The 60948-nt window shown below is 43.3% G+C and overlaps 3 protein-coding genes across 4 annotated transcripts in view; all 3 read left to right on the plus strand.

Annotated features, from left to right (window-relative positions):
• Window positions 1-5666, plus strand: part of Nkapl (NFKB activating protein like) — a 15627-nt gene extending 9961 nt beyond the window's left edge. For both annotated transcript variants that reach the window (XM_052157106.1, XM_052157107.1), the window contains exon 3: window positions 2449-5666. In XM_052157106.1, the coding sequence (XP_052013066.1) occupies window positions 2684-3880 (1197 nt within the window). In that variant the 5' untranslated portion in view covers window positions 2449-2683 and the 3' untranslated portion in view covers window positions 3881-5666. The remainder of the gene's footprint in view (window positions 1-2448) is intronic.
• A 10428-nt stretch (window positions 5667-16094) lies between these two features.
• Window positions 16095-27725, plus strand: Zscan26 (zinc finger and SCAN domain containing 26). Its single transcript, XM_052156739.1, has 6 exons — window positions 16095-16269; window positions 20123-20198; window positions 20301-20360; window positions 21165-21482; window positions 21777-21882; window positions 24222-27725. The coding sequence occupies exons 2-6, from the start codon at window positions 20184-20186 to the stop codon at window positions 25118-25120; spliced, it is 1398 nt and encodes a 465-aa protein (XP_052012699.1). The 5' UTR covers window positions 16095-16269; window positions 20123-20183; the 3' UTR covers window positions 25121-27725.
• A 1827-nt stretch (window positions 27726-29552) lies between these two features.
• Window positions 29553-46231, plus strand: Pgbd1 (piggyBac transposable element derived 1). The gene is given in 8 exon segments (XM_052156626.1): window positions 29553-29558; window positions 32084-32182; window positions 32954-33104; window positions 44076-44083; window positions 45327-45363; window positions 45366-45569; window positions 45572-45984; window positions 45986-46231. Coding segments are annotated over 8 exon segments (1164 nt in total).
• Window positions 46232-60948: the final 14717 nt, after the last annotated feature.

Consider the following 60948-nt stretch of genomic DNA (forward strand, 5'->3'; position numbering starts at 1 on the left):
AGTCCTCATGCTAATAACTTCCAAAAGGCCCCACCTCCTAACACTAATACATTGGTGATAAAACTTCAACATATAAATTTGAAAGAACAAATATTCAGGCTATATACAGAAGTACAGACAGAGAAACTGTTATAGACTAAAGAGATTGTATGCAACTCATGATCATTACATGGGTTCTTAATGGTTTCTAATTTTTACAATTGTTATTTTATCTGCATGGGTTTTTGGCTACATGTATAATTGTGTACCAAGTGCATAGCTGATGCCCACAGTGGTCAGGAAGGGGCATTTTATTCGCTGGAATGAAATTACAGACCACTGTGAGGCACCGTATGAGTGCTGGGAACTGAACTCCAGTCATCTGGAAGAATAACCAGTACTCTTAAAGATGGAACCACTCCCCAACCCCTGAGTCTAGGTTTTTAAAATATTTTAACAGTATGTCCTGTCCCATTGCTGTTTGATTTCATTTCATTTTATTGTTTAGGAGTCCTAGTATCAGAGTCAAGTGTGGTAACATGCTTATAATCCAAACACTTGAGAGGTAGAGGTTGGAGGATCAGGAATTCAAGGTCAGCCTCTGCTACCTAGTGAATCTGAAGTCAGTCTAGGTTAACTGAGACTTTGGAAATTTCAACAACAACAACAACAACAGCAAAACCAGAGGGCTGAAGAAATGGATCAGCAATTAATAATACTTGCTGTTCTTCTGAAAAACCTAAGTTTGCCTCCCAGCACCCACATCAGGCAACTTACAACTATTTGTAACTGAAGTTATTGGGGCCCCAACATCCTCTTCTGTATATACTAATGGTATATACTCACACAGATACATATAAATAAATAAAATCCTTTGTGAAAGATAAAAAACAATCCTAAAAAAAAACAAAAAAACAAAAAACAGGCACGGCTTCAGCAAAGCATCATTTCTAAATTTTGACTTACCTTATTTTGGGAGTTTTTCAGATGAAAAACTGAAAAGATGAAAACCCTGCTGGCTACATTGTAGTTAGTGCCTTCTTCCATTTTCGGATTAGGGGACTATTATCTTTTGTGAAAGTTTGCTGTTTTAAAGTACGGGATGTAAAATGCCTTCAGAAGGTAATCGCAAGTGACTGATTTCTGAAGAAATGTCCTTAAAGAAAAACCTTATAAACTAATGAATCTATGTTTCTGGAGCAGAAGTCTATGAACCTAAGTAAAACAAGGCTCCAGAATTCACTTAGCTCAGAAACTCGAACTTTGGTTCCAGAAGTAATTTGGGTTTTGCTTCCAGTAGAGAGAAACGTGATTGTTTGCTAAGTCCCCGCAACTGAACCTTTGCTAGGCACACACTACCAATACTAAGCAGTACCCCAAACACTCTTCCCCCTTGTGATGCAGAATCTTGTGAGGTTGCTTGAGTTTTCTTAGATGTAGGGATTGCAGATCTGCAGCAGCACCAGGCAGCTGACGGGTCCCATTGAAGCAGGTGGTCCGAGTACAGGCGACAGGAATCCCTCACTAACTAAGCAGGAAAGATGGAGGCAGGAACAAAAAAGGAATGGTGAGCCACATGGTGGTAAACCTAAGAATCTAAGGAAAGATCTAACAAAACTCTAAGGGAAGAGATGGGTGTGTTCCAGAGTTCGACTCCACTGAGGAAAACTGAAACACTCAACCCAAATGTAGACTAAAATCAATGAATTTATTCTCACTGATAGTAAGATGGACACAGTCTTATGACCAAACTGGGAAACATACAGGGCAATGGGAAGCATAAAGGTAGACAATATCTCCCTTCTATGAAATCTGCAGCTGTGTGGGAAAATTGCTTTGCTCCCGTAACTATCTCTTATTCCCTTACACAAGGATAGAGAAAACTGCGTGTCCCCTTTCCCACAGGGAGAAGAGGGTTACAAAAGCTAATTATCTCATCTCCGTTTTCTTCTTTTTTTCTTATCTCACAGCAGTAGCATCAGTCTGTGGAGGATGCCGGCTGCTAGGAACTCATGGATCAACCGTTATTTAAAGCGGTGCCTGGTCCAGAGTTACATTTTCTGCTCTGCTTAGGAAAAGCTTTAACCTTGGAGCTTCCGTGGTGAAGACAAAAGGATTAGGAATTCAGAACCATCTTTTACTTGCCTAGCAAGTTTCGAGCCCGCTGGGGCTGCATATACTCCACTTAAAAATAAGCAAATAGACTTGAGGTGGTGGCCAACGCTTTTAAGTCCTGTACTCCGGGATGCAGAGGCCTGTGGATCTCAGGCTAGCCCGGTCTACAGAGGGAGTTCCAGGACAGACAGGGCTACACAGAGAAACTCTGTCTTGAAAAAATAAAAAAGCACAGCAATACATGCATACATACATACACACATACATACATACATACACATACACACACACACATATACATACAGCAGAAGAACTCATTAATGATAATTCCTTTTGTTTCCGGGCTCAACGTAGGGAATGTAAATAGTGAAAAGTGAAGGGAGAGTCCAAGTCCCAGAGGCTTCCGCTTCCGTCAGCGGCTCAGAGCCCTGGTTCTGAGGACAGCACCAGGCCACGCGCAGGAATTGACGGATCTACAGCCCGCCGGGTCCTAGTGCGCCTGCGCCATGTGCGGGGCGTGCGGGAGCTGCGTGCTCTCGGCGCTGTGCCTTCTGGAGTAACCGCCGCGTTGGGTGGTCGAAGGCGGAGCATGTCGCCTGTACCCCGATCTCGACCTAACGAGGACACGCTGGGTTCTCAGAAACGACGACGTGCCTCGGAGAGCCCGCCGTCGGCCTTGCAGACCGGCCGATCCCCGCGGGGAGGCGGTTTCGGCGCTCTCCTCGGCGGGCCTGAGGGGCTCCAGCCTGCGCGGGGCGCCGAGGGCGTCCGGCCACTGCACCCCGTCAGCCGCCCCAGGGCTGGAGAACGACCGCTACCGCTGGGGATCCGTACGCCGGCCTCGTCGTCCTCTCCCCTCTGTGGTGGGTACCGTTACCACCACAGCTATGCGGGAGACCGCTCGTGGGCCGAGGACCAGGAGAAGGAAAAGGAGGAGAGCTACAGGCAAAGGAGGCTGAAGGAAAGAGAGAGGATTGGCGAGCTGGGAGCGCCTGAGGTATGGGGACTGTCACCCAAGATTCCTGAGCCAGATTCTGATGAACATACTCCAGCTGAAGATGAGGTGAAGAATCAGAAGAGCAGCAGTTCAGATTTCACCAATGAAGAAAAGAGGACAAAGACCAGTCATTCAACAAAGAAAAAAAGAAAGAAAAAGCCTTCCAAACGGAAGCATAAAAAATATTATGACAGCAACTCGGACTCTGACAATCATTCTAGCTCTGATAGTGATAAAAAGAAAGCTAAAACCAAGAAGAAAGAGAAGAAAAAGAAACATCGGGCAAAACAACTCAAGAAGAAAAAGAGGACTAAAAAAGAATACGATGGCACAAGCTGCAAAGCTTCAGAAAGGGAATTGCCAGAAGACGCGTGGATGGAGCAGTCGATGAGTGCAGATAGCATGGATTTAATAGGCCCAGAAGCTCCCGTAATACACACCTCTCAAGATGAGAAACCTTTGAATTATGGCCACGCTCTGCTTCCAGGTGAAGGTGCAGCAATGGCTGAATATGTGAAGGCTGGAAAGCGCATCCCACGAAGAGGTGAAATTGGGTTGACGAGTGAAGAGATTGCCTCATTTGAATGCTCAGGTTACGTCATGAGTGGTAGCAGGCATCGCCGAATGGAGGCTGTAAGACTTCGTAAAGAGAACCAGATTTACAGTGCTGATGAGAAGCGAGCCCTTGCCTCCTTTAACCAAGAAGAGAGGCGGAAGAGAGAGAATAAGATCCTGGCCAGCTTTCGAGAAATGGTGTACAGAAAGACAAAAGGGAAAGATGACAAGTGACAACCTGTTTGTTTCACTGCGGGGCGTTTAACAACAAAGGCTTTGTATGGCCAAAGTAATAGTAAATGGTTCTACCATTTACCAGTGCTGTTGTACCTACTGTGTTAGGAGAAAGCACTTCTTGAGATGTCATTAGAAATTTTTACCAACTTTGCAGGAGAATGACTAAAAAGGTGAATGTCACTTCAGTCCCTGATTTACCTCCCTTTAAAAAAAAAAAAGTGTCTCTGTATCCTTCCATGGTTTTTGTGCATATACAAGTCTGTATTTTGCAAAATAAAAGTTAGTACTACTAAACCTGAAGAGTGCCTAGTTCCCATCTGCTATGGTGAGTCATGTGTCCCAGGACAAAAAGCATGTAAGAGCAATACCCAAGAAGTTGGAACCATTTGCAACTATTTGGATTCAGTGGGCAGTGTTCTTCGGACTGTAGTTAACAGACTTGGTTACAGAGATGGAATTTCATAACTGAGAAGTCGGGGAAACTGTTTCTAGCAGAATGTTAATACAACTTGGACTCCCTCCCCCCCCCCCTTTTCTGTGGCTCATTTCTTTAAAGTGGTTTCCCTTTTAGAACAAAAGAGCTGCCAAATCTCTTGAAAGAACATTTCTTTTTGAAGGGTTTGGGCATTTTTCACTGTGAACCAACGCTGTTTCTTCATAAAATGAAAGTAGCACCAAATGCTGTACATTGTAAAACTGAGATCGTATTGTTCCTCATGTGACCCTGTGCCACACTTTCCTCTGTTCCTACTTATTGCCAATGGGAGATCACTGGTTTCACCCAAATGGGATGCATATATGCAAATGCCAATGGTATACATGTCTAATGCTAACAATATTCTGGTAATATGTTAATATGTACTATTCTTGAAATTACTGATATAATAGAACTTTTATAACCACTTTCTGGAAAAGGTGAGTTCATTTTGGACATCAGATCCTAGTTTAGTCTGAAAATATATATAAAAATATGTATATTGTGTTTATCTGCTATCACTAAGAAGTCCAGGTATTTCCTCCCAGAAGCAGTACTTGAGAATAGTTTCTTCACTGCCTATATTACTGAAAGTTTTATCCACCACTAACTAAAACAAATGTCATTCATTTCCAGATTTTTATGGGTGTTTCATGTTTCTTCACTGAGTCCTGGTGAAGTATTTATTGTTACTTTATCAGTGAAGAATTTTTAAAACAAGATTCTTTGAGAAGCACTAGATTTTCTGAAGTTCTTCATTAACCACAGTGACCTCCCCTGGAGATTTCTGGCAGCCTTCCCATTTTCTGAAGCACCAGGCCCATTTTTTCCCATGTCTCAACTTCAAGCAGACTATAATAAATATCTTCCAAGGACCTCTCAATCTTCAATACCATCTTTGGTTACCATTTATTTCACTACAGTGAGAAAAGTGGTTCCTGGGTACAGTTTCTCAAGAGCGCCTGCCCTCAACTACCAGCACCCAGTGGGCACACAATGGGCTGTATACTCCAAGCTCCTCACCACAGAGTCTTATTGTAGGTCTTCCAAGTTGCTGCCAGAAAGAATATTTCTGACTCAGTATTCTTAACAAATTTTCACTTTAAAATAAGTGCTGTTGCCTGGTGAACAAAACAGCTGGCTCAGGAGCACTGCAGGTATGGTCAGTGTGGATGCTACATAGACAGGTGTGGCTATTGGAAAATATGTTGGGCGGAGAAGATAACCAACTAATGCCTGCTGCAGTTTTGAATTTTAAAATGTATGTGTTCATGACATGTTTGTAAATAAAAGCCTGACTTTATTAGATGAATCCTGTTTGAAATGGACACAGGGTTTATCCATACATCAAGATGGAAAATCAGAAGATCCAGGGTACTTGAGTCTTCTGAAGGGTAGATTAGAGCCACCTAGAAATAAAAACACATATGAAGGAAGATACAGGGATAAGATGGTTGCAGAGCATGGCAATCTCATTTCCAAGGAAGACAGTGAGCTGTGAGTAAGGGCTCAGATGAAAGGACACCTTCGTTGAGTGTTGTAACTTGCTTTAGGTCTCCCCAAGGGCAGTTGAGGAAAATTGGCGGAAGCTGAGCTTGTGCATCTGCACATTCCATTTTTTAGGAACTATACCTCATTAGAGTGGTAGACACTATTTTTTTTTTTTAGTTAGCAGCACATCTTGGAAATGTTTGTGTCGGTATAATATAAACCTAATTTTGACATCTTTTTATGGTTTTCACTGTATTCAAGTGTTACTGGATATAATAATGACTTAATGTCCTTAAAAATGAACTCAAGCCAAAGAGATGTGTTGATTGATGAGACGGAGATAAAGAGCAGCCCTGAGGAGAGACAGCAGGCTGGTGGCCCAGGAAAGGGTGAGGGTTTTTCACTCCCTCTCATCAGCTGTGAGCACCAGCCTTGGAATAGATTTTTCTCTGTATAAATATTTATTGGATAAAAAGGAAAGCAGTGTTTCCTGTGTTGTAAATAAGTGGATAAAATCTGTAAGCTGACCTTAGTCACTGCTACCGTATAATTTGTGGTCTACTGTGGTCAAACTTGAAAAGGGTTAAATAATTACAAGTTGCAGCACACCATAGGGGAAAAAAGGCACTAAGTCTAAGAAATTGGCTTTTCGGGGACAATTATTAGTGAAAAGCTAAAAGTTACACATAAGATCCATGTTTTGGTTTGAGAGGTACTACTGTGGTCTTTTCTATTATGATTCACCAGGTCACAGACCAACAATACTGACAACATTCTAAGTTTTCAAAATGCTTTATGCCTTTGCTTTTCTGGTTGATGAAAGCAGCTTTTTATTTTCCCTTTTCAAGAGTATCTTTAGTCAAGGTTTCTATTCCTGCACAAACATCATGACCAAGAAACATGTTGAGGAGGAATGGGTTTAATCAGCTTACAGTTTCCACATTGCTGTTGATCACCAAAGGAAGTCAGGACTGGAACTCAAGCAGGTCAGGAAGCAGGAGCTGATGCAGAGGCCATGGAGGGATGTTGCTTACTGGCTTCCTTCCCCTGGCTTGTTCAGCCTGCTTTTCTTACAGAACCCAAGCTTACCAGCCCAGGGATGTTACCACCTACAATGGGCCCTTCCCCCCTTGATCACCAACTGAGAAAATGCCTTACAGTTGGATCTCATGGAGGCACTTCCCCAACTGAAGTTCCTTTCTCTGTAATAACTCCAGCCTGTGTCAAGTTGACACACAAAACCAGCCAATACAAAGAGGAAGGCGTCTTTTTCACGATTTCTGATCTTGTAGTTATTTAAATGTGAAGCACACTTGTGTTTGGCTGTTTTATTTGGGGAATGTTGTTCTTGTTATCATAAAAACTCTTCAAGTACTAAAAACTTCTTATCAACTATTTTGCAAACATTTCTTTTTACTTGGTTTTCTGATCTTTATCTTTCTCACTTGAGAAAAGGGGCTGTGGTGGGTTTTGTATATGCTTGGCCCAGGGAATGGCAGGATTTGAAGGTGTGGCCTTGTAGGAGTAGGTGTGGCTTTGTTGGAGTAGGTGTGTCACTGTGGGAGTGGATGTTATTTACCTTTTTAAATAAAAAATTTTATTGGATATATTCTTCATTTATATTTCAAATGCTAAAATTTTTCCCAGTTTTCCCCCTCCCCAAAAACCCTCAGCCCCTTCTCCCACCCCCTGCCTCCAAGTACATGCCCTTCTACTGACCCACTCTCACCTACCCCCCTCGATTTCCCCGTGCTGGGGCATCTATTGAGCTGTCACAGGACCAAGGACCTCTCCTCCCACTAATGCCCAACAAGGCATTCCTCTGCCACACTTTTGGCTGGAACCATGTGTACCTCTTGGTTGATGGTTTAGTCCCCAGGAGTCCTGGGGTGTCTGGGTGTTCTTCCCATGGGCTGCAAACCCCTTCAGCTCCTCCAGTCCACCCTCCAACTCCCCCACTGGGGACCTCACACTCAGTCCAATGGTTGGCTGCTAGCATCTGCCTCTGTATCTGTAAGGCTCTGGCAGGCCCCTCTGGAGCCAACCATAACAGGCTCCTTTCAGTATGCATTTCTTGTCATCCGTAATAGTGTCGGGGTTTGGTGGCTGTCTCTGGGTGGCCTTTCCTTAAGTCTCTGCTCCACACTTTGTCTCCATAATTGCTCCTGTATTTTGTTCTTTTTCTCAGAGGAACCAAAGCACCCCCACTTCAGTCTTCCTTCTTCTTGAGCTTCCTGTGGTCTGTGAATTGTAACTTGTTTATTTTGAGCTTTTGGGCTAATATCCATTTATCAGTGAGTGCATACCATGTATGTTCTTTTGTGATTGGGTTACCTCATTCAGGATGACACTTTCTAGTTCCATCCATTTGCCTAAGAACTTCATGAATTCATTATTTTTAATAGCAATAGTACTCCATTGTGTATATACACCACATTTTCTGTATCCATTCCTCTGTTGAAGGACATCTGAGCTCTTTCCAGCTTCTGGCTATTATAAATAAGGCTGCTATGAATATAGTGGAGCAGGTATCCTTATTACCTGTTGGAGCGAGCATCTCTGGGTATATGCCCAGGAGTGGTCACTGTGGGAGTGGGCTTTAATACCCTAGTCCTAGCTGCCTGGAAGCCAGTATTCTGCTAGCAGCCTTCAGGTGAAGGTGTAACTTTCAGCTTTTCCTGCACTATGCCTGCCTGGATGCCGCCATGTTCCTGCCTTGATGATGATGATCTGAACCTCTAAACCTGTAAGCCAGCCCCAATTAACTGTTGTCCTGATAAGACCTGCCTTGGTCATGGTGTCTGTTCACATCAGTACAACCCTGAGACGGGGGTTATCTGAGTAACTGCAGCTTTTCTGTTTGCACAGTAGTCCTCTTGTCCAGCTCACTCACCATGAGATGCTGCCATCAAAGAGCAGCCTAGCTGGTACACTGGTACATCTGCCTTAACATTGATGTGTAACTTGATTGGATATCCCATCTCCCTCAGGAGGCTATGACACAAACAGACAACAGCTTTTTATTTGAAGTGATGTTTCATGGAATTATGTAACTGTAGGTTGTAGAATAAAAATAAGACAAATCCTAACATTTGAAGAAATCAATAGAATCGCCTCCCATCTATACACACACACACACACACACACACACACACACACACACACTCCTTCCCATCCCATACCCCTTTTTGAGGCAGGGTTTTGTTATCTAGCCCAGGCTTACCTTGAGTTTTAACTCACTCTGTAGCCCAGGCTAGCCTCCAACTCAGAGGTTTTCTGGGGTTACAGGCATGGATCATCATGCTTGACTTTAGAATCAGGGTATTAGTAAACTGATACAGGAAGTTGATCAACTCTCCAGAATTAAACTGAGTTTAGTCGGTGTGGAGAAAGTTAATTGGTGCTGCTAATTAACTTACAATTGTACAATTTTTAAGCATAATTTTCGCATTTATCATTATGTATGAGTTTACAAAAATACAGTACTTAATAAAATATGAAAATCTTACATAAGGGGGGGTCCTAAAATCCTAAAATTTGTGATTGTGTGTGTGTGTGTGTGTGTGTGTGTGTGTGTTGTTTGGTTTGGGCATTTTTCAAGGCAGGGTTTTCTCTGTGTGTCCCTGGCTATCCTGGAACTCACTCTATAGAACAGGCTGACCTCAAACTTAGAGATCCATTTCCCTCTGCCTCCTGAGTGCTGGCACTAAAAGGATGTGCGACCACCACCTTCCTTCCCTCCTTCATTCCTTCCTTCCATTTTGTTTGTTTCCTTCTCTCTTTTCTTCCTTCCTTCCTTTCTTTCTTTCTTCCTTCCTTCCTTCCTTTTTTCTTTCTTTCTTTCTGTATCTGTAGCATTGTGTTGTAGACATGGCGCTGTCATTAAGGATACTATTTTTCTCTCAGAGGACCTGGGGTAAGTTCCAGACACCCACATGGATGCTTACAGCTGCCTGCACCCCTCAGTTAAGGAGATCCAATAACATCTTCTGTCTTCTGCAGGCACCAGACACAAACGTGGTGCACACATACATTCAGGAAAACACACAAAAATATTTTTTAAGTACATAATATATATTTTAGGTGTTTTTGATCCTTCTTAGTAAGAATTGGACCTGGTAGTACACACACGCAATACTAGCATTCGGAAACCAAAGGGTCACAACTTCTGCAAAAAATAGTTGTGGCAAAACTCCATTTATTATTTTTTTATATTTATCTTCTATGTGCATGTAAGTTTTTGTTTTGTTTGTGTTTTGATTTTCCTTCCAAAAGTACATTTTAGGTATTAAATTCAGCTCTATCAGGCTGGGCAACAAGTGCCTTTACCCCTGAGTCATCTTGCTGGCTCAGATTTGGCAAAATTCTTGTCTTAGGCCTGTGACAGGCAGACATCATAAGAGAGTCTGCTTTTCCCAACTTCCCTCCGTTCCTTCCCCTCCACAAACCAGTCCCAAAGGCTTCTGCGCCCTCCTCCAGGAACAGTCACAGCCACCTACACCTCAGTGTCAATCCTCTGTCTTAGATTTGCATGGCTGTGACAAAATGCTGAAGACAACTTCAGTAGGAAAGCTGCATTCGGGCACTGTCAGAGACTTTAGGCTGTGACAGGCGGGGCACCATGGCAGGGGACAGGTGACAGAGGTACATCACTTCATGGTAACCAGAAACTGAAAACCAGCTGAGGTCCTACAATTCCTCCAGAGCTGACCCCTCCAGGTCCTCCCCTTGCTGACCTGGGTTTCTTCCTTTAGGCGCTTCATGAAAGTCTTAGCACGACTCAACAACAATGCAGGCTGGATATAAAGCCTTCAAACTGTGAGCCTCTGGAGAACAAAATACAAACCCCTGCATAGTCTAACAATTTCAGCTAGTTTTTACGGAAGCACTGCATTATAGAAGTAGAGAGAACAGAGACATTACTGTAGGTGGTGGTGTGGTTGGCCGTAGGGGGTAATACTTGGGAGATTTTTATTCTCCCTGTGGTTCTGAGTTCTACTTCCTCCCTCAGGGGTGTTCAGGAACCGTTGCACACTGAGCTGGAAAAATACACGATGGGGCCTGCAGGATCCTGGTCCAGCTGGGAGCGCTGGGGAGCAGAGGATTGAAGGCCTTCTCGAGGGTTTTAGTGTTTCCGCTCTATTAGATGTTACTCGAGGAAAAGCCCTCTTATACGATATTCAATGATTCAATGAAACAGCGCGCGCGCATACAGCTTATTTGGTGTGGATCAGGGCTATATTCATGAACCTTGAAGAGTGATGAGAGGTTCTTCTTAGAGTGAGGCTTAACTGGGTGATGTGTTTATAAAAAGATAAGGAGACAGGAGATACGTTCTATGGGCATGTAGTGAGGTATAGGGGACGCGGGTACCTCAGCGGGACCATGCCAAGGCATCCCTTCCCCCTGAGGGACCAGCCACACAATAAACTCTATAGAATAGAGTTTATTCAGGGTGTGGGGCGGGGGGAGTTAAAAATGTAGTAGAGGCAGAGAAAGGCAGAGAGAGAGAGAGAGAGAGAGAGAGAGAGAGAGAGAGAGAGAGAGAGAGAGAGAGAGAGAGAGACCTGCTATGAGCACATGGGGAGAGAGGGGGAAAGGGAAGGGGAAGGGTGAGGGGAAGACGGGAAGAGTGACCGGGACAGGGAGCAAGAAGGGAAGAGCCCAAGAGAGCAGGAGAACAAGAGATTAAGAGAGAGAGGAGGGGGCAAGCAGTCCCTTTTAGACCTGTTGCCAGGTAACCGTGGAACGGAGCATACCCAGCTGTTGCCAGGTAACCGTGGAACTGAGCATACCCAGCTGTTGCCAGGTAACTGTGGGGGTGGAATGTAGACAGAAAGCTAACTCTGGGAATGCCTCACTTGCTCAGAGAGGAATTCCAGGAATCCCAGGTCCTCGCAGAGCAAGTTCTTATCTGGAGGGAAGAGGTAGAACCTGTAATTTTGCCAAGGACTATGTGGCTGGCATTCCTCAGGTAGAAGACTGGGGGTTGGGCTCCCAGATCAGACAGAGAAGAGGAGCCACCCTCCCTCCTAAGAAAAGGGAGTCCTCCATTTCTCCCTGAGCTCAGGAAAGCTGTTTGTTGTGGTAGACTACAACCTTAGTATCAAGGTGTAACGTCTCCACACTGATTCCAAGTTGAATCTTCACATAGTGGAAAGACATCAAAGACTCTAGAAGTTGTCATATGACCTCCGTATGCATGCTGTGGCTCACATGTGCACACAACACAGAAAGAAACACTTGTATAAAACACACATTCAATAAAGTAAAAATTTAAAAATCTCCCTCCAGGTGTAGGCCAAGATGAACAGCCACTGGGGTATTATCTGGCCCACACTCCCCTTTCTACCTTTGATATCCTGAGTTGGAAAGACACAGGGCCATCTTACTGGGATGATGGCACAAGGCTAAGTCCGAAGCTCCATTTCTGTTACATTTTACCTAACTGGGCAGGCACTCAGACCCTGCCTATCCTCTTCACCAGGCTTGAGAAGGTAAGGCCAGAGGAAGAAACTGGGTACCCTTCTCTAGCCATCTACTTGGACAGTGACATCTAGAAAGATATTGGAGATGTATCCCCAATGGCCTTAGAATGGGGTCCTAAATCTAGGACTGCGAATAGTTCTGACAGTACAACAAAAGTCCAATGAAGACCATGCAAACTCTTGAAACAATTCTATGAGTTGTATCAGAAATTGCCAATATGGATCCTGAAGCCCTGGAAACTGTCATGATGGTGAGAATGGTCTGTTTCACAAAGCATCTCTGACATTAGGAAGAAGTTACAAAAGTAGGGAAGAGTGTGGGCATGAGCCCTCTTGGTCGGAGGACAGTGTGTAACAACCAGGAGCTCAGCAAGAATCAGACCTCCATTGTCTTCTAAGAAGACAGGACTTTGGGGCTCTGAGGAAACAACAATAAGACTTCAGAATCTCTTCAATGCAGGGTCAGATGGCTCAGTGGTTAGGAGCATTGGCTGTTCCTCCCAAGTTGGATTCATAGCACCCACAAGGTGGCTCACAACCACCACCTTGTATCTCAGGGAATCTGATGCTGTCTCCTGGCCTCCAGAAGCACCTGGCAGCAAGTGATAAACAGACAGACATGCAGGTAAACCCCTCCCCCTAAAATAAATAATTTCAAACAGTTTTAAAGATCTTCAGCAAGCCTATTGTAAAGTCAATCATGAATGGGCAGGTGGCCAATGCCATAATCCCAAGGAGTCCTGAAACTGCTGAGCAGTCATTGTGCGGGGACTTTAAGAGTACAGGGAAATGTTTGGTTTTCCCAGCAAGTGAAATTCCAGAGCTTCTTTTTTTTTATTTTTTAAATCTCATTTTGTTTATTTTTCTGGTCAGATAACACAGCACAGGGAAGTGACCTAACAGAAATTCTGTTAGTGCTGTAAAATGACAACAATAGTCCTATACTTATATAAACCTGCTGAGATAATTTTCTGAAAAGTCCCATGTGAGATATCTTGAACACAAGAGTCACTTATCTATAAAGATCATGCCAGACCTTTCCCCTTCATGATGGCTTCTCTCTGACTCCAGTCGCAGAGATCACAATCTCCATTTTCATCTTCATCAGGATCCTTAATCTGCACAACCCAGCTTATCTCTCATGATGATGTTGGGAGTGTTGTTGTTTCTTCTTCTGATTCTCCTGGCTCCATCCCCCAATGCTGACATTATAGTTGTGTACTAACACACTTGGCTCAAATATAGTTTTAGTATTTGTATACTTTTCAAGTCCTATGAGTCTAAGCACATTTCTTATATTTCAAAACTTACATTGATAAAATATAAAAAAAAAATGGGCAGGTGGGTGTGAAACAAGGCCAGAAAGGAAGAAAACTAAAGCCCCTGGTTGCCCAGGAAGCTGGTTGACTCTCACAAATTCCTCTCTATTCCAAATTCCCAGATTCTACTAAGTACTGCTAACCATTTGTTTCCCCAGAAGACCAGCAGCAGCATCTGCAGGTTCCTCAAGAGCAGTGGCTCTCAGCCTTCCTGGCGCTGTGGCCCTTTGATACAGTTCCTCATGTCGTGCTGATCCCCAACCATAGAATTATTTTCACTGCTACTTCATAACTGTAATTTTGTTAATGTTATGAACATTAATGTTGTATAAATATTTTTGGACATAGACGTTTGTCAAAGGGGTCACAACCCACAGGTTCAGAACCACTCATTAGAGCACTCCTGTTAATTCATTTTGAGTGAAGGCTTAGCTAGGTATGGCCTGGTGATATCCCAACTGAAATAAATCCTGAGGTCCAGGGATCTGAGGAGCTAAGACCCAATGGGGACAGAAAAGGAACATGTCTGGTAATCAAATTTTCTTGAAATAAGATTTTTTAAATTCTTTTCTGAAATAGCACTTATTGATAATATACTCATGTATTGCCAATAATATTACTAATACAGAAGCCCCAGTCTCATAATTGCATTTATATAAGACCTGCAGGCAATTCTTGCTATTTTCCTAGTCATACACTCTGCTGATCTCAGCCAGTACAGCCTGCTGAACCACATCCCTGGAATTCCTCCGGTTTTGATTACTAGAATTGGAGCATCCTTTTCATCTTTGAATGGCCAGAACCAGACTTAACAGTTTACAACTTTAAATTGTACAGATGCTAGTACTTTGGAGGATTAGATGGCCTAAGGGTGGGGTTTAGAATTTAGAATTCAAGGATCTTTGGAGCGAAGAAGGATCAAGATGTGCCAATTGTCTTTCTAAAGTGTGTGTGTGTGTGTGTTGTTGTTGTTGTTGTTGTTGTTGCTGCTGCTGCTGTTACAGTGTGTGTGTGTGTGTGTGTGTGTTGCTGCTGCTGCTGTGACAGAAGGTCAGAAGAACCCCTGCATGCCCTGCAGCTGGTGTAGGTTGTTATAAGCTGAGAGTCTAACTGTTATGAACTTGGTTCTCTAGAAGAGCAGTAAAGGCTCTTAACATCTGGACCATCTCTCTGGGTTAAATTTTAAAAGCCCTAATATTGAAAGGTGACATGCTGCAGCAGGATGTCACAGACTTCCAGGTAACTGGAAACTAGGAGATTTTAAACCATTTACCAGGACTGTTAGCCTGAAGGGCCCAGATTGTCAGCAGGCTGAAAAATTACTGAGCTTCCTCCTCTAACCTGGAAAGAAGAGCCTGCTTGGAAAGCAGTGACTGACAATTAGACAAATAGGGAACAAAAATTTGCAATTCTCAGGCAATTTAACATATTCCTGGGTATGGCAGGCTACTGTAGAATTTGATCCCAATTTTTTATCTTATGGCTAAGCCCCTTTATGAGGTTTTGAATGGATCCAGAAATAGTTATGTGTTTTTTGAACCTTTTAAAAGGGCATTTGAATCTGTTCCTACCATGGGAATTTTAGGCTTACAAATGTCTTTTCTGTCAGCATGAAAAAGGGAGAGTCCTATTGTGAGTTCTCACTCAAATGATTGGAGATGAACTTCAAACTGTGGCCTATTTATCAAAGCAATTGGCTAACACGGAGGGATTATAGGGGAGGGATGGGTGGTAGGGGACTTTGTGTTAGACACTATAGGAAGGACTTAAACAAATGATTTGTTTGTTCTCCATTAACTTTACACACCATTGGCTTAGCTGACTGCAAAGCACATCACTGATACCACCAGACTCAGCTCTTTTGGGTGCCTTGGTTCGAAATCAAACAAGATAAGCATAAAAATAACAAAGTAAACTTCTGCAGCAGCAGCAACACCACACACGCACACACACACACTTTAGAAAGAAAATTGGCACGTCTTGACCCATCTTCTCTTCAAAGATCATTGAATTCTAAATTCTAAACCCTTTACTCAGGCCAAACAAGATAACGAAGAAGGCTCAGATAGGAGTCTTTGGAACTTGGTGGCAAAAGGGTGGGGAATGAAGAATAAACTTGAGCACTAATAATTAACTTTGGTTCTCTAGAAAAGTGCTGGTTTGCGATGAAGTATTAAACAACTTCTTTGGAGTGTTAATTTTAAATCCAACTTACATGATCATGCCAGCTTTTAGCTAAAGCCCAACCTAAAGATTCAGTTCCTGTGTCTGTTTGTTGGTGGCTGTGATTACAGAGATAGGGATGACGTTTCTGTGTGAAAACAGCCAAATGAAATGGTCTGATCTATGTAAATGAAATGTTTCAACTTAGACCCAGTCAGGACACCACCGAGTTGAGGCCTGGTCCTCCCATCGTCCTAGAGCGGAGCCGGAAGCTACTGAGCTGGAACACGGATTTTGAGAGACGTGTGACTGCCCCTGCAGCCAGGGCTAGAGGACGCATAGTGATCGGGTTCCAGCGGAGAGAGAACGGCAAACCTGGACTCTTGAGCGGCGGGTCTGGCTGATACCCAGAAACTCTCCACACCTCGGAGCTGGGAGGACCAGAAGCTGGTGCGTTGCAGAAGCTACGGGGCCTGGGAGAGGGAGGACGCTCGGGCCGTAGTTGTCGAGGCAGTTTCCTGGTGTTGCGCAGGTTTATTCTGGAACACACTGTGTAGCCCTAGCTGGCTGCAAACGCCAGAATATCTCCCGCTTCAGCATTTCAGTGCTGCGATTGCCAACATTCCTGGGTTCTGTTGCTTTTATTTTGTTGTGAGGGTTTCTTTTTCCTGTTTTTTTCCTCTTTTTTTTTTTTGTTTTGTTGTTGTTGTTTGTTTTTGAGAGCGTTTCACGAAACCCATGTTGGCCTCATCATTGGCGGAGTATACTCTTGATTTGAACTCCTGTTTATCCTTCCACCTCCGAGCTCTGAGCTCATAAGCTAGCGCAGCTACACATGGCTTCTGCATGTGTAAGTAGTTAAGTAGCTACCACTGTAAGTAAATAGAATATTTGAGTAGTTAATCCGAAGTAGATGGGTAGACGTGACGGCTTTAAAAGGCGTACGTGAGAGAACAGCGAATACAGAGGCCGTATAGCTGGAGCTTGGCTGTCGTGTTTCGGGTGTTTCAAGCGCGGTGAGTGAGATTGCCACAAAGGATAAGTATGTGGACAAAATGGGCGTTTGGTGGGGTGAGGAACTTGGCCTTGGGGTGAAAGAAAGACATACTCTGACAGGTCTTGTAATTGGACACCCATAATGTGGTTAGATTAGAGGATGGACGGAAATGAAATCAAGAATGGGTCGCAAATCAAAGTTGAGTGCAATTAAAAGCCTGCATCTGAGCATAGTGACGAATTTCTATAATCCTAGCACTGGAGAGGAGAATTGCCCATTGTTGGCTAGGGAGTGAGATCCTTGGGGAAAAGGAAAACTGGCAGGAAGTGAGGAAATCTGGCAGGAAATCTGGCAGGAAGTGAGGACTGGCTGTTGTGATAGTTGTGGCTAGGTGGATCCCATAGCTTTTGCTTCTGGATCAGATACACACACGCAAGAGAGAAGGAAAAAATAAATTCACAATTTTGGGTCTGTAGACTTAAAAATAAAGGCTCAAAGGTATGGTCAGTCCAGCGTTGGTGGTGAATGCCTTTTAATTCCAGCATTTGGGAGGCAGAGACAGGCAGCTCTCTTTGAGTTCAAGACCAGCCTGGTCTACAGGGTAAATTGCTGAACACACAGAGCTACACAGAGAAACCCTGTGTGTTTGGGGGGGGGGGGGGCAGGAGGAGGAGGTGGGGGGCACAGGGAGGCAAAAAAAAAAAAAAAAAAAAACAAAAAAAAAAAACAAAAACCCTGAACATCAGCTTGGAAACCTGTGTAAAATCAAATTCTTCAACTCTCCAGGTTGGCTCTCAGGGGTTTGTGGAGATTGGAAAAGCCACGGAAGCACAGGTGAAGCAGTTCGGTTGGCTCGTTGATTTTAACAGGAACTCATCAATAAGAAGAAAAGGTTTAAAGGGTTTTCACCGTTAGGGGGAGATATATAAGGAACCAAGAACAAACGACAACAAAAGTATTGCAAGTTTGGTCGTTAAAGCATAAGAAAAATTTGGACCATGTTAAATGTGTTAAACTTGTTCTTGATGGTGATGGCAGCTCATTGCGAGCAGCAGGCTTCATTCCCCCTTAGGAAGAGCTCAGGTGCAGTGTGGAAAAGAGTTGGTGTCAGGAAGACAGCTTTAAAGCAGTGGTTCTCAACCTTCCTAATGCTGTTCCTCGTCTTGTGATCTCCAACCACAAAATTATTTTCACTGCTACTTTATACCTGTAATTTTGCTGCTGTTATGAATTGTAATATAAATATTTTTGAAGACATGGCATTGCCAAAGGGGTCACAAGCCACAGATGGAGAAGCCCTGAGTTCATGTATCTGAGGAGGAGAGCATGTCATCAGGAAGTTACAAGAAGGGTGTGTGTGAGGGCTGTGAAGCTGTAGGGTCAAAAGACAGCAAGGCCACCTCAGAGACAGCTCAGCAGTTAAGAGCCCTGGTTAAACTACCAAGTATATGTAAATATATTTAATCACATTGTAGAACTGAGTCACCACTAGTTTATGTGTTATGCATGTATCAGAGTTCTTGCTGCCTTTAAAAAGAGATTTGATTTTTAAAGTTATTTATGTATGTCCAGGTATGTGCACTAGAGTACAGTTGTCCTTGGAGGCCAGAAAGGTCTTCAGATCTCCTGGTGCTGCGGTTACTGGTGTTGTGAGCTACCCAGCAGGGGTTCAGGGAACCTCACTTGGATTCTCTGAAGGAGCAGGCTATTTTCTTAACCTCAGATCCATCTCCTCAGCCTCTTTATTAGATATATTTAAAGAAATAGGATCGATTTTTATATTGATTTTGGTCAACAGATGTCTCAAAAGAGATTTATTAAAATGAAAACATGACTGTTGAAAAAAGATTGGGAAGAGGATCATAGTGGGGGTGGGCAACTGATCAAAATACTTGTGTGTGATGTGTCATGGTGAAATCCATTGTCGTAAATTCTTAATAAATGATATTTTTAAAAAGAATAGGAAAAAAGCCAGAGATTTATTATCAAGATTGCCTCATGATTATCAAGTCCTAAGAACTTCAGGGAGAATTAGCAAGCTAAAAACAAAACAGCAAATAATTTCATTGTAGTGCAAAACCTGTGAGCCACAAAAGCTGGTTATTTAGTTCAAGTCTGAAGGCAAAAGACTTAGGATCCAGAAGAACTGAATCCTCAGTTCAGAGCTGAAGGGAAAACTGAGACCGTATCTGGTGAAAGCTGCTAGGGAGGAAGTCTTACTCTTATTTGTGAGAGGGTGAGTGCTTTTGTTCTCAGACCTTCTGTGAGCTGTCAAGGCCTACTACACTGTGAAGGAGGTTCTGTGTTACTCTGTCTACAGTCTGTTAACTTAAATCCAAAATAATTTTGACCAAATATTTTCACCCCGTGTCTCAGAAGTGACTTATAAACTAACCACCACAGTACTAACCTGATATTTTCTGACCAATAAACATGCCCTCCTTGGACTTTCTCAAGCCTCTATTAGGTCTCGCTGCTCTGAGCCGCTCACATCCTTGCTACTTGCGAGGTGGGAATAGGAGGGTTGTCTCAGCTCAGACATGAGGCTTCATGGAGCAGCACAGCAAAACCACATCTTAACAAATGCTAGTAATACCTTTTAAATTTAATTATTAGGTTATAAGCTTCCTGGCTCAGCCTCTGGAGTGTTGTGATACAGACCCGAGGTTAAATGTTTGATGTTTTGTTTTCAATGCAAGCATTGGATTTCAAGTGTTTCACTTGCTGTGCCTCCTTAATCTAGAACAATAATCTCCTGACATACACCTGATTTTTTTATTTTTATTTTTATTTTTTTGCTTTGGGGAAATTAGATTCATGCCTGTTATAGACAGACTGAGTTCTGGATTTCTCAGAAAGTTTTCTCAGAAAATTCATGATAAGTCAGTCATATTTATTGAAAGTGTTCCATAGGTAATAGGGTACTTGGTGCCTTACTGTTGACGCTGGCTTGGTCATTTGGTTACATTTGCAAGTGCCAGATACCTGTTTTCTCTTCATTGATACCCAGCGGCATGGGTAACCCTGAGGACGCTCTGCTTCTTCCCTCCTTTCACCCAGTGGTTCTAGCATTCATTTGTGGCTCTCAACTGAATCATTTGAGAGTTTTAAAATGGCAGTTTTTCAAATCTATTCCAATTTCTGGTTTGGGTGGCAACCTATAAAAGTTTTCTCACTTTGCTTATATATCCTTAGGAGTAGCTGTTTTAGAGGACACAAATGGCTAGAAGGAAGCAACCCTCAGGAAAGATCACTTGTTGCTGTTGTTACTACTAGCACGGCTGTTTCTGTGACTTGTGTTTTTAGGAGTATCTCTCGGGATACAGTCAAGAGAAAAGTCTCCAAAACAGAGTGCCTGGAGCAAGGGATGGCCCTGGCCTTGGTGAGTGTGTGTTCATCCTCTCTTTTTTTCTTTTTAACTTCTTTGAGAGTTTTCAACAACATGTTCTGATCATATTCTGTTCCCACACATACCTCTTCCCAGATCCACCCTAGCAAGCGTGCATACTCTTTGGCTCCCCTGAATCTGAAGGAGGAGCTTCAGGTAATGAGAGAATCACTATTGTTCATGGTATCAGAGGTCTGGCCTTGGGGGGTCCTGACAGACTAAGTTTAGTGACTTGTCACTCAGTCCAGTGAGAGAGATGTGTGGTAGTAAAACAAGATAAGAATCAGTTACTTAGCAAGTTCATATTGGGAAGAAACAGGAAGCTCCGTCTTCAGTGCCCTGACTCAGAATTAAGTAGGGAAAGGACAGAAGCTGAGAGGAAGGGGAGCAAGTAGAGGTCCTTGTCAGTCTGTCTTAGACAAACTGATCTGTCATTATTCAATGCTGGTTCTATAAGGTCCTGAAACCTCCAGCAAAGTCATTACTGCTGAGGCAGCCAATGCTGCCCATGATCCCATCGTGGGTGATCTGTCTGCAGAGTTCTTGGGGTCTTGAAAATAACTTATTCTTATCTTGGTGACATTAGCCTTTAAAGGGGACTAGAAGCTGTGTGTGGTGGTATAGGACTTTAATCCCAGCACTCGATAACGGGTAGATCTCTGTGAGGCCAGCCTGGTATATTTAGTATATAGATGCCAAATTCCAGGCCAGTTAGAGTCACATAGTAAGAGCCCATCTCAAGAAAGAAAAGAGGAGCGGGGCTACTAGCAAGGCTACGGTAATCAGGGACTGTGAGGCTTCGTGGGCCAGTTGTCAGAGAGACATTTCTGGAATAATTAGGGTGTACATGCAGAGTTGAGTAGAAATCTGACGCAAAGTTTAAGGTAGCAAAGGAGAGAGAGTTGTAAGATCCAAGTCTGTGCTTTAAGCCACTGTTAAAACTCCTGTGCTTGGGAACAGGGATTCAGAGTTCAAGGGGACAGAAAAGGCGTTGGGCAGGAGCCATTGTGCAAACAGTTCAGGCAGCTGCGCTATGAGGAGAGCACGGGACCTCGAGAGGTTTTACGCCGACTCAGGGAGCTCTGCAGACAGTGGCTGCGGCCTGAGACCCACAGCAAGGAGCAGATCCTGGAGCTGCTGGTACTGGAGCAGTTCTTGACCATCCTGCCAAGAGACCTGCAGGTCCAGGTGCTCGAGCACCACCCAGAGACTGGGGAGGAACTGGTGGGAATACTGGAAGATTTGCAGCTGGACCGTGGAAAAGCGGGAGAGCAGAAGGTAAGGGGTACAGGTGCCCATTTGCAGGAAAGTAAGAAGTGAGCCCCCAGGTCACATAGGTGGACGAGAGCACAGTAGTGGGCGGGGCGCACAGCAGTGGGCGGGGCACTGCTCACTGCTGTTCAGTGTCCGCCTCGCCTCACCCTTGCAGTCCCCTGTGAGGCTGACGTGTGCCTCCGGAGGCTCTCCATTCTGCCTCTTCTTAGCCTCTTTAAAGGTTTCTTTGTTCTCTTTTCTGACATTGAAGTGCTTTTTTTGTAAACTAGTTTTCTAATTATCTGTACTTATCTCTAGGACTCAGTCCAAAGAACCAGGCCGACTGTGCTGGTGGGAGAGCCAGCCCCTTACAGAGAAGCCCAGGAGCAGCCTGGGTATGCGCTTCAGAAGCCTGAGGAGAGAGGTAAGAACAAAATGGCATCGTTTTGCATTTGAGTTAAGGTAGGCCATGCAGTGCCTCTGCCTTAGTGCCCTTAGCATTTTGGTGTTTGTTTTTATCAGGTCTGTTGTGACTTAATTGGTATTCATAATCTACACTGTAGCCTCTCTAGTCAGTAGAGGTTTTTGTTTTTGTTTTGTTGTCGTTTTTGTTTGTTTTTGTATATATAATAAACTTAGTAGCACAGTCAAGATTTAAAAGATCCACAACTCTAAACAATTCGAATGAATAGCACACCAAGGAGAAGCGGAGCTGGACCTACCTGTTGCTCTTCCCTGAGGCAAAGAATCTCAGGCAGAGTCTCTGTATTCCCTTCTTTCTCCTGCCAGTCACTGGATGGCAGGGCTGGGGTGGGGTCTTTGGCTCTGCTTTGTTATTGTTCTGTCTCTGTCTGTCTGTCTGTCTGTCTCTCTCTCTCTCTCTCTCTCTCTCTCTCTCTCCCCCTCTCCCTCCCTCCCCCTCCCTCCCTCTCCTCTCCCCCCCCCCCCCTTTCCCTCTTTCTTTCGTTTTTTTTTTGACACAGGGTCTTCCCATGTAGCTCTGGCTGATCTCAACTACAGCTATGTAGATCAGCTGGCCCTGAACTCTCCAATGTCTTTGATACTTTCCCCTAGTTACCTTGTATTCTTCTCTGTCACTTAACTCCACATGTATTGATGTCTTGCTTAGATCCCTTAGTGAACTGGAAAATGCTATTCTGTTTTTCCCCAGTAAAGGACTGGCCACCTGGGAAGAGGAACAGAGAGATACAGCAGCCGCTCCTCCCAGACAATACGGAATTGTGCTGGGGCCCCCACTCACAGGCACTCTGTTGGCCTGTTCATTCCTAGCTCCCCTTCCAGGGTCTCTCTTTGTCCCTTGTGCCTCCTTCACCCTATTTCCTGTTCCCAGCTCCCTGCTTGCTCACTGTCTGGGTGAGTGTGCTCGCCCGTGCTCTCACGGGAAGTTACCTTCCAGTTTCTGGCTTCTTTCTCTCTTTCCATAGTTAAAGAGCCAAGTTTTGTTGTGTGCCCTGAATCTGTGACTGGTTCTGACCGTAAGTGAGCAGTACCTACTGCCAGCTGGGCGTTCTTACTTGTCTGCTGTCTTCCGCCTTGTTCAGTGCTAGAAAAACGTGCAGCCTTTGAATAGGAGAAGGAACCTGCAGTTCCCCTCTGAGGAGAGCACTTCATATTTCAACACAATGTTATTGTGAATGCATTATTCTCAAGGTTTTATGGTCCTGGTACTGTTGATTAATTGATAAGAATTTAAAGGTTTTTTTTCCAAGATTACATACTACTCAGTGATAAAGTTGGCACTATGCGAACACATCTTCATTTGTCAGAGTACCTTCCCTGTTTAACTTAATGGTCCTCTGGTGACCTGGTTTATGGTGCTTTTTGTTTCCCAGATGACAAATCATGATCAAGAATATGCAGTCATGCTTAGAAGCTTCTGGGTGTGTAATATGTATCACATAATAAAATTTAGAGCATTTAAAATAAATCACCCCCACCCCTACCCTTCTGCAAAGCCAATATGGTTGACAGTCTCTTGACTATTAAGCTGGATGTGCTGGCACATGACTGTAATTGTGGGACTTGAGAGGCTGAGAAGAGGATTGCTGCGTGGTTTAGATTAGGCCAGGTTATTCTGCATAGTGAAACCTTACCTCAAAAAAAACAAACAAACAAAACCACAATTTCTCAAAAATCACTCCATACATATATTTTAAATAATCATAAGCAAATTTTTTTATTTCGTGGGGATTGAAGAGATCTAATCTCTCTCTTTTTAAAATTAGATATTTGTTTTATTTACATTTCAAATGTTATCCCCTTTCCTTGTTACCCCTCTGAAAACCCCCTATTCCATTCATTCCCTCTTCCCACTTATCAACTACTCCCCCCCCCCCCCCCACTTTCCTAACCTGGCATTCCCCTACACTAGGGCATTGAGCTTTCACAGGACCAATGGCCTCTCCTCTCATTGATGTCTCAAAAGGCCATCCTCTGCTACATATGTAGCTGGAGCCATGGGTCTCTTAAGAAAACTTTTACAGAGGACCTGGTTTCAGTTCCCAGCACCCACATTGCAGCTCACAACATTCTGTAACTCCAGTTTCAGGGAACTGGACACCCTCTTATGGTCTCCTTGGCACTACATGCATGTTGTGTGTATGCGTACATGCAAATAAAACACATATAATTTTTTTAAATTTATACATGTGGCTTGATTTAAGTATTTCCTCCTATTTGCAGATTCCTTTTTCTGAACACCAAAAGTAAAATAATTAGTGATATATATATTTAATGTTTCAGGTAAAGAGACAAGGAATGAGAATGGGAAGCTCGTTGCAGGGACAGACTCTTGTGGAAGAGTGGAATCATCTTTTACAATGTCTGAGCCCAGCGAGGTCCAGTGTGAGGACCTGAGTGTGAAAAAGTATATACCCTTGACCAAGGTAAATACTAGCAGCCCATGCTGGGAAACTCAGGAGAGCCTTGTTCAGAACTCCGGCCTGATTGACTATGACAGGGCATATACAGGAGAAAGGTCCTATGAATCTGTAGTGTATCAGAGTTCTGTTGCGACTGAACATCAGGAAATCTCTAAAGAGAAAGGTCACTCCTGCCAAGAGTGTGGGAAAGTCTTTCAGAGAAGTTCACACCTCATCAGACATCAGAAAATCCATCTTGGTGAGAAGCCTTACCAGTGCAAAGAGTGTGGAAAAGTCTTTAGCCAGAATGCAGGTCTTTTGGAGCATCTCAGGATCCATACTGGAGAAAAACCCTATCTGTGTATCCATTGCGGAAAGAACTTCAGGCGAAGCTCTCATCTTAATCGACACCAAAAAATTCACAGTCAGGATGAGCCCCGAGAATGCAAGGACTGTGGGAAAACCTTTAGTCGGGCCCTTTTCCTCACCCACCACCAGAGAGTCCATGGTCGTTCCAAAAGACATCACTGTAATGATTGTGGGAAAGCCTTCCGTTTGACCTCCGACCTTATTCGACATCATAGAATTCACACTGGAGAAAAACCTTTCAAATGTAATGTGTGTCAGAAAGCTTTCCGTCTAAATTCACACTTAGATCAGCATGTCAGAATCCACAATGAAGAAAAACCCTACAAGTGTACTGCATGCAATGAAGCCTTCAGGCAGAAGTCTGGTCTCTTTCAGCATCAGAGACATCACCATAAAAACAAACTGGCTTGATGAGGTTCTCTGAAACATTGAAATGTTACGTTGATAAGCAAACACCGCCTTTTAAAAGAAGTCACCACAGCTTCGGTATTCGTGGAAGCCATTTGCCTCCTTTGTTTCCTGCCCTTGGCTTTACTTAAAGCCATGACTATAATAATTTTACCCTCATAGTAGAATCAAAGTTAAGTATTCACTACAGAACTTCTCAGAGCTTTTGATGTGATTAAGTACATAATTATTTATCTCTTAAGTATTAGCTTTATGTATGAATGAAGTCTTTTAAATCAGCAAGTCAAGTGCCTATAGATTTTTACAGAACAAGACCAAGCTGATATTTTTGCAAGAACTATAGCAACAGACTCCTAAAACATAAAATTACTGAGGGTTGGAGAGATGGCTCAGTGGTTAAACCAGATTGCTATGCAAGTGTAAGGACTGTTTTGGATCTCCAGCACCCATGTAAAGTCAAATGAGTATAGTGGCCAGCCTGTGGCCTGTGGTCCTACCCCTCAGGTAGCAAAAATGGGACCTTTAGAGCAAGCTGGCTAGCCAGACTAGCTATATCAGCAAACTTTGGACTCAGGTGAGAGAGTTTGGAAAGCAGTTGGTGGAGTCATTAAAGAAGACTCCTGAAGATAATTTAAGTGCACATGCATCCATACACATGTAGAGCCATACATGCAAACATCATGCATGTGAAAAGACAAATCCTAAGGAGCTAGAGTCAGCAGTTAACACATCTGCTCTTGCAGAGGACCCATCCATTTTCAGTTCCTAGCACCTCCATAGCACAGCAGCTCTCAATTCCAGTTCTGGGAGTCGGATGCCCTCTTCTGGCCTTCTCAGGCTCCTGTGTACAGTGGGTCACAGGAGCTGGTGGACACACATAAAACTGGTAAAGTATTTTTAAACCCAAAATAAATCTTAATAATGCTTGGAAATACACATTCTCAAGGGTCTAACATTGGTTAACTGAACCTTTTCCCTATTGAGTTCACACACACACACACACAGGCTTCACTTTACACTTGTACCATCAATGAATGCATTTCTGAAAGCAAAGATAGCTTTTGCTGTTTATAGAACCTACCCTTAGGATTAGCTCATGTCATTTTACATTTCCTACCCATTTTAACCACGGTATCACAGTGTTTCAAATTATAAATCAAAGTTTTAAACTATGCAAGAGACTTTGAGCCATTGAATGAACTGTGTTGAATTATTCCAAGCAGCAACTTGGTTACTGGGCAACGACAGTGCCAGTACAGTGACTGCTTAAAAGGACACCTTTTTAATGAATGTCCCATGGGGGAAAATGGTTTTTCCCCCTTTCATACCAATGATGCAAATTTAAATTATAATTTATTTTGAAATCATTTTGACCATTAAAATCAAATCAGTTTGGAGAGACCATGGTCATCAGGTCATATCGACTGTCTTGCTCATGATGAAAAGGAGTAAGCGTGGAGTCTTCCCAAGCACATCACCAGACTGCTAAACACAGCATATGGTGCAGGGTGTACTTCTCCAAGAGAAGGGCTTAAAGATAAGGGACCCATTACAACGTGGTTTCACTACACTTGGCTTACAAATAAATAGCAACTTAGAAATGCTTAGTTTTCTTGTCTGATAGAAAAGGAGAGAGTCCAACACAGACCCATGGTAAATCTAGTCAGCTTGCTGCCAGTCACATCTAAGGAGGGGACAGGCCAAGGATTGCTAGGCCCAATTCTGACATTAATCTTCCCTTTCATCCCTTTTAGCCAAACTTTTAGCTCTGTACAAAATAAGACCCTCTTCCTTTGTCAGGATTTTGGTCTAAGATATACTCTAAGCAAAACTGGAGAAAGCTGCGCACGGACTAGCAAAACTGAGAAGAACCTTTTGACCTTTTGCCCATACTTCGCATGTGATAGTTGTGACTTCAGTCATGGCCTTAAAAACTCATGGCATGGACTATGCTTAGGTCCCCAACACCACCAAAATAAGTGTTAGCATGTGACCAATCTTGATGTTTAACTCGTGCCCATGCCAAGACGTGCATGTAACAGGCATTTGTGACACTTGTGATTCCTGAACCTCAGAAGAAAGCACCTGTTTCCGAACATGCTTTATGCTTCTGTTGAACATTCTGTCATGCATTGATTAATCACGTATCGCTGCCTGTGAGAAAGCCATGTCCCTTTTATGCATTGATTAATCACGTATCGCTGCCTGTGTGAAAGCCATGTCCCTTTTATGCATTGATTAATCATGTATCGCTGTCTGTATGAAAGCCATGTCCCTTTTATGCATTGATTAATCATGTATCGCTGTCTGTGTGAAAGCCATGTCCCTTTTCTGGCCTTTCCCTTGACTTCTCTTTTTACTTCTAAACAGCATGGTTAAAATTTAGAGAAGTATCAAAGTTTTAAATACACATTACTTTTTGTCAGTTTGTGTGTGTAGTATTTACCCAATAAATATATTTAAACCGGCCCAAAAACATAATTATTGATAGTGTAAAGAGAATACTTTTCTATGGAAATAGTGATATTGTCAGTATTGTAAACAGTCTGTAAAGTGTTAATAAAGCTTCAAAGTAATTTTTGAATAAAATTAAAGCTTTAAAAATAAAGATTTTTAAATGGTGTTTCCTACAGCATTACTTAATAAAGAATATAACCTAAACCTGCATTGTGGAAGATAGTTAAGGAAATTATTGTACCCTATACAATAGAATACTGTTGTTGGGATATCTATAAACTGCTTATGGGCCTCGGATAGGAGAGACACAGTTGGTAAAATGCCTATGACACAAACGTGAGTTCATATTCCCATTGCCCATGTAAAATGGTAGAAATGGTAATACGCAGCTGTAATCCCCCTGGGGGTGGGGTATCCCAGGAGCTTGCTGGCAGCCAGTGTAGCTGCATCAGTGAGCCCCAAGATTCAGTAAGAGACCTTGTCTAAAAAAGTAAGATCGAAGAGTTAAAGAGAAAAGCCTCTGGCATCGACCTCTGGCCTCCACACCCACATGCACATGTGGGCACTCATTAACACACAACATATTTTTTAAGCTGTGATGGAAAAAAAAATTCTATGCTGTCTTTTCCAAATAAAATGCAAACTTACATTTTGATTTCCATAAGTGCTTCCAAAGCTATTCTCACTGAAGAAAACGTTCCCGGGATGTCCCGAGAATTTATAAAACATTTATAGGAAGGTTGTGGAGAATCTGCCAGTGAGAGTGTTTGCCACCACGCCTGACAACCTGAGTTCAATCCACGGGACCCACATAGCAAGAGAACCGGCTCCAGGTGTCATGATCTCCCGTTCGAATACATAGGAAGTAAATGTAAATATGGTTAACTATTGAATTCAAGCTACCTGGATTTTCACACGCATATAAAATCTATATACTCACCTTGGGGCTTTGGGGATATTTACCCATCTGATTGTCCGCAGGAGACCCTGTAAAGGCCAACTCAGCTTTGTCTTTATGGATGACGGTCTAGGAAAATTTTTCTTTTGTGGTGCTGGGGACTGAACCCAATAAATATGTCAAGCAAGAGCTCTCCCTCGGGTACATCCCACGTTTTTTGTTGAAATGATCTACGGAAATGTGCGCAGTTTTTGGTCTCTTCGAAACTACCAGGAGAGGTGCTGGTCAGGAAAACCAGACTTGGCTCCACCGGCACACCAGAGATTAGCACCAGGCTCCTAAGGAGCACAGTGACAGCTCGAAGTTGCCACTCAGTCTCCAGCTCCGTCTACTGGAAGTGCCCCCTATCCTTCATCCCTTTGGACCCCTTCCGGCCGAACTTCATCATCGCGGGCTCATAGACTAACCAAGTAGGCCAGGCTGTGGCGCTCTGGCCTCTTAGCTCTGGTAACAGGTTTTTTTCATGAGCTTTGGCACATCCTCGAACTGCCATATTCCACAGCAAATAGACACACTTAGCTGCTGGGCGCATCTGGGCACGTTAGAGCCCTGGCTAATGCACCACAGGTACATCTATTACATTCGTTAAGAAGTATACTTGGTCTTTGTTGGGTACCAGATACGTGCTGCGATTCTAGAGTCTATGTAGAGGTCTGCCAGGAGCAGGAGTGACTGTGCAATGATCTGCAATAGAAGCTGGAGAACGGAGTGCGTGCACCCAGCCGTGCACACCCGGTTGCCACCTATGTGGCTCAGTTTTCCCATTCATATATTAGGTTTGAGGGTTGCCACTGAAGATAATGCACGTCCAGAGCAGGTCGTATGTCAGTGGGAATTTACATTGGAAGGATGGACCAATACAACATAGGAAGGAACACTGTCACCCTGTGGTGAATTCGAGGAATTGGGAAGTCCATGTTTTTCTGGTAGGAAGGAATTAGCTTCTTTTATTCTAGGATTAGCTTTACACGTGGAAAATCATTAGGCACTTAATATACTTGGTGGTAAACTAAACGGAAGATGCAGGTAAGATTGGATTCTGGGAGTTTGAAGTTAACCCAAGGAGAAGTTTCTGGGGTGTGTGTAATGCCTGTCTGACCTCAAAAGATGATAGAGGTTTGTCCTCACCAGCAAACAAGCAATGTTTCCTCTCTGAAAACCATTTGCAGCTCTCTAATTTGGTGTAGATGGATGATGGTTCCTATATGTTGAGGTTTCTGTATACAAGACACAAGACTGGCTCTCACTTTCAACATCAGTTCTAAGTTCCAGCTTATTTTACCGATGCTTCAGACCCACTGGCTGGAAGCCAAGGTTCTCACTAACTGCTCCCAGATCTCAGATCTCACAGAACTCAGGAAGCATGCTTACTGGTGTGCTATAAAGTATATTGCAAAAGGATTCAGGTGAAGCAGACGATATCTTTGTGTTTAAGATTAAGGGGTGTGGCGCTGCTATGCCCTCTGTGGAGATATCAGTCTCCAACTATTTTGGAAGCACCACAGATCCTGCCTTTTGGATTTTGATGGAGATGTTATTATATAGGCCTAGTTAATCAAATAATTGTTTGGTGGTCGTCCATTTAACTTACAACTTATCCTATCCAAAGGATTTTAGGAATTACAAGCAAGAAAACAGTAAATACTAGATGTATTTCATACAGACATGGGAGATTTGTTGGAGTAAGATCAAAATTGTGCTTTAGGAAATACACATCAATGATGTGATGTAAGAAACAAAACTATTGCAATAGTGGGTGAACATGGTAACTAAGGAAACGGGAAGGAAGGGATTGCTGTCTGAGGAATTTTATAGAATTAGCCGAACTCAGTGATCATATAGGACCTTATGTTAAGCCTAACTACATGGAAAGTGGTTGACCTCAACAGAAGTGGAGAAATACGTAAGGAATCCCACTGTGCAGGACCCTGGTCTCCTTTCCCTGTGTGTGGAAATGATAGTGCAGGAACTGACACTGGGAAATCTGGAGTCTAAGGGGAACTTGGAGCCAGAAAAGGCTGCAGAGTCCTTGAAACTGATGCGTTGAAACTGAGATCACAAAAGGATAAAGGGAGATGAGGGAAAGATGGGACCTGCTGAGCCTCTGCTGATTCCGGTGTCTGTCGTTCTATAAGAATAAAAATAAAACCCTAAAAATGAAAACAGTGTCTCGGGTCCTATAAATTGATTGGCCAATTCTACTGTGGGTCCTGCTTGGGGTTGCTCATATAGGTGTATTTAGCTTATAAATTATATAAGCTCCAGGCCCGATTCCAAGTGACCTTTACATGACTAGCTTGGGTTTCCTCACTGCAGATAAAGGAAGAGGCTCTTTATCTGTGTCATGTCTATGATACTCTGTCTGTCAAAACAAGCCACAGGCCAGCACAGATTTTGAGACAGTGATTATGGGAGGCATGGCAAGATCTCACTACGGAAGGTATTAGTGATGGGAAATTGTGGAAGGACAATACCAGATCTGCATGGAAAGTGAAATATCCAATGCATATCGATAAACAACCTTTGAATTGTACTGTGTTTCTGCCAAGATAGCTCTCTGGCTCCTCCGTATGTCAAATCATACCTCCTTTCTAGTATAGGTGAAATACATTAAAACATTCTGGTTTTTGTTTTGTTTTGTTTGCTTTTAGTTTGGAAGGTTTTGCTGTTTTCAGTTCTGCTGAGACGGAGTCTCTTTATTTAGTCCACTTGCTATGTAGTGCACACTAGCTTCTGTTCCTGCATGCTAGGATTCCAAGCATGCAGCACCGTGCCTGGGTAGGTAGATATTTGTAGCCTTTATTCTCTCACAGTTTATCCTTTACCTCTGGGTTCAACTCCTTCAGTGTTCAGGATATTATTTTGATGCATAGGCTTAGCCTTTGAACATAGGATAGTCAAGACAAAAAATAAAAATATGTTTCATAGGATTTTAAGTTGAGTTAAGTTTTCTATTCAGTTCTTATACTGTAGATGTTCATTTAGAAATATATTTCTGAAGCTTGGACCTCAGGTGGCTAAACTGTTCTGCAGATTCTTTTTTTTTTTTTAAAGAACGTATTTGCAAGAGTATTGCAGAAGATCATTAAATTCAATTTATTTATGTATATGAGTACACCATTGCTCTTTTCAGGCACACCAGAACAGGGCATCAGATCCCATTACATGTGGTTGCTGGGAATTGAACTCAGGACCTCTGGAAGAGCAGTCAGCGCCCTTAACCGCCTAGCCATCTCTCCAGCCCTGTTCTACAGCTTCGAAGTTCAATATGTATGAAGTTTTGCTGGGTCCTGCTCCTGAGAATGAAGGCAGCCTTATGACAGTGAAGGTGGAAGATACCACTTGGGAGCGGCCAGGAGGGCAGGGCGCATGCGCAGTAACCTTACCGCCAGCGATTCGGCAATTCCTTTACCAGAGGGTTCCTGGGCCCCCGGAAGCTCTGGCCCAGCTTCCAGAACCTGGCCACCAATGGCGGAGGCCATAGAACCACACAAAAGGACAGATTCTGGAATTGCTGGTACTGGAGCAGTTCCTGACCATCCTACCCAAAGAACTCCAAGCCTGGATACAGACACCCTCTGCAGAGAGGTGATGAGGCAGCAACGTTACTGGAGAATCTAGCCTCGGAACAAGGAGACACAGGGCAACAGGTGGAAAAATAATGAGCGTGCTAGTGTGGGAAGGTGGGGTAGGAACGTGTTCTGCCAATGCTTGCCCTCTTATTTTGAAATAGTTCAGAATTTAGAGAAGGGCCACCAAAACATATCCTCTTCACCTAGATTTAGTTATCTCTTGATAACACTGGTTCCATGATGTGCCCCACCTACCCTATCCATATTCCTGAGCAAATCACTTTTTGTGCATAGGCATGCACAAGTATGCAGACTTTCCCCTGAACCAGATGACAAATAATTGCAAATATCTCCCTTTACCTCCCAGGACTCAAGTATATATTTATAAAGTGCAAAGACATGCTTTTACAATCTTAGTGTGATAACCAAGTTGTACATTCTAGCTAGATGTCTACCACCGAAGTCAGTGCGTCCTCTTGTCAGTCCTCTCAGGAGACACATGGGGTTGACTTTGCCCTTCACAGTTCATGCCGGTGCTTGTCAGATTCTTTTCTCTAGAGAATTGTTTTACCCTTTGTAGTTGTTGTGTAATCTGTGGAAGACATTTTGAGATAGGGTCAGGCCCTTAGGCCTCATTAAACTTTTACCTATAGCTCAGGCATGCTGTTATTGTGTATTTCGGGATAGATCCTTTCTTTGACTTCCGAGTCCCCAGATCCTGAGGAGGCCCTGTCTGGTGGGTTGGCAGTGCTAACATGAATGTGCGTCACCTCCTGCTCCTCCCTAGAGGGTAGATGAGCTTGTTCTGTGCTCCGCCAGGCTTTTTCAAAGCGAATTTTTTGTCTCTAGGCTGCTTTCTGTGTTCAGGAGCAGGATGTGCACTTAGTGGTGACAGAGTAGCAAGGAGCCTCTGTGGAGGAGAATCAGAGCCTCCATTTCCTGCAGTCCGGGGTCACTCCCTGGACAAGGGGATCTCCAGAGCTCCCCCAGGATGTGAGCAGTGAGTGCTAGGGAGTGAGTTTGGAGAGGACTGTGGAAGGGGGCTGCTGAGGGGCAAGAGATTGTCTCCACCTCAGGCTCCTCTTCCATGTGTGTGTGTGTGTGTTTAAAATATGTAAGTGCTGAAGAGATGGCTCAGAGGGTAGACATGTTGCCTCTCAGCCTGAAAGCCTAAGGTGGATCCCTAGGACCCCCAAGGTAGAAGAGAACCAACCCTTGCAAGTTGTTCTATGACCTCTATGTGCATGCCTGTATGTGCACACACACACACACACACACACACACGCACACACAAATATAAAATAAAACTGTTTAAAAACTTAAACTAAGCTGGGCGATGGTGGCACATGCCTATAATCCCAGCACTCGGAGGCAGAGGCAGATGGATTTCTGAGTTCGAGGCCAGCCTGGTCTACAGAGTGAGTTCCAGGACTATAGAGAGAAACCCTGTCTTGGAAAAAAAAAAAACAACACACACACACACACACAAAAAACCCACAAACTTAAACTATATTGAGATCTACTTAACAAATTGTGAATATGAGATTAGTGACACATAAAATAGTAACACAAGCCCATAGTCCCAGATACTCAGGAAAGATTGCTTGAGCCCAGGGTTTCTTTATTGTTTTTTGTTTTGTTTTGTTTTACTTTGCTTTGCTTTGTTTTGTTTTCGTTGCTTGTCGTTGTTGTTCATTTGTTTGTTTTAAAGCAAATCACCTGTACATTAAAATTGTTGTCTACATTTGTTCATCGTGTGTGTGTGTGTGTGTGTGTGTGTGTGTGTGTGTGTGTGTGTGTGTATGAGAGAGGGAGAGCGCCTGCACACGAGTTACTATTACTATTGTTTTGGTTGGGGGTGGGTTTTGTTTGTTTGACTGCTTTGTTTTTTGAGTCAGGGTCTCACTATGTAGCCGTGGCTGTCTTAGAACTCACTATGTAGGCCAAGATGGACTTGAACTAGAGATTCACCAGCTTCTCAAGTGCTGGGATTGAAGATATATACCGCCATGTTCGTGTGTGTTTGTGTGCTCACAGGAGCCACGGCACTAGTATGAAGATCAGAAGACAACTTTCAGGATTCAACTTTCTCCTTCTACTTTGTGAGTTCTGAGAATCAAATTCAGGTCCATGGGTTTGGCAGCAAGTACCTTCACCCACTCGGCTGTCTTCCTGGCCCCTCTGTTTTATATATATATATATATATATATATATATATATATATATATATATATATATATATATATATATATAAAATACTGTGCTGGGGATCAAACCCAGGCCTTTATATATGCTAGACAGCACTCTACCAACTGAGCTATATCTCCCCACCTCTGGGGATGGAGGGGTGCAGTGAAATGGGGTCTCCTGTAGCCCATGCCAGCCTCAGGCTTACTATGTAGTCAAGAATGACCTTGAACTCTTCCTTCTTCGCTGCTACCTCCTAAGTGCTGGGTTTGTTACTATAAGCTACACTGTCTCACCAAGGATTCTTGTCTTCTCTCTCTCTCTTGATAGGGTGTCCTCCTCAAGGAGTAGCCTGTCTATAGGACTTCAAGACCAGCCTAGGCAATGTAGTGAGACAGTGTCTCTATATATTAATAATAATATATGATACTCAAGCATACGATTTATTATTCATGTTAGTTACCATGCTAGTCATTAAAATCCATTACTTACTCTTTTTATAACTATAAGTTTATGGTTTTGACCCACAGTAAATTCTATGGTTTTGTCCATTCCCATAGCTAAGCAATTGTTAAAAATTATACAAAATTACAAAACTGAATTTATTCGTGTGTATCTTGGGGTGTACATGCCTTGGCAAGGGTAGGTAGGTCTAAGGGAAGATTATGGGGCTCAATTCTCACCTTCCATCATGTAGATCCCCGGGATCAAAATCAGGTCATGAAACTTGGTTGGTGTCAAGTTCTTTTAACCACTGAGCCATCGTGCCAGTCCATATTTATAGCATGTCCTTAGTCAACGACTTCAGTTAGTAGTTAGGAAAACCAAAATTCAGTTTAAATGATTTGCCCAACACCAACAGATTCAGAACTAGTTCAAAATGTAGGCCTCCGTGTACTGCATGTTTGTTTTATACCACAAGAACAGGTCTTTGTGTGAGAATTGACCAGCGGCGGTGGCGGCAGCAGCAGCAGTAGCTTCTTCCTCCCTTCTCCCTTGCCGTTGGCTTTAACTCATTTTACATAAGTGAGTAAAGTAGACTACCACGGCTCTCGCTCCTACTCAATCTTGTGAGTGGACAACAGCCAAGCTTGAGAGTCTTAGAAACAGATTCAGTGCTTTTATCTCAGTCCATAAGATCTGTGTCTTGGTTTAGATGTTTTCACAACAGAAGACTTGGGGGAGTGGATCCAAACAAAGGGAGCTTCCCAAGGCAATAGTGTCTCACCAAGGACTCCCGGCTTCTCTCTTGATAGGGTGTGCTCCTCAAGGCGTAGCCTGTCTCCAGGAGGAAAGGTCCAAAGACCTACAGCAGTGCCCGAGTCTCACACACCTAGGCTCCAGGTGAGCTGCCGTCCAGGTTTATGGGAACTTAGTGGTGATCCTCCCTTCCCTTGACCTGTTTGTCACCTTTCTTTCGGCCCACTCTCTCAGCCCAAGAGCCTTTAAGGAGGTGCCTTCATGTTCACTTTGTCTCAGACTATCACAGACCATAAACGTTTATCTTCCAGAGAACCTACGCAGATGGCTTCAGGCTTATTTTGTGCCATGTTTGGGAGGCACATTCAGATCTCAAGGTACAGGGGTAAAGAGGGTGGTATAAGACTCTACTCAGCCAGGCTTGGTAGCAGGCATCTATAATTCCTGCACTTGGGAGGCAGAGGTAGGAGGGTCACACACGTTCTAGGGCAGTATGGTTTACATGGTCATATCCTGTCTCAGAGATACAGAGACAGAAAGAGGCACAAACGGGGGGGGGGGGGGGGAGATAGGCATAGGATAGAGTGGTTCTTTCCCGTATAAGTCTTTTGTTCCATTTGTTCTCTCAAGGCACTGTCTTTATGATATTGTCTTCTCTGCTTTTCCATGACTTTCTGTTAATCACATCAGACCTCTTACCTCATGTTGTTATCAACTACTTGTCTGTAAATGCAACCTACTTAAACATACTTTAAATATAAACCCAATTGCTATAAATGTAATATAACATGGATACAAAGAAAACTGATGTGTGTGTGTATATGTGCATATGTGTGTGTGTGTGTATGTGTGTGTGTGTAGGTATTTATTACAGAATATAAAGGCTTCAATATGATTGTATGTGGGGAAATGACAAAGTAGTTAGATGTTTGCACCATTGTATAGTCAATGATTGAAAATAAAGAAGGAATAATATAGGAGTCCAAGAAAGTCAGAGGGTAGAGGTGTGTGTGCACAGAAGATGAAAGCTAACATTAAATCAAATTATAAAAGACAAAACAGACCAAAATTTAACTGAAGCTGAGCTAACATATGAGTTAAATTTTGTCCCCTCAAAAGGTATGGCAAGACTTAATTGTGGATGCCCATGAAGATGGCCTGACTTGGCAGTTATTTCTTTGGCGATGTAATGAAGTTAAGAGGAGGTCATACGGTGTTGAGTGGGCCTAAACCCAATCTTTATATAAAGGCCAGTACAGGCAGAGATGCACAGGAGGGTGCCTGGGATGGCAGAGCCTGAGATAACACGGCACTCCTGCAGGTAGTGACACACCTGGGATTATGGATAACATTCAGAATCCAGGAAAAGTGGCAAGGAAGATGCTCTCCTAGGCTTTCCAAGATGCTCTACTAGGCTTTCCAAGAGAGCATGGCCCTGATGGCACCTGCTGAGTTCTTGATTTTGATTTTAGACTTCTATCCTCTGGGATAGTGAGAGAATACATTTTTTAAAACTATTCAAGTTTGTGCCCTGTTAGAAGAGACTGAGGAAACCAAAATAGCTTTCTAGGCAAATTGTGTTGATAAAGGAGAGGGAGATAGTAAAAAGAGGAAATACTACTTAAATAATGAAAGCTTTCCAATACCAAATAGGCAGGGTTGAAAGCACACATAAAAGTAACATTATACAGACTAAGCAGATTATATTTAGGAATGCATATGTGTGTATATGTATGTGTATATGTATATATGTATATATATACATATATATACATATGGCAACAATTAATGAAAAACTAGTCCATGAATTTAAATGAGAGAAAGGAGGAGAAATAAGACAGTTTGGGAAGGAAAGGGGTAAAGGATATGGTATGATTATAACATCTCAAAAGGTAAGAGAAGCAATTTTCAAAAAAATAAAATAGGGCAGCTTTATAGTATCAGAATAGTCTGTGTGCCCTTTGGGATGGGATAGTGATGTGGTAAACAGAAATTATCCAATCTTGAAATTCACTAGACCTCTTATCAGAGCCTATACCTAGTCTGGGAAAGACTGGATATTCTATCCTTTTCAGGCAATGGGAAAGGAGTATAAATAAGAACATGACACAAAAATTAAGAGGTTAATGAAAAGCTACATGGTAGCCTTTTGGAGATATTATAAAGGTGAAGAATATAAGCAACCACCAAAATAATCATTATAGCATATAATTTTTAAATAATATAGATAATGCAAATTTTAAATAATTTTTATTAATGAAAAATTTGCAAGATCTCTACATTTACAGAGATACAAATCTATTGAAAAGAGCCTCAGAACTCCTTGTTACATCTTTGATGTTACATATTCTACCTCAGCAGGAAATGATATTAAACAGAGCAGTTAAGACAAGTCCATGTTTGTGGCAATGTCTTTATTCTGTGCGAGCATTCTTCTAGGTAGCATTCTTAAGTTATTTTCTTTGTTTTCAGTATTATTTCACAACCATCTCAGACATCTTATTGCAGATGCAGTAGACCTGTGCATTGGTGCCGGGCTAGTCTAGCAGGGCCCTCCAAAGCCCTGTACCCTGTGGGACAGCATTGCCATTGTGTGGGCTGTCATTGTCAGGTGTCCAGTGTTTGCTCAGCCCTGACTGGCAGCGGAATGTGCTGGTGCTGAACCTAAGGGGTACATCCCCAGAGGCTGGCACCACAGCTTTACAATGGTCAAAATCTCAAATACCATCTGTCTTAGTCTGTGTTCTATTGCTGTAAAGAGACACCATAACCATGGCGGTTCTTACAAAAGAAAATACTTAGTTGGGGTTTGCTTAGAGTTTCAGAGGTTTTTAGTTCATTGTCATCTCAGTCAGGATCATAGCAGACATAATGCTGGGGAAGTAGCTGAGAGGTCTACATCCGGAACCACAGGTAGCAAGAAGAGAGAGACTCTGGGACTGGCTTGGGCTTCTGAAATTCTAAAGGTCACCCCTAGTAACACACTTCCTCCAACAGGCCACACAGCAGGGACACATCTCCCAAGGAATGTCAATCTCTGATGACCAATCATTCAAATCTATGAGCCTATGGGGGATTCAACCCAACACATTCCACTCCCTGGCCCCTATAGGCTTGTAGCCATAATATAATCCAAAACCTTAATTCAGTCCAACTTCAAAAATCTACCCAATCTATAATGCTCTCAATACTGTTTCAAAGTCAGAAGTTCAATGTCTCTTCTGAGACTCAAGAAAATCTCTTAACTGTAACCCCCTACAAAACCAAAATTGAAAGTCATATCACATACTTTCAACACACAATGGTGCAAGGATACACATCACCATTCCAAAAGAGAGGAAAGGGAGCATAGTGAGAAAACACTGGACCAAAACAGGACTGAAAACCATCTGGACAAACTCCACACTGCATCTCCATGTCTAATCTCAAAGTGCTCTCTAGATCTCCAACTCCTTTCAGCCTTGTTGACTGCAACACATCCCTCCCTCTCCCTCTCCCTCTCCCTCTCCCTCTCCCTCTCCCTCTCCCTCTCCCTCTCCCTCTCCCTCTCCCTCTCCCTCTCCCTCTCCCTCTCCCTTTCTCTCTCTTCCTGCCCCCCTCTCTCTCACACTCTGGCGTGTTCCACACCCACTCTGCAGCTCTTCTTCCCAGGTATCCGTCAGCTCTGACATCTCCAACATCTTGGGGTCTCCAATGAAATCCAGTCTTCACTTTCACAGTTTCATGCAGTGGCCTTTCTGGGCCTCAGTATAGGGACACCCCTGACAAACATCTGGCCTCAACAGTTTTCCTTAGCCACAGAAGATTTTCTAACCCTTTTCCTGGATCCTTTCTCTAAAAGCAGAACCATGTGGCTGAAGTTACCAAGTTGTGCTCCTTGCTGGGACTGCAGCTTGGCCCCCTTGTTCAAATACCCACCCACCAGCTTTTTGCTTTCCATTGTTTCCTGCTTACGCTTTTCTTTAATTCCTTTTCACAAGTTGGAGTTTGGTTGGGTGGGGTCTTACACGCAAATATGCATTCTGTATTTTTCCTTTGCTCTTTTTCATGGTAGATCTGCACAGGAGTGACTGCTAATAACCACACAACAGTCAACACTAGGCTGTCTTGAAATCTCTCTGCCAATGCCTCAAGCAAATTTTTTTTTTTTTTGAAATAAGCAGAAAGTAGCCACATTCTTCACCAAAATATCATAAAAAATATCAGTCACTTACTGATATCTTCTCTGAAACTTCTTGAGCCTGATCATAACCTAAATTGTTCTTAACCCTACTGTCTTCCGTGCTCCTAGTAGTACGGCCCATTGAGCGACCCTTAAAGTATTCAAGTTCTTTCCCAATCCAATGTCCACATTCCAACAACAAGCAGCGTGGTTAGACCTGTCATAGCAATGCCCCACTCCCTGGTATCAACTTCTGTCTTACTGTTCTGTTACTATGAAAAGACACCATTACCACAGCAACTCTTCTAAAAGAAAGCATTTAATTAGGACGTGCTTATAGATTTAGAGGTCAATCCAGTTGTCATCGTGGTGGGAAGCATGGCGGCATGCAGACAGACATGGTGCTGGAGAAGTAGCTGAGAGTCCTACTTCTGAACTTCCTCCAATGAGGCTACATGTACTCCAACAAGGACACATCGCCTAACTCATTGGTTCTCAACCTCTGGGTCATGACCCCTCTGACATCCTCTCTCTCCAAAAATATTTACATCCATTCATAACAGTAGCAAAGTTACATTTAGGATGTAGCAATAAAAATAATTTCATTGTTGGGAGTCACTACAACATGAGGAGCTGTATTAAAGGGCCGCAGCCTTAGGAAGGCTGAGAACCACTGTTTAATCCCTCTCCGGTAGTTCCACTTTCTTTCTTTCTTTTTTTTTTTATTTTCTATATTCTTTGTTTACATTCCAAAAGCTTTCCCCTTTCTCATTCCCCCCATATGTCCCATGAGTCCTCTTCTCTCCATCCATTCTCCTATCTTTCCCCCTCCCTTTTCTCTGTCCTGCTACTCCCCTACAATGCTGGATCAAGCCTTTCCACGATTAGGGCCCTCTTCTTCCTTCTTCATGGGAATCATTTGATATGCTAATTGTATCTTCAGTATTCAGAGCTTCAGGGTTAATTAATATCTACTTATCAATGATTGCATTCCATGTGTATTCTTTTGTGATTGTGTTGACTCGCTTAGGATATTTTCCAGTTCCAACCATTTGCCTAAAAAATTCATGAATTCATTGTTTTTAATTGCTGAATAGTATTCCATTGTGTATATATACCACATTTTCTGTATCCATTCCTCCTTTGAGGGATATCTGGGTTCTTTCCAGCTTCTGGCTATTATAAATAAGGCTGCTATGAACATAGTGGAGCATGTGTCCTTACTGCATGCTGGGGAATCCTCTGGGTATATGCCCAGGAGTGGTATAGCAGGGTCCTCCGGAAGTGTCATGTCCAGTTTTCTTAGGAACTGCCAGACTGATTTCCATAGTGGTTGTCCCATCTTACAGCCCCCCCCAGCAGTGGAGGAGTGTTCCTCTTTCTCCACATCCTTGCCAACACCTGCTGTCTCCTGAGTTTTTAACCTTAGCCATTCTGACTGGTGTGAGGTGAAATCTCGGGGTTGTTTTGATTTGCATTTCCCTAATGACAAATGATGTTGAGCACTTCTTAAGGTGCCTCTCGGCCATCTGAATTTCTTCAGGTGAAAATTCTTTGTTTAGGTCTGTACCCCATTTTTAATAGGGTTATTTGGGTCCCTGGGGTCTAACTTCTTGAGTTCTTTGTATATATTGGATATTAGCCCTCTATCTGATGTAGGGTTGGTGAAGATCTTTTCCCAATTTGTTGGTTGCCATTTTGTCCTTTTGACAGTGTCCTTTGCCTTACAGAAACTTTGTAATTTTATGAGATCGCATTTGTTAATTCTTGATCTTAGAGCATAAGCTATTGGTGGTCTGTTCAGGAACTTTTCCCCTGTGCCCATGTCCTCAAGGGTTTTCCCCAGTTTCTTTTCTATGGTTTAGGGATCAAGCATTCACCTTCGAGTCTACTGGGGGATTCTTGTCAAACCACCCCACTACCTTTAGCTCTTCATCCAGCTTTTCCTTTCCTTTTAGCCACTGGTGAAAATCGGGGAAGGAACGGCCCAGGCCTTTGCCTCAGAGGAGTAGTCCCATCTGGTTCAGAGGAGGCTCTGTAGGAAGGCAGCTCAGCAGAAGTCATGAATGTAGAAGGAAGGACAGACCCAGGCAGGCTCCACCTCTGTTTTTCTCTTCCCATGCTAACCCCACCTCTCCTTGGTTCTTGGGAGCCCTCACATCCTACAGCTTACTGTAGCTTCATCCTGGCTTCTACCGCAGTCTATCATAGGCCTTGCCATTCTGCACCCTTAATTGTCCCCGTGACCCATGGTCACTGTCCTTATGTTGCTGCCTCGGTGGCTGCTTTGCAACCTATTCATTCCCACCCCAGTACCAGATAGCATGATTCTTTCAGAAATCCTTTCATACTTCAAAGAACCCCCGTGAGTGCCTCTGCCTGACCCTTTGACCCCAGAGGACGTTCTCCTTCCTGAGAGCACTACACGGTCCACCTCTAATGTCCCTTAAGAGTGCAGTGCCCTGTTGGGACCTCTTTCCACCTGCTCTGGCACCTTAGTTGTCTTCTCATGCTGTGCTGAAGTTTCTTCTTTTTGGAGTGTGGGGCAGGTGTGTTCTTTTAATTTGTTTGTTTTGAAACACTATGTAGCCTTGTCTAGCCTGGAATCCACTGTGTAGACTAGCCTGGCCTCAGACTCACAGAGATCTGCCTGCCATAGCCTCCCACATGCTGGGATTGAAGGAGCGCCTGCTACCACACCCAAACATGCAATCCTGAGATATACGTTGATATTTTTTACTTGTTTTCATGGGAAACATTTATTCAATGCTCTGAGAGATTATTTTCCTTTCTTTTTTCTGAATTTATGGAATGATTGCTCATTTAATTATAACCTATGGGATAATAATTAATGTATTGTTTTAACAGAAGAGTTGCAACTAATGATGGTTTTGTTAATTTAGAGCTGAACCCTTTTGAAGAAATGGTACAAGGTGGCAAGGACTCAAGAATACCCAACAGGTAAATGTTTTGTCCTGAGTGGTTCAGCTCCTGCAGACATAGGACACTGGATGGAAGGTAAGCCGAAGCCTGCTTCCCTGGAACAATACAGACTGGGCTCCTCTCTGCTATGGTCATAAGACCCATGTGCAAGGATGTCCCGTCAGTGCAGAGCAACCGCAAAGGCTCGAGGCCGTGCGGTCATCTCCAGCCCCTCCTCAGGACTGTCCTGCTTGACTGCTTGATCATTATCATGGGAGCAAAAATGGAGAAACCAAAAGACAGACTTTAGGTAAGAGTGAAGCTGCCACGACAGTCGATACGGATCGGTGAGAGCTGTGAGAGGACCTGGGGTAGGCAGGTAGGGACGGCCACGATACTGAAAAATTAGTTATGGTAGTCGGTGCTTCATAAGTGTTGGTTGGGAGCATGCATGGATGCCGCACACATCCTCCTTAGACTGAAAGGGAAGGATCGGGTCCCCAGCACACGGTTGGCTTCCAGTGTAGCAGTCACCTTCTCAACAACTTGGTGAGAGGATGAGGCAAGCAGAAGGAAAGGCGAGATCATTAGACACACATACACACACACACACACACACACACACACACACGCACGCACGCACGCACGGCAGGGTGTGGTGATTCTCAGTGCTTCCATTTACTAATTTTAGGGAAACGGGAAGATAATTCTGAGATAATATAGAAATATTTCTCTCCTTTTCTTCTTCTTCTTTCTCTGCCTTTTCCTCCTCCTCCTTCTGGTAGGAACCCCAGGGCCTTGCTCTATAATCCAGCACTAAGCTATACCACAACCCCCAAAATCGTGAAGCTAAAAGAAAGAAGAATGGATTTTTTTTTTTTAAATTAAGCTGGTGAAGACGAAGCTAAGTTCCACTACAGGACAGGGCGTGGCCGCTCGCCCAGCAGAGTTGTAACTGGAGCATGGGAATCTACTGTTTTGCTTGCTGGGTATATGTCTATCAGATGCTGGAAAGCATTATTCATAGCACCGATTAGAATAAAAATGCTTTATTGTTTCACATAGCAAACCCTATGAGGTAGCTACAGTCTGCCGCAGCAGACCTGCTATGATTCCCGAGCTCTGGCCTCTGGCAATGCCACGGTCCTCTTCCAGTCCCACATCCAAACCCTCTCTCTCCCTTACCTCACTCTTCCCCATTTCCTACTCCCCTAGCCTGGCCTCACCATATTGGTCTTAATGTCCCACAGGTCTTGGAGTTTAGATCTCAGTATTGAAAGGCGTCAATGTCATGATGGAAGTCACAGTCTCATAAGTTTTAAGCCAGGTGTGTGGCTCATTCTTAGAATCCCAAGACTCGGAAGGCTGGGACAAGAAAGTGGGATTGCCTTGTTTCAAGCTCAGCCTAGGCTACAGGGTAAGTGCCACGCCAACCTGGGCTACAGAGGGAGGCTATATGTCAAAGAAAATATTATTTAGAAAGCAACGGGGGCTGGAAAGATGATTCAGTGGTTAAGAGTCCTGTCTGCCCTTTCAAAGGATGCAACTCCAGTTCCCAGCACCCACTTCGGGTGGCTCACAGCTCCTAGTAACTCCAGCTCCAGGGGTTCTGATGATACATCTAGCCTCCTTTAGTACCTGAGCTCTCATATGCATCACACACACACACACACACACACACACACACAATTTTAAAAATACAATTAAAATCTTAACAACAGAAAGCCAGCAAGATGGTTCAGCAGGTAAGAGTACTTGCCAGTCAGGTCTGAGTTTCATCCCAAGGTCCCATGATGGAAGCAGAGAACCCACTCTCAAAAGCTGCCTTCAGACTACCACAAGTTATCCAGGTATTCGTGTGCTTCCTCCCCAAAGCATGGAATGGCAAAGGCAATGTCCAACTGAGTCAGTAGCAGGTAGAGTTTAGCGCTGAAGCCTGCGGGTCTGAGGTCAGTCTCCAGAACCCTCGGGGAAGTGGAGATAAAATGACTTTGCTAAGTTATCTTTGACTTCCACACAAGCAGTATGGCACACTCACACAATACTAATAAATAGCTTTGATTGTGTCATAATTGTATAAGTGTAATGAAATACTACTTTTCATCTTAATGTTAGCTTGCTTCCTTGTAGATCCCACACAAATTAGTCTAACTGCAATAAGTTTGAGTTTCTTCTTTGTTTCTCTTCAGGGAAATGTATCTACCAGGTGAATGTAAAGCTAAGGGGTGCTCAGTCCTTCCTTGCTCAGAAATCCAGAGAGTTGTGAGAAAACCTGGTTAAGGTCAGCTGACACAACGCATCCAAGAGAGGACAGGGGCACAAGTGGGACAGATAGTTCTGGAAATCTCAAGGCCAGCTGACAGAAGCTAGCCTTGATATGGAGCTTAGACGCAGAGCCAACTAACTAGGCTCAGAATGAAAGAACGCCTCCCCCAGGGCCTGCCCAGCACAACACAAGCCAAAAGGAGCATGAAAGGGACTGTGCTCTAAGAGCCAGCTTCTCACACTCAACTCCGCAATTAGTTGGACTTAAGGAGTAGATGCAAGATGGGGGGAAGTCGGAATGCCAAGTGCAGCCAGCCTTTCCCAGGGAAGCAGAGTAGGAAGTCGATCTCCCCTGAAAACTGTTCTACTTTGTACTTACCACGTGTAGAGGAAAGAGATTTGGGGTGTTTCGTTTTGTTTTGTTTGTAGCATATGTTCTTTTCCCCAGAGATTTCCCAGAGACTGTGCACCCCACATTCCTGGTAGTGGAACCCCACTGAAAGGGCAGTCTCCGATTTGAACACAGGAGCTGCCAACCACCCTGCGATTCCGGGGCCAAGATGCACATTGCATCCGTGCAGTGTGTGGCTGGAGATATTACTCGGAAAGGGAGGGAAGAAGACAAATCTCAAGTGAGTGATCTGCTCCTCGGCCCTGTGTTTTCTGATGATTCAGAGACAGAGGAAGACAACAAGCCTGAGGCGTAGCCTGAGGGAAGGAGGCTAAAGGCATCAGCATCCCTGAGAAGCACTGGACTAAACAAGACATTAAGCCCAATTTTCCAAGCTGGTCAGCACTGGATTTTGGACTTTTGAATCTAAAGAGTGAGAAGTTGAACCCAGTAAAGCTCTTTGAATTATTTTTTGATGATGAAACATTCAACTTGATAGTCAATGAAACCAATAATTATATTTCTCGGATAAATGTCAACCTAGAAGTCACAGTGCAGGAAATGTGATGTGTGTTTGGTGTCCTTCTCTGGAGTGGATTTGTAAGGCATCTCAGGAGGGGGATGTATTGGGAAATCTCTGATTCTGATCAGACTCTGATTATAAATGCAATTAGAAGGGACAGAGTTGAATTAATTTTCTCATTCCTGCATTTTGCGGATAATAGCCACCTAGATCAAAAAGATATGTTTTCAAAAATTGAGGCCTCTCACAAAGCAAGTGAATTAAAATTTCCTCCTGTATGCCCCCCTAGAGGAATACTATTGTTTTGACAAGACAATGTGTGAATGCTTTGATAGTGACCAGTTTCTGAATGGAAAGCCTCTTAGAATTGGCTATACATTTGGTATGGCGCAACCACACAAAGCTATCTGGCTTGGTTTGAGCCTCACCAAGAAGACTCAGCTGTGGAAACAGATAAGGAGCTGGACCTTGGACTAGGTAGAAATCTAATAATGAGTTTTGCTGATGTTCTTTGGGAGAAAGGTCACTATCCCTATCACTTGTGTTTTGGTAGCTTCTCTACAAGGGTTAACCTGATGTCAGCTTTGAAGAAGAAGGAAGTGAAGGCTACAGGATCGATTTGTGAAAACAGAACAGAAAACTGTCTGCTTATGAATGTGGAACATATGAAAAAGATAAACGGGGTATTTTGATTTCAGGGTGGAAGACAATGAGGAGATATTTTTATGCTGTTGGCATGGTGATGGCTTTATTCGTCTGTGTTCAGCTACTGTAGGCATAGAACCAGTCAGTGAAGGAAGCTGTGTGGCTGGTGATAAAGAACTCACGCCCACGTTCATGAGTAGGCAGTTTTCTGTTCTGTTTTCATCTACAAGCACAAGGAACTAGGAATTTTATGGTCTGAAACTTCCATAACTCCCTTCCCTCAGTGACATAACTCCTCCGAAAGGCTACACTTAATTCTTCCCAAACGGGTCCAGCAGAGGACTAGATATTCAAGCATGAGTCTGTGGGGACCATTATCATTCAAACTGCCACAATGGGATTTTTTTTATAATTTGTCACCATTATTATTTTAAATGTATGAGTCTTTTGCTTCATATATGTCTGTGTACCGTATGAGTGCTTGGTACTCATGGAGGGAGGAAGATATTGGATCCTCGGGAACTAGAGTTCCAGATGGCTGTGACCACCATTTGGGTGCTGGGAATTAAACCCAGGTACTCTGAAAAAGTAGCCAGTTCTCTTAAGCACTGAGCTATCTCTGAAGTTCTCTTAAAGGGCAAGTGTAATAATAGATTCATTCATTCCACAGAAGGTCCTCAGACTATATTCCTGTCACTGAAGTAGACTAAACCATATCTCTCCCTCCATCCCTCCCTCTCTCTCTCCCTCCCTCTCTCTCTCCCTCCTTCCCTCCTCCTCCCTCTCTCTCTCTCTCTCTCTCTCTCTCTTTCTCTCTCTCTCTCTCAAACAAAGCAAAACTAAACAATAGCCCAAGCTGCCCTTGAAGTTCTGGGAATCCTTGCTCAGTCCCCTAAATGCCGGGATGACAGTGCGGGCCACCATGCCTCGTGTGGCTTCTACTTTAAAGTGATGCCAAGAAAGTGGCACTGCAGGGAAGGACTTCCACAGGTCCCTGCTGATCTGTATCAACAGATGCTCACTGTTTGCCTCACTGTGCCCCCGCACTAAACACATGATACTTCTGTCCACACTGTGACCACAGTGCTGCTCAAACAGTGCTAAGCTTACATGGTGGCTACTGTTCAGTGTATGTCCATTATTAAACTTCCAAAGAATGTCTCCCACAGCTGCACAGGATATTTAAACTTCCTTGCAACTTAACTGAAAAGTTTAGTTTATCCAAATAGGTAGCTCTATCTTTTTTTTTTTAAATACCAACTTAAGTTTTTTTTTAATCACATTTATTTGTGTGTATTGTGTGGGTATACACATGCTTTGTGAGTTTATGTGGACATTAGGGCACAACTTCTCTCCATATGGGTTCTAGGAATCAAACTCAGGTCTTCAGGCTTGGCAGTAATCCTTAATCTAGCAAGCCATCTTACTAGCCCTATCATGTACTTGAGGACATTAGAGTAAGATAATAAACAATGAAAAAAATGTGGGGATCTAGTCAGGGACTTTAAAGTTCTTTGATTATCAGTAAGTGATTATATCATTTATATTCCTGGTTTGCATATCTGCTTACATATTTTGAAGTAAGCTCCAGACTTGGACCTCAGGCTAGGACACTCTAAATATACAAGTAGCAGAAAGTAATTTCCTTACGTGGGACTTCTTGTCCACATGGGATGCCACAGAGGTCAGATGTCTGGGTCTGGAAGAAAGACAAAGCCCGATTGAGTTACATGATACAATTGTTCTCTGGGATATATTTACTAAAGTCCTCAGGTTAACTTTGTGATGGTGCTGTATACATAACTTGACTTTGTCTTCCAAGTCCAGGCTGGAGTCAGTATCAAGGCGATCTCCGGGCCTATTGTTTAGCATGTGACACTCAGCATCAGTCTGACACAGAGGCTTTTGTATCATCTGAATACTGCTGGCACAAGTGAGTTCTGATGAAGACAATTTTTAGAGCAATGAATCACTCCTGCTATTTTACTGAACAATCTAACCTTACTTTTCCTAACTGGTGTCCACAATGCTACGAACTAGAAAGTGTTATACTCCGAGAGGCTGCAGGATTCCTTACACCGACAGGCCTCTGGTTGCACATGGCCAGAACTCTGGTTGAAGGTTAGGCCTCTCTCCTGGAACTCAAGATATCCTCTCATCCCTGTGCTGGTTAGCATAGGCAGTTTGAACCTCCTCTTGAAGCCATCCCAGTCTTCTCATGAGTGTGGCTTGCTTTACTTCTGACGCAGGAGTGAAGCAAAATTCAGAACAAGGAGAGCGGAAATAGTGGCCAGCAGGCACTGCGGCTACACCTCGCTGCAGGCCCACTCTGCCCTCTCGTCTCCCCATCAGGACTGGCCAGGTCTCCAGCTCATGGATGTACATGATATCAGGTCTCTGGCAGCTTCTGAGGTATCAGCAGGCCAGGAAGCCACCGCCCCCGAAGTGCTCGGTTCATTTGGAAGCTGTGGCAACACAGCATGGTGCGACTTTCTCCTGGTGTCTTTGAGGTCTCACAACTGTATAGTCTGCGTACACTCACCACGGGTAGACCTTTCCATTGTGTATTTGTCCAGAGACCGCTTCTTTCCCATTTGTAACTCGTAAGTCTGCACGGAGTTGCCAAAGGGAGTTTCGTATCTTCAGACATTCCCTGCTGGTTTCAGATAGCCAGCTCACTTTCTTACACTCTGTCTCTACGTTTTCGACCTTGGGAAGGTGGAGGATATAGCACAGTGCTTGAGCGTCTGTACACATCAAGGTTCAGTCCCCAGTACACAGTGGAGTGGGCATGGGAGCAACTTTGGATTCTTCATCTGAAACATGAGAGAAATTTGTCAGCTGTTCCCCATATTGAGGGAGGCAAAGATGATTCAAAAGAAGTTACTGTAAGCTTGAGAGAAAGGCTGTTGGAATCAGGAAAAATCAGAAGGTACAGATGTGGTACACATACTGACTTTAGGCAAAATGCTCATACAAATAAAGTTCTTTTTAAAACACACACACACACACACACACACACACACTCACACATGGTTAGTCAATCCCCAAATCCTACAAAGTAGAAAGAGAGAGCTAACTTCTCAATGCATAGATTAAATGAACTAAAGAGTCCTCACAAGAGGCATCACAATGTGTCAATTAACCTTCGTAATAAAAAGTCAGAATCACCAAAATATGTCCACATCGCATTAAAGACGGAGACTTCCTGTTGGAGGGAGTTTGACCAAGAGTAAGTCAATCGCCAAATCCTACAAAGTAGAAAGAGAGAGCTAACTTCCCGATGCATAGATTAAATGAACTAAAGAGTCCTCACAAGAGGCATCACAATGTGTCAATTAACCTTCGTTATAAAAAGTCAGAATCACCGAAATATGTCCACATCGCATTAAAGACGGAGACTTCCTGTTGGAGGGAGTTTGACCAAGAGTAAGTGCAAATTAGAATCTGTACTTCTCAGCCGTGTCGTCCATTTGCTTCCGTGTGTATTCACATATAGTTTATCTGCATATTGTGACTATGTGCGTGTCCTGGCCTCTCTGTATTTGTCTGTTGTATGAGTCTGAATCTGTGCCCACCTGAATGTTGTCTTGTCTTCTAGATGTCTCCCTAGCAAAAGGGCATTGCTCTGTATTTATTGAACACATCAGAAAACGTCGCATGGGGAAGGAATGAAAAATGTTTTGCAGAAGTTAACGGAGTTTTACAAGGTATTGTACTTAACTGACTCCAATTAACCCCGAAGCACTCAGAGAAGCAAACACAACTGCCATCAAGAAATTATCCATGGTTTTTTTTTCCAGCATTTATAACAGGTATTTGTTTTATAAACCTGCTTTCATCTTGCCTTCTGTTTTTAAAACATGCTTATAACACAGAGACACATACATTGTCTTCTGAGTCAGAGCCATGAAAAAGTTCCCATCTTAAGATTAAAGCTTAGGCTCTAAAAGTTGATAACATGGAAAACCCAAAGCAAGTGGAGTTAGTTGTTACATTGTCTTTTTTTTTTTTTTTTTTGAAAAGCACGTTCTTTTATTGAAACAAGAAGTAAAAGCATGTTTTTTGGTTCTCTTAGCCTCTCTCTTGCCCCCTCTGGGGCTCTTCCCTTCCACCCTCTCCTCCCCCTCTCTCCTCCCCCCCCTCTCTCCTCCCCCCTCTCTCCTCGTGGTCAAGGCTGGCCTCTACTTCTATTCTGGAGAGAATAGACCTTTCTCTGCCTCTACTACCTCCTTAACTCCCCTTCCCATGCCCTGAATAAACTCTATTCTATGCTAAAAAAAAAAAAAAAGTAAAAGCATTTTATAATAAAATTAAAGATTTACATGGAAAATATTTCTGATAAAATAGAAAAGATATATGAAGAAACACGTTAAAATTGACAATTTTGTGGAAAATTAAAGAGTAAAAGTGGTAGACATAAAAAACATTGCTAAGTTACTTGAAAAAGGAAGTAAAAACATTTTATGATATAATTGAAGATTTACATGGAAAATATTTCTGATAAACTTGTAGAAAAATATGGAGAAATATGTTAAAATTGAAGATTATCGTGGAAAATTTTATATAGATATAATAATGATAGGCACAAAAGTATTCCTAAGTTGCTTGAATGTGGAATTATAACCATTTTCTGATAAAATTGAAGATTTACATGGAAAATATTTCTGATAAAATTGAAGAAATATATAGAAAAGCATGTTAAAATTGAAGATTATCATGGAAAATTATACAGATAAAATAATAGGCATAAAAATAATTCTAAGTTGATTGAAAGTGGAATTATAAACATTTTCAGGTAAAATTGCAGATTTGCATGGAAAATATTTATGATAAAATTCAAGAAATATATATAAAACATGTTAAAATTGACTATTTTATGGAAAATTATACAGATAAAATGGTAGATATAAAAAACCTTTCTGAATTAATTAAAGGTGGAATTAAAAACATTTTGTGATAAAATCAGAGATTTACATGGAAAACATTTCTGACAAAATAGAATAAATATATAGAAAAACATGTTAAAATTGAAGATTGTCATGAAAAATAATGCAGATAAAATGGTAGACATAAAAACATTACTAAATTAATTGAAAGAGGAATTACAAACATTTTCTGATAAAATTGAAGATTTACATGAAAACTATTTCTGTTAGTCTATGTCTTTTATTGGGGAATTGAGTCCATTGATGTTAGGAGATATTAAGGAATAGTGATTGTTGCTTCCTGTTATTTTTGATGTTTGTGTGGCTATCTTCTTTTGGGTTTTTTGGAAGAAGATTACTTTCTTACTTTTTCTAGGGTGTACTTTCCCTCCTTGTGTTGGTGTTTTCCATCTATTAGCCTTTGTAGGGCGTGATTTGTGAGAAGATATTGTGTAAATTTGGTTTTATCATGGAATATCTTGGTTTCTCCATCTATGGTGTTTGAGAGTTTTGCTGGGTATAGTAGTCTGAGCTGGCATTTGTGTTCTCTTAGGGTCTGTATGAGGTCTGCCCAGAATCTTCTAGCTTTCATAGTCTCTGGTGAGAAGTCTGGTGTAATTCTGATAGGTCTGCCTTTATAAGTTACTTGACCTTTTCCCCTTACTGCTTTTAATATTCTTTCTTTGTTTAGTGCATTTTGTGCTTTGATTATTATGTGCCAAGAGGACTTTCTGTTCTGGTCCAATCTGTTTGCAGCTCTGTAGGCTTCTTCTATGTTCTTGGGCATCTCTTTCTTTAGGTTAGGGAAGTTTTCTTCTATAATTTTGTTGAAGATATTTACTGGCCCTTTAAATTGTAAATCTTCGCTCTCTTCTATACCTATTATACTTAGATTTGGTCTTCTCATTGTGTCCTGGACATTTTGGGTTACAAGCTTTATGCATTTTGCATTTTCTTTGACTGTTGAGTCAATGTTTTCTCTGGTATCTTCAGCACCTGAAATTCTTTCTTCTATCTCTTGTATTCTGTTGTTGATGCTTGCATCTATGACTCCTGAATTCTTTCCAAGGTTTTCTTTCTCCAGAGATGTCTCACTTTGTGATTTCTTTATTGTTTCTACTTCCACTTTTAGATCCTGGATGGTTTTGTTTAGTCCTTTCATTAGGTTGTTTGTGTTGTGTTTTCCTATAATTCTTTAAGGGATTTTTGTGTTTCCTTTTTAAGAGCTTCTGCCTGGTGACCCATGTTCTCCTGTATTTAAGGAATTTTTGTGTCTCCTCTTTAGGGACCTTTACCCATTGACCCATGCTCTCCTGTATTTCTTTAAGGGAGCTATTTAAGTCCTTCTTGAAGCCCTCTATCAGCATCATGAGATACAATTTTAAATCCAACTCTTGCTTTTCCCGTGTGTTGGGGTATTCAGGACTTGCTGTGGTAGGAGAACTGGGTTCTGATGTTGCCAAGTAGTCTTGATTTCTGTTGGTAGGGTTCTTGTTCTTGCCTTTTGCCATCTGGTTATCTCTGGTGTTAGTTGGTCTTGCTGTCTCTGGCTGGAGCTTGTCCCTCTTGTGGGCCTGTAAGCCTGTGTCTGTACTTCTGGGAGACCAACTCTCTTCTGGCAAGGTTTGTGCACAGAAGGCTGTGGAGTTTCCCGGCTCCCAGGTACAAATGGCGGCCAGAAGACCTCTGTCCCAGCTGCTCCACTGATCGTCTGCCCTGTGTACTCCCAGCTGTTCCCCTCCAGAGAGAAGGTGGAGATCTCACCTCCCTGCTCAGAAGTGAAAGCACTGCTGGGAGCTCACTCTCTCCTGGTGGGCTGTGCACAGAAGGCTGTGGGGCTGCCTGGTTCCCTGGTGCAAATGGCCATTACATTGTCTTCTTAAAGGCAGGTTAAACAGACTACACAACAGGCTATCAATCTTAAGTGACCTCAAAGTATATAATTAACTCAGCTGTGAGTTCCAAACATCAAATGCCAAAAGTTCCAGTCTTTTTTAATATGAGATATTTTTATAATAATCTATACTTGAAAGTTGTCCCCTCACCTCCACAAGTTCACCCACACTCACACACATACATGTTAAATAAATAAAAACTCAGATTATCAACCAACTATTAAAAAATGTTAAAGATGGGGCTGAGAAAGTGCCTCAGCAGTGCTGAGTACTCAATGCTCTTGCAGAGCACTGGGGTTTAGCTCAGAACCCATGTTAGGTGGCTCATAACCACCTCTAGCTTCAGTTCCAGGGGCTCTGATTTCTTCTTCTGGCTTCAGAAACCACTTGAATATACATGGTGCACATCTGCCTAGGCACACATATACCTAAATAATTAAAACATAAAAAATGTTTGAAAATATAGCCTACAATATCAAACCTTCAGCCAAGATTTAATTCTTTATATAAAAATAAGCAAACACATCTCATCAGTTCCAAATTTCCGGGGTTTTTTTTTCCATTGAAAAACATTAAAATGATTAGTGTGTGTGTATAAAGTATACGTATGAACATTTGCATTACAGCATGCATGTGGAGGTCAGAGGACAACTTTGTAGGGTCGGTACTCTCCATCAACCTGGGTCTCTGGACTGAGCTGAGGTCACCAGGCTTGCTGGGAAGCACCTGTTATTGGCTGAGCCACCTTGCTGTCCTGCTTTCATTTGAGTAATAGTAAAATCCTATGTATATGTGTTTTGGTCTTATATGGTTTTTTAGATAAGGTAACAATGTTGCTCAGGCTGGTCTTGCATTCACAGACAATGCTCTTACATCAGCTTTCTGAGTGCAGAGACAATAGGCACCCACCACATGCACAGCATGGGAACTCACTCTGTGCCTGACTTTGTCTAAATCTCTCTAGGGTTTAAAAACATCACTTTTAACCCCTGAAAAATAATGTAGATGCTTAATATCGATGTCTCCAGAGTGTGAAATGAAGGGTCCTGGAAAGCCACGCCCATCTTGTCTCTGCATCTCCGCCTCCCCAGCTCCTGGAAGGCCACGCCCATCTTGTCTCTGCATCTCCGCCTCCCCAGCTCCTGGAAGGCCACGCCCATCTTGTCTCTGCATCTCCGCCTCCCCAGCTCCTGGAAAGCCACGCCCATCTTGTCTCTCACTTCCCCAGCTCCAGACCCTTTTGCTTCAGCTGCCTCCAGGCCCGCTGACATCCCTCCCAATCCCCAATTGTCAGGCTGCATCCATCACAGTGTTAAGGGAGACCACAGCAATGACTTCCTGGGTAAAGGTGGGTAATTCTTGTTTTCTTGGTTTTTTCTTATAATGTTTTTTTATTGGATATTTTTTATTTACATTTCAAATGATATCCCCTTTCCTGGTTTCCCTCCTCACAGAAACCCCCTATCCCATCCTCTCTTCCCCTGCTTCTATGAGGGTGTTCCTCCACCCACCCCACTCACACCTCCCTACCCTTGATTCCCCTACACTGGGACATCTATTGAGCCTTCCTAGGACCAAGGGCCTCTCCTCCCACTGATGCCTGACAAGGTTGTCCTCTGCGACATATGCAGCTGGAGTCATGTCTACTCCTTGATTGACAGCTTAGTCACTGGGAGCTCTGGGGGGGTTGGGTTGGTTGATATTGTTGTTCTTCCAAGAAATACTTGCTAAAAGGAGCCTGATATGGCTGTCTCCTGAGAGACCCTGCCAGAGCCTTACAAATACAGAGGCGGATGCTCACAGCCAACCATTGGACTGAGCGTGGGGTCCCCAATGGGGGAGTTAGAGAAAGGACTGAAGGAGCTGAATATGGGTAACACACATTACACCCATGTGTATCTCACAGAAAAATACCCAACTTTATATTATTTTTTTTAAAGTCACTCAATCTTTACAAAGTGCATACAAATACTTATCTGTATTCAGTATTTATATACTCCCAGAGTCTGAACCATCAACCAAAGAGCATACACGGGCTAGACCTAGCCCCCAGTACAGAAACATGTATGTAAGCAGAAACATGTATTCAGAAACATGTATATAATCAGATGTGCGGCTTGGTCTTCAAGCGGGTCCTCCAACAACTGGAACATGAGGTGAGCTGTCCCTGAATATGCTGCCTTCTGTGGATCCTGTTCTCCTAACTGGGCTGCATTGTCTAGCATTAGTGTGAGAGTTTGTGCCTACTCCACCAGTAACTTAATGTGCCAGGGAGGGTTGGTACCCAGGCTTGGGCCTGGGGCTCTGCCTTCTCAGAGGAGAAGGGGGGAGTAGGAGGGGTGAAATAGGGGCAGGGGGGACTGCGATCAGGATGTAAAGTGAATAAATTAATTAATTAATGGAAAAATGAGAACATAATAGACCACTTGAAAATCTTATTTTTCAAGATGACTCCATTTAGAGGACTGTCAGGTCATACAGGCAGTCAAAATATTCAGAAATGAGCATAAACTGTACTATAAGAGTTCAGAAAATTAGATAAATGCCAGTATTCCTCAGAAACTTGTGAAACCGGTTCGCACTTGCCAAAAGGAGTCATTTCCCTTATCTCTGGCAGAAGGAGCATAGGGCTACCTGTGGTGCCTGTCAGCACGTCATACTGGCCCACACTGGCCCATACTGGCCCACACTGGCCCACACTGGCCCACACTGGCCCATACTGGCCCACACTGGCCCACACTGGCTCCAGGCTCCCTCCGTATCACAAGTAGCTTTTACACATTTCAGAGTCCAGGCTAGAATCCTGCCTGCCCTTCTCACCTTGTCCTGTATCCTAAATCCCAGGGAGCTCATAGGTGTGTCCTCTCCCAGCTACTCACACTTCTAATAATGCATCATTATACTCTCTGTGCTTTCTACCCCCGGTTACTCTCCCTTCTCTCACAGATAGCCCTGGCCATGGCCAGTCTGCTGACTGTGCTCAGTCTAGTTCTTTCTCTGCTCTGGGCTCTTCCAGATGCCTCTAGCTATTCTCTCTCTCTCTCTCTCTCTCTCTCTCTCTCTCTCTCTCTCTCTCTCTCTCTCCTACAGCCTGCTCACATCTAAAGACTACAAGTCCACAGAATTAATCCAGTTCAGCTACTCTGTGTTCTAAACAATCAGTGCTGAGTGAAGGCATTCCCACATTTATCACACTTACAAAGTCTCTCTCTAATGTGGCCTCTCTGGTGAGTCATAAGGAGTGTCTGGCTCCTAAAGCTTTTATTGCACTGACTGTCCTGGTAAGGTTTCTCACCAGTGTGGATATGAAGATGCTGGGAAAGCCGTGCATTCTGAATAAAGGCTTTGCTGTCCTCATTACACTGCTAATGCTTCTCTCTGGTGTGTATTCGCTGATGCTGGACAAGGTGTGAGCAAAGGCAGAAAGGCGCCCCACATCCATTACATCCATCCTGTTCCTCCCCTGTGTGGGTTATTCCATGTCTAATGAGGTCACTGCAGGCACTGAAGGCTTTCCCACACTCCTTACATTGGTATGGTTTCTCTCCAAAGTGGCTCTACTGATGTTCATGCAAGCCTATTTTTTTTTTAACGATTTATTTATTTATTATATGTGAGTACACTGTAGCTGTCTTCGGACACACCAGAAGAGGGCATCAGATCTTATTACGGGTGGTTGTGAGCCACCATGTGGTTATCGGGATTTGAACTCAGGACCTCCAGAAGAGCAATCAGTACTCTTAACTGCTGAGCCATCTCTCCAGCCTCTCAAGCCTAATTTCTGGTTAAAGCCTTCCCACACTCCTCACAGTCATATGGTTTCTCCCCAGTGTGGATTCTCTGGTGTTGAGTGAGGACTGTGATGTGCTTATAAAAAGATAAAGAAGTATAAGATATGTTCTGTAGGTGTGTGGTGAGTTATGGGGGAGAGGGGTACCTCAGCGAGCCCATGAGGAGAGTTAAGAGGGTAGTAGAAGCAGAGAAAAGCAGAGAGAAGGAGAGAGTAGAGAAGTAGGGGCTGGCCATGACCACGTGGAGAGAGGGGGGAAGGGAATGGGGAGGGGGAGCAAGAGGGAGCAAGAGAGCGAGAAGCAAGAGAGGGAGGCAAGAGAGAGAGGAGGGCCAAGCTTCCCCTTTCATAGAGGGCCAGGCCGACCTGGCTATTGCTAGGTAACTGTAGGGAGGAGCATACTTGGCTGTTGCCAGGTAACTGTGGGGTGGAGTTTAGACAGACTCCTAAGGGACTGAGCTCTGAGTGGAGCTCTTCCCACACTCAGTGCACCTGTGTCATCTCTCTCCATCAGGGCGTTGGTGCTGCCTTCGCATCTTCTTATGTTTACAAGCCTCTCTGTTCTAGGATCCAGACGAGCATCTCTTTGGAGTGTAATATCCCCAAATGCTCTGAATCCGTTAAGACGTCTTGCTTTGATGTAGCCCTTGCTTTACAGGGATAGTTTTACCACCTGGAACAGTAGCCAGAAGGACAATAAATGGATCCACATCAGAAAGATGCATCCTAGGAATGCAAAACTTGAAGTTTACATAATGTAAGCATGGGTTAAATAGAGATATCAGAGAAATGTTTACCACATTTCTGTGGCTGAAATGGCTGGAGAAAAATCAAGACACAAAGAGGATATACACAAGCAGATACCACAGAATATTCACCACATGAAAGGCAATATCCTAAGTGGTTCATGCTTGTTCAATCTTCAAGTAAGTCTTTACCTAAGGTACTTAGATTTTTCTATGTCAGGGACCAAAATCTTAAGGACAGGAAGGTTGTCTACTTGTCTATTTAGTAGCAGTGCTCAATTCTAGCCCCTGTAGTGTGGCCTCAGAACACAGTCTTCAGTAAGCCTTATTGAAGCTACCAGAATTCACTTGAATGGACCTGTACAATCCTTATCTTGTTCTTGCAATCGGGGGATGCCAAAAGATTCATGTTTGAGCTGTGTCACCCTGGACTGGTTGGCTGGTGCCTTCTGCTTGCCTTTCAAAAGCACCACATCTTCTGAGGGCGTATCAGAATGCCCATGCTGCTGATCTAGGGCTGGTGGGTTTATAGAACGATCAGAGCCTGAGGGATTATGTGGAGCCATGTTTTCTTAAGAAATAAAAAAGGAAAAAAAAAACTTTGTAGAAAGATGGCTCAATAGGACCTAAGTTCTATATTCCACCAAGAACAGAAAAGAGAACGAAAGTGAGTCTGTGTGGCAGTTTCCAATAGGTCAAGTTATTAGACACATCTCCCTTTAAACAGTGACATCTAATGGAGATCAGTGGTAACGGGCCTGAAATCTATTCCACAGGCGGCTGAGGAAGAGCTCAGATTCAAAGCAGCCTGGAGAATGAAGTGAGACTCTGTCTTAAGACACAGAAGTTGCAAGACGATGAGAATATAGTGTATCTGGCATTGACTTGCTTAGCTTCGACAAGGCTAAGGTTCAGTCCTCCCCACCAGAAAGAACACGAAGGGGTTGAGGGTCGGGGGAGTCTAATTTCTCTGTCCTGGAGAGCTCATGGCTCCTTTCGATGGAAATATGACAGGAGTGATGACATGTAACTTCTGTATATAGTGATTTTTAAAAGGCTTTGTAGCTTTTTCCTCTTGCTTTCTCTCCACTGGAGAAAACTATCTGACATGCCATGGAAACAAGCGATCCCATTGCAATATACCTTATTACATATAATTTACCTTAGTAAATTGCTATGTGCTGTTTGACCTCACAGAAAAAAAAAAAAAAAGCTGGTTCTGGAGAGGCTTGGCTCCTCCACTTCAGGCCCAGGCATGTTTATCTAGACGTATCCTTCAAGACCTCTTGTCTGGGGAAGGATAGGCTGCCCCATCCCTGGCCCTGAGGCAAGAAGAAAGACAAAAGATTGCTTATGAGTAAAACTACCATGTCCTTGGGAGCCTGGTTTGGTTACCTATGTAGTAACTCATAACCACCCATAAGTACAGTTCCAGGAGATATAACACCCCTTTCTGAACTCTGTGGACAATTGGCATACACATGGTACACATAACTGCAGGCAAAACACTTGTACACATAAAATAAATCTAAAATAAAATTTTAAGAAACAAATACATGTGATTGTTTTTTAAATGCCAGTGGCGGTTAAGTCTCACCAGAGGAAGAACTTCTGCCTGCGACCTTCTTTGCTGACCAGATGCTCAGCTGACCGTGTGTGACCGCACACATCTCAGTCTTTTCGTGTCTACTTTGTTCAGATCTGATGCGTTAGTCATCTTCTTGTGGTGTCGTTCTCTTCTGCTTGCTTATGTTGAATAATGTCACTCATTTTGAAATCAAAAGCATAGCCATGCTAGATCATTCGCCTTGATGAAAATAATTGGAAAAGTTGTCAGAATCCACAAATGCCATTACTGTCTCTAAGGAGGGAACAGCCCAATGTTGCTGAGGAAATCCCCAGCTGGGGACACCTCCCCTTTTGCATGGTGGCTCAGGGCCGGGTTTCGTGAGCAGTCAGTCAGTAGTCCAACAAGCTCAAAGATTCTAAGCTACACCATGAGGCTCAGGCTTTGCAAATGGTTACAGGGAGAAATAGTGAATGAGACAAGTAATGCGACCCAACCAAGTGATTAAAAAATAACACAGCTGGGGAGCTGGGCAACTGATCCACGTGAGGGCGAGCCAGAGCGCTCCCTTCACACCCCTAGTGGGCAGCTCTAGGAGCGCTCGGATGACTCCTATGCACTGACTTCCTGGGAACTGCGACAGATCCTTAACGGGAATGGACTGTGCACTTCAAGAGGGTCAGTGGGTAAAGGCTCTTGCCATGCAAACTTGGTAACCTGGTTTGATCCCACTGATGTATATAAGAACTGGACATGTAATTGTCCAGAAGTTTAAAGGCCGGCTAGCATGGCGTCTACAGAGAAGTAGAAGCAACGAGAGGGACCATGGCTCAACAAGACAGAAGGTGAGAACCGACTCCCAAAACATCGCCCTTTTCTTACACACATATACCATAATTCATAAACACACACATAATACACATGAACAATAATAAATAATAAAAAATAAAGCATAGCGACCGTAACCAATGCTTCCCCTGCCGTTTCTGCTGGCGATGTGTCTCGGCATTTGGTTGCTTATCTGCTGCTCATTGCTTCGCGCCCTTGGTTCTGCTTGCTAAGTATTTAATAAACTCATTCATTCAGAATGGAAACGTTATCGTGGATCATTCTCGGTGGAAGACCTAGGATGAGTCAGTGCGGCAAAGGACTAAGACTTCCTGCTGACGGACAGAGAGAAACTGAATTACCAACAACCACACAGCGGGGTTGTTCCAGAAGGGTCTGTCACCCTTATTTACGCTATCAGATGGCTATACTAGTCTTGACTGACACCTTCATTCAAAACCTCATTAGATTCTTGAAAGCAACAGCCATATTACTAATTCACACAAACTCAAATACTTGTTTATCATTCAAGGAGTGATTGTTTACACAGAAATAGGGAACGCAGGCTTGTAACCAAAGGCAACCAACCTCTGCTCGTCAATATTCAGTGTCTAGAACCCCAACCTTCATCTCACCTCCTTTCCAGCCTTGCTAAGGTCTTAAAGCATTGCCGCCACCTCCTCCCCGCTGTCGGGGTGCTGCTCACGAACCCAGGCCTGCAGCTCCCCTGGCAGGATGGTCAGGAACTGCTCGAGCAGCAGCAGCTCCAGGATCTGCTCCTTGCAGTGGTTCTGC

This window comes from Apodemus sylvaticus, chromosome 14, assembly GCF_947179515.1.
Source record: "Apodemus sylvaticus chromosome 14, mApoSyl1.1, whole genome shotgun sequence".
Classification (NCBI taxonomy): domain Eukaryota; kingdom Metazoa; phylum Chordata; class Mammalia; order Rodentia; family Muridae; genus Apodemus; species Apodemus sylvaticus.

Bases quoted from the DNA above. Each gene is read 5' to 3' on its own strand.
- Zscan26 (XM_052156739.1), top strand. The intron at 20,361-21,164 runs GTAATGAGAGAA...GCTTGGGAACAG, and splicing joins ATCTGAAGGAGGAGCTTCAG to GGATTCAGAGTTCAAGGGGA. The intron at 21,483-21,776 runs GTAAGGGGTACA...ACTTATCTCTAG, and splicing joins GAAAAGCGGGAGAGCAGAAG to GACTCAGTCCAAAGAACCAG.